Source organism: Ursus arctos, unplaced genomic scaffold (assembly GCF_023065955.2).
Source record: "Ursus arctos isolate Adak ecotype North America unplaced genomic scaffold, UrsArc2.0 scaffold_28, whole genome shotgun sequence".
Taxonomy (NCBI): Eukaryota; Metazoa; Chordata; class Mammalia; order Carnivora; family Ursidae; genus Ursus; species Ursus arctos.
Genome location: NW_026622963.1, coordinates 17,264,718 through 17,336,806, shown reverse-complemented (window position 1 = coordinate 17,336,806; position 72,089 = coordinate 17,264,718). Strand labels below are relative to the sequence as shown.

General features: G+C 40.0%; 1 protein-coding gene and 1 long non-coding RNA gene across 2 annotated transcripts; one reads left to right on the top strand and one right to left on the bottom strand.

Annotated features, from left to right (window-relative positions):
- Positions 1-24,350: 24,350 nt before the first annotated feature.
- On the bottom strand, positions 24,351-46,808 carry LOC123001659 (uncharacterized). The gene is made up of 3 exons (XR_006410766.3): positions 46,691-46,808; positions 27,000-27,134; positions 24,351-25,865 (listed from the first exon to the last, which is right to left on the bottom strand). It is a non-coding gene; the product is annotated as an uncharacterized LOC123001659 (long non-coding RNA).
- A 171-nt stretch (positions 46,809-46,979) lies between these two features.
- MKRN3 (makorin ring finger protein 3) lies at positions 46,980-49,929 on the top strand. Its single transcript, XM_026510258.4, has one exon. It carries the CDS (start codon positions 47,084-47,086, stop codon positions 48,590-48,592), a length of 1,509 nt encoding a protein of 502 aa, XP_026366043.1. The 5' UTR covers positions 46,980-47,083; the 3' UTR covers positions 48,593-49,929.
- The last annotated feature ends 22,160 nt before the right edge of the window (positions 49,930-72,089 follow it).

Here is a 72,089-nt window from a genome sequence, read left to right as displayed (position 1 = left end):
CAGCAACAGTTTCTTTATTCTTCAAATTCAGTAGAAGCCTCCATAACCTCCATAACCGGTCACTCTTTCCACTGATGTCGGGGACACCTCATAAGGCATGTTTCTTGGTTCTTCCTTCTTCAGGGAAAAGCTAAGGGATCTGATTCAGGATCTGTAGCATTTAAGAGGAAAAGAGCATATAGCCCAGAAGGATCTTTGAGAAAGTTATCATTTTAAGGTTTTTAGAGATACTGACCAGTTGACACATTTAAGGAGTCATGAATAACAATTCAGATATCATTTCAAAAACCTGCAGTAAAGAGTTGGCTCCCTTCACTGTTTGTTGCTGCAAAAAATCTTTAAGGAGGGTTGATATTTCAAGGTCTAGTTTCTGATCTCAGTTCCTTCTTCCTAATTTTCTCCTAACATGTTAACCTCTTTGCATGTTATTACTAGAATGAGTTTGTGGGTGTTGTCTCTCTAAGCCCTGTCATAGGTGGCCAGCCCCCTTTGCAGGATGTCCCAATCTACCTTCTGGGAAAAGCATCTAAGCCTGTGGTGCCTAATACCAGAGCCTTTGCGTATCAGTGTGCCATGGCACTAAACAATGTCCAGGATGCTTCCATAGGGTTCTGCATTTATCCAAAAGCTATACCTCTTAGAGTTCTTAGAAGGTGCTGGCACAATATGTTCAGGACATTTACATTTTTCCATTTATTCTTTAAGAACAAAACACAAGGGATTGGGCCTGGAATCCCATTGGGTCTGAGAGTGAAGTGCAACAGCACTGAGTGAAGTAGTGATGCAGACTGCAGGCCTCTGTTGCATTTCCCCTTTTACAGGGCCGTTAGTTTCCTGTTACAAGATTACTTCATTCATCCAGGTTAACGTGCATAGTCCCACCAACTCACTGATTTAGTAGTAACAAGAGGAGGTCTCCCTTATTATCTATAGGAATATATTTTCCTGGTGCCTAGGATTGAGAGAGCCCAAGTCTCTCCATGGATGGTAACAAAAACTTTGCAGTCCAATCCAGCCTTGCTAGCTCTTCTTAGCCCCAGGCATGATGGTCCCTCATGCACATTAATGGTTAATTAAGACCTTTATAATTAGTGGTCTAATCATCCCATTAGACCATATGGTCTTGATCACAATGGTCTGAGGAGATTGTTGAATTATTATGCAGCAGTGACATTTTAGGGTGGATACCAGTGACATGGAGGAGGCAATATGCAAAAGCGCACAGCAGTGAGATGGACCTCCAGCAAGAAGTGCTGCCTTTCCAGATGGTGTTACCCACTTGGGTAAGCCAGTTAGTAAGCCAGTCATAGCTAAAAGGCATTCCCCTTATTTAGTTGCAAGCACAGTCACATCATACTGCTGACTACGCCAATTGTTTTGTGTTGTTCTTAGCCGATTGATAGTAATATTATTGGCTGGAAATGCTTTGGGCACTCACCCAAGCCTGTACTACCTGTGGTAGCCCACAGACCTTTCTCCCACCCATAGTCAGTGTTGTGGCTGGACCAGCCCTTGTGTTATTATTATGATTGTAAGACGCACTTTCGCAACAACTATCAGGGAATTTTGATAAAACAAGGTTTATTACCTGTAAGTCCTGTAGGGTACACAGCATACCCAGGACCATGTGGGTTCTCCTGATCATATGGGAACCACCAAATGTGTGGCAACCTGATTGGGTGGAGCCTGGCAGTGCAGGTGGTGAAAGAATTCACCCAAGGACAAAGGAGATAGAAATTTATTGAATACACTGCAAGGAAATGGTGGGCAGGACAGCAAAGCAGAGACTGCCACAAGGCAGTGAAGGGGTGCTTTCGGGGGAAGGTGAAGAGATACGGGAATGTACAGAATTTTCCTTTTTTGGCACCTGTGTCCAGTACGTAATGACCCATTGGTCAGCTAGGGCTTATGGATATTTTGAGACGAATAACCTAATGGACTTATAGTTGGCCAAGGAGTTGGAGGTCACTGTGGGCCCTTACACCTTACTTAGGTTTCTATTGTTCAAGTTGATTGCATATATTACCTCCTGACTGATCAACAATGACAAATCTTTGGCATTTTGGTGGAGGTCTCATCTTCAGTAGCTTCTTCCTGCTGAATGAGGGAATAGAGATGTCCCTACCTAAACTTTTTGGTCCACCAGGGGTTCTGTGCAGTTATACATCAGAGTAGGGTGTTATATGAACATGCTGATAGGTGACTTGAGTGAAATTCCTTGGTGGCCAGATCCATGAGATTTAGGGGGTGGGGGCACTTTGGCGGTATGGGCTGGAGTCCCTGTTGAACCCATCATTCATATGTGAAATTGTTGGATTCTAGATGAGACAATTTTAACAAAGAGATTAATGAGAGGGGGACTAATAATTAGGAGTATGATTATTGAAGCCAGGGATCCTAAGAAGGGAAGGAGTGAGGATAGCCATGAACAGGTTTCTTTACAGGAAAACTATCCTTGTGTTTCATGGTCCTGAAGAGAGGAAACCAAAAGAAAGTTACGATGAGAAAGACAAAGATTAGCCCAAAAAGGGCTGATGATTGTATTGTGATAGCAGAACATCAAGGGGGGGAGCAGCTCCGGGTAAGTTATGATTTCTCACCAAGTAAATTTGGAGGTCACCTTGAATGAAAAGGTCAAGAATGAAGTCTTGGAATTGGGAAGGAGAAATCATTTGTGAGAAACATATTTAGGGAGTTTTTCTAAGATAATATCATAGAATGATTGAATGGGAGAAAGCAGGGATTGGCAATGGGCCAGATTCATGGGCCTCTATGCCACTGGGTGTGTATCACCCTAGTCTAATTTGAAAAACAGCTATAGATCTCCAACCTGCTCATAGCTGTACCTGGTGGAAGTCTCCTCATCTATAGCTGGAGTAGTCTTGATTCTGGAAAGATGGATCCATGGGGAGAAGCCATGAAGTTTTACCGCTGTTAGAGTGGTCAGGATAAATTGGTAGGGCCCAGTCCAGAGAGGTTCAAATGGCTTTTTGTCCTGCAAGAGTCTTAACATATACCAAATCCCGAGCTGTAGGTTTTGGATATATGTTACCTGAGAAAGAGGGGTCAGGTTTTGAGCTGCACTGGTTCTGGTGGTCATTAATGGCACAGTTTGCCCTAGGGACATAGCATACTGTGTGAGATAGTGGCTTTTGAGGTCTAATAAAATATCTGTCTGGAGGAAAGGTCTTCCATAAAGAACCTTAAATGGACAGGATGGGTTGTAGAGGTTGGAGTGATATGTGACCTTAAAGCAAGGGGAAGGAGGGTTAGCCAAGACTGAGTTTCATGCAAAAATTTTCTGAGAAGCCGTTTTATGGTTTGGTTGGCCCCATACTTTCCCTGAGGACTGTGGATGCCATGCTGCATGCAGATGATATTTTATCTGGAGGATTTTGCTAGTTCCCCATTATTTGAGAGATAAAAACAGAGCCATTGCCTGACTCTAAGGTGTGGGGAAACACAAATTGGGAAAATTGTGATGGAGAAGAGCAGGGGTGATCTCTGAAGCCCTCTCTGTTTTAGTGGGAAAGGCTTCAATCCACCTTATAAAGGAGTCTGCAAAGACCAATATATACCTGAGTCCTTTACAAGGAGGCATGTGCATAAAATCTGTCAATCCTTCCCTGGTACAGTGCCTTGTCTTTGGGTAAGTTGAAGAAGTGGGGAGGTTTATGGGACCCCTCTATGTTGATGTGACAACAGGTAAAACACACCTGGGCGATAGCTCACAAGTTGGGGGAATGTCTTTGCCAATGAAAGAGGTCCCACTAGGTCTTGAAGGGCCTTGGCCCTGAGGTGGATTGCAGATATAAGTTATTAAGAAATTTCCATTGTGACATTTCCAGGAGTGAGAGTTTATTATTGGAGCTTTGCAGCCAACCCACTGGAGTATGGAAAAAGCCCTTCTTCAATGCTCTTTGGGTTTCTTCCTGAGTATATTGTGAGGAAAGGGATTTATATGGGGAACCAGCGTGGCTTGAAGGCTTTGCTTATCTGTCAGTTCTTTTGTTTCCAGCAGAGACCAAGTCATTATCCTTTTGATGGACCTCACAATGAGTAATAGCTATTTGGGCAGGGAGCATGACTAGCTCTAGTAAGGCCAAAGGCTCAGAAGCATGTTTAACTGGCAGATTTTGGCTGTGAGGAGGCCCCTCTTTCTCCAAATAGCAGCATTTGCATGGACTATGTAGAAGGCATAAGCTGAATAAGAATGTATGATTTAGTTTCATTTTTTGTGTCCAGTTGGAAGGCTTGGGTAAGAGCAATTAATTCTGCCTTTTGTGCCAAGGCAGTGGCAGCTGGAAGAGGTCCAGACTCAATAACTTTGGCTAAGCTAATAGCATACCTGGAGACTTGCACTCCTACTATGAAGCTGCTGCCATCTGTGAATTATTTAGCCTCTTCGTTATCTAGAGGCGTATCCTGGATATCTGGCCTAGCACTACAAGTCAAATCTATGGTTTCTAGGCAAGAATGTTCCAATGGGGAATTTGTTGTGAGATCTGGCAGAAGGTGGCAGGATTTGGGGTCTGACACGGCTGAATAATTACTTCAGGTGTTTCTAATAAAAGGGTTTGATATTTTGTAATTCTATTGGAGAACCAATGAAATGCCCTAGAATTTAGGGTGTCCAATACCTGATGGGGTATATAAACAGTTATGTCTTGTCCCAAGGTTAATTTAGAGGCCTCTTCTATCATTAGGGCCATGGGCACTGGTGCTTAGAGTCAGGGAGGCCATCCCTGCACCACAGCATTTAGATCTCTTAGGTAAGTACGTGACCAGAACTTGAAAGGGTCCCAGCATTTGGATCAAGAAGCAAAGGGCCACTACCCTCCTTTTATGCACAAACAAGGAGAAAGACTTCTGGAGGTCTGGCAGGGCTAAAGCTGTTGCCATTGTAAATGCCTGTTTGTGGACCCCAAAAGCTTTTGTCATTTCAGGGTCCCACTCCAAAGGCTCTTCCTCAGGTCCCCTTGGCTTCATAAAGAGGCTTTGTTATTAATCCAAATTAGAGTATCCACATTTTACAAAACCCAGCCATATCCAAAAAGGAACGCAGCTTCTATTTTGCAGAGGAAGTTTTCATATTTCAAATGAGACCCTTATGGTGGTCAGAGAAGCTCTTAGTCCCAGGGATTAATATGGGCTAGCCTGGTGATGGGTATTAAGGAGGGCACGTATTGCATGGAGCACTGGGTGTTATATGCAAACAATCAATCATGGAACACTACAACAAAAACTAATGATATACTGTATGGTGACTAACATAACATAATAAAAAATTATTAGTCCCAGGAATTAATATTAGTCCCTGGGACTAATATACTCAGGAATTGAACTTTCTGAGAGGAAATTTGGGCCTTTGAAGGGGAGACCTTCTAGTCCCAGAAGGCCAAGCTCCAAAGCACCAGATTATATTTGTGTTGGAGGTGTTCTCATTGGGGCTGCAGATAAGTAAATCATCAACATATTGAAGTAAGACACTGACTCTGGGGAGCTGAAGGGTGGACAAATCTTTGGATAGGGCCTGTCCAAATAAATGTGGACTGTCCCTAAAGCCCTGAGGGAGGATAGTCCAATTTAGTTTTTGAGTAACCTGGGTCCAGGGGTCCTGCCACTCAAAGGCAAAGAGGATCTGGGAATATGGGTGCACTGGGATGCAGAAGAAAGCATCTTTTATATCTAGCACAGTGTACCAGAGTGTCTGAGGGGATCTGTCCTAAGAGGATATAAAGGTTAGAAACAATTGGGTGAATAGGAATAACAGCCTCGTTGATAGCTCTTAGGTCCTGTGCCAGTCTATATGAGCCATCAGACTTTTTATTGCCAAGATGGGGGGTTATTACAAGGTAAATTGCAGGGCTGTGAAAGTCCTGCTGCAAAAAATTTTTGTATGAGTGGCTGTAATCCCTGCCTGCCCTCTGGACATGAGGGGTCCTGGGATTTTCTGGAGAAGAAATGAGAATCTTTCAGTTGTATCCTGTGGGGGTGCTGATAGAGAACAGATGTCTCATACCTTGAGGGGGCATTTGTTGAAAAATGGAGACCTTGATGTTTAAAGGGGCCAAGGGCTCAGAGGACAAAAGTGTTAGCAGGGGGTGGTCAGTCTCAGAGAGGCAAAGATTAGTTTGTACCTTTGTCATTATGTCCCCTCTAAGTAATGGAATGGGGCAATTGGGTAAAACAAGAAAGGAGTGGGTAAGGTATTGTCAGCCAAAGAACAAATTAAAGCGTAAGTGAAATGTCCCCTCTTTGGGTGCCTATGTATGCTGGTGATGAGAATAGCGGACTGAAAGATGACACCTGAGTATTTTATAAGGGTGGAATAAGTAGCTCCCATATCTACTAGTGTTACAGGATTTCTTCTCCATCAGTGCCCATGGTTATTGGTCGTGCTGCTTCAAAGAATGAAGAGGTAGACCAGATAAAGAGTGGTGGGCAGCAAAGCAAAGTTTATTGAGCAATAGTAAAATTTATTGAGTGATAGTACAAAGCTCCTGAAGAAGGAGGGGACCCGAAGGAGTTGCCACTGGAGTTTCTAAGTCTAGGGTTTTTTATGGGCTTGCTGGCAGGCTGTTTAAATCTGATTAACCCTTCATGTGCCTGTCATCCAATCAGCTTTTTGTCATCTACATATCACATGGGAAAGGGTGAGGGGCTCCTTCCAAGGTGGTGTAAAATCCTTTTAAGCATGGTCTCCTCTTAGGATGAAGGCTCCTTGTCCCTGCCTGCCTTTCTTCCAACTATCCTTCATCATTAGAAATTCAATTTTGTCTCCTGCCACATCCAGGGTTATCCAAGGCTCTGCCTTTGAGATAGAGGAGATGGGGGCCTGCCCAGCCTCTGGGCCCCATTGGCCAAAGGAGAAGAGATCATCCTCCCCTGCTCCATTGGTTCCTCTAATCAAGGTACAGAGTAAGGGCAGCTGCCAGTTTCCTGAATTCACCTTGGCCTGAGGTTGTCGATTCCCTGGATGGCCTGGGCTTAAGGTTTTTGGGCCTTGGATTACCCTCCCATGCATGGGAAGGAGGGGCAGTCTCATACCTAATGCCCTGGTTGTTTGCAGGCCAGACAAGGCCCTGACAGAGGGGGCATTTGGCACTCCTGGGCCAGATGCTTTAATTGCTAACAACAGAAGCAGCCTTGAGGAGCTCCTGGAGCATGGGAAGCCTTTAGCAGCTTGTACCTTTAATGACTTTTGCCCTTGTGTGGGCCCAGAGAAGGGCAGGGAGCTAGCCATAGCTGCAGCCATATATTGGCTTACTGCTTGTTTCTCTGTTCCCTTTCATCCTTCAAGGCTACCTCTCAATTATTAAAGACCTTGAAGACTGCATCCAGAAGTGTGGGCAAGGGGTTCTGCAGGGTTTTGGCTCAGCTCGTGATCTCAAGGTTGTGAGATGAGCCCCGCCTGGGGCTCCACACTGGTTGTGGAGCCTGCTTAATATTCTTTCTCTTCCTTTGCCACCCCCACGTCACCGCACATGTGCTCTCTCTCTCTCTCTTGAAAAAGAAAAAGAAAGAAAGAAAGAAGAAAGAAAGAAAAGAAAGAGAGAGAGAAAGAAAAGAAAGAGAGAGAGAGAAAGAAAGAATATAGCCTCAGGGTGAGTGTGAAGGAATAGAGGGATTTATCCCAAGAAATAGAGGGGGTTTGTCCATTAGTAGGAAAGGCCAGGTGCTTATTCCCAAAAGGGACATCCTGCCGAGGAGAATGGAACTCCAACTGGTGGTCATGAATTCAGTCAGGACATCCCTCAGATCTAAAAATTAATGGGACATTTTACAGGGTGACTAACTCTTCTGGGGTGACCCACCAAGGAGAGAGTCATGGCAAAGAGTGGTGGCACTTCCTATTGGGGCGTCCCCTGCAACAGGGAGAGGGGGACACTGGGTGGCAGGACTGGATCAGAAAGAGGTGGGGGGACTCACCACTCAGACACATGGGGATTGCAGATTAAGGTGATGAAGGATCATTGGAAGGCAGGTGGGCAGGGACAAGCCCCCCCCCCCATAATAGGAAACCACCTTAAAAGAATATTACACAGCCCTGGAAGGAGCTCTCCACCCTTTCCCATATGATAAATAGATGATTGGATGGCAGGCACAGGGAGGATTAATCAGATTAAAACAGCCTGCCAACAAGCCAATAAAAGCCCATAGACGTAGAAACTCCGGTGGCAACTCCTTCAGGTCCCCTCCCTCCTTGGGAGCTTTGTACTATCACTTTGCTATCACTCAATAAACCTTGCTTTGCTGCTCACCACTCGTCTGGTCTACGGCTTCATTCTTTGAAGTGGTGAGACCAAGAACCACGGGCACTGATAGAGAAAAAATCCTGCAACAAAGGTAGTGGCTGGATCCATTGGATCAAAGGAAAAGTGAAGGGAGCCGAAAGAAATAAGATGACTGAGTCAGCCAGTGTCAGGAAAGGGTCCCAACCAAATCTGAAATGTGTGCGGATTTGCCACTGCCAGCTGTGCCACAAGTTGGGAACAGACCTCAGGGGATGGAGCAAGAAAGTAAAGGAAATGGGTCCTTCACCCTTACAGGCCCAGACAGTCCAACTGATGTGGGAAACAAAGGCAGAAGGAAATGTAGATAAAATTAAATGGCCTTATAACCTGCAGCCTATTGACTGAGATAGGCAGATTATAACATTCCTCCAGGACCCTAAATCTTCTTTAGCATATGAGAGTCCTTTCCTTATCTTTATTTCTCCCAAACCCAAGGTGTATAATCACTTGCTCCTCACAATCCCAGGGCAGCGGCAAGCAGCAAGCGGCAGCGACAAGCAGCAAGAAGCAGCGGTTACAGAACTTTCTGCCCATGGGTCCTGTCCCTGTGCTTTAATAAAACCACCATTTTGCACCAAAGACATCTCAAGAATTCTTTCTTGGCTGTCAGCTCCAGACTTCACCAAACTCACCACCACACTAATATTAAAAACAAAACAAAAACAACAACAACAACAACAAAAAAAAAACCAACCACCTACATCACAACCTGTTTTTGCTCTCAGACCTTCAGACCACATCAGAGAGTTACCCTGACCAGAGTTACCCTGTCCGAGGGTACTAGGGTTAGGCTGCTGAAGGGTCAAAAAGAGAAAGGATAGGGACGGAAGGGTCCCTCTGAAGGGCAAAAGGGGAAATCCCTTACCCTTTCGGGCATTGGAGGTCAAGAGGGTCTCCCCCGGGGCTCCTGATCCTCAGAGAGGGGTAACGTCTGCTGGAGGTTGTCAGTTCCCCCAGGCAATACTAAGAGTTGTTCCATCAAGGAAAAGTCCCAAGAAATTCCAGAGAATCTGGGGATAGCCCCAGGCTGGCAAAGTCTCCTCATACAGGCCACCAAATGTGGGGCAACCCCATCGGGTGGAGGCCAGCAACCTGGTGGGTGAAATATTTCACTCAAGGCAGAACAAAAGAGATAGAAATTTATCTAATAGACTGCAAGGAAGTGACAGGCCAGACAAGAAAGCAGAGAATGTTTGCCAGGAGGCAGTGTGGGGGCCTATAGTTAAGGGGGAAGGTGGAGAGGCATGGGAACAAATGGAATTTTCCTTTTTATCTGTGTCTTGGTGTAAGTAACCCATTGGTCAGCTTGGGTTTATTGGTATTTTGAGGTGGGTCCCTAATGTACTTGTTTGTATCAAGTGGTGGAGGTCACTGTGGGCCCTTCTGCTTTACTCAAGTTTCCATTGTTCGGGTTGATTGCCCAAAATTGTACTCTACAGGCCACACATCAAGGCCATGGGGAGTGGAGAGAATTACAGAGAGAGAACTTGTGCCTGGGGTTCTGCTTTTATTTGGGCACCCAGGGTTTTTTCAAAGGAAGCCTTTATGGTTGGGGTAGCCTGGCTTCTTATGTAGTTGTGTAGCTGATAACTCTGTCACATAGCTGGCAATATGTTTGAGATGGATGTCTTTGAAATGGATGTTTTAGCAATCAAATCTTAATGTTAGGTATTAATATTATAATCAAAAAGCTTATTGTTGGAGCACCTGGGTGGCTCAGGTCATGATTCAGGGTCCTGGGGTCAAAGGGCCACATCTGGCTCCCTGCTCAGCAGGGAATCTGCTTCTTTCTTTCCCTCTGCCCCTCCCACCACCAATCCCTCCCCCTCTCTCTCTTCAAATAAGCAAAATCTTAAAAAAATACTTATTGTCAGGCACTTACAGTATAAGTGCTTATTTCAATAACCTGTCAGCCATGTTTTACCTTCCTTTTCCAAATGGATACAATCCACCTTCACCTGACTACTCATGGGGCACCTCAACAGCTTTACCATTGCACCCAGACTTTACAGACAAGGTCTTAATTGCATCCATCTTTCTTCAGGAGCACAGGTATGACATTACATTCATGGCATACTCTTCTGGGAAGATTCATTTGATACACTCATTACAGATATACAAGTCAAACATATTTTAGTACTTTCTGGGTTCTGGTGGCAATATATTCCTTATTTATAAATTTTGCTTAATCTCACTGATGCTACCACTTACAAATCAGCCCACATTTAATGGGGCCACCTCCAACAAAAGGTTCTAAATTAAAATCAATAAGCATTCCCTTCAGTATCCTCAGAAGCTCCTTCACTACAGAAGCTTTAGAAACCTTACTCATGGCTCCTGGAATCCCTAAGCTACCTATGATGCCATAAATTGCCTAAGGGCTTTAATGCTCCTCTTGGCCTCATGCTATACACCATTAAAACAAAAATTGCTAGCTGCATGTTGGGCTGTCCTGCACCAAGAATATGCTTTGTCATGCATCACATGTCTCATTAGCACATTAAATCTCCACCCCTGGGTGTGATATTTAGTATTATAATGAAGGAGAAAGTCAGTGAAGTGTCAGAACTGGGGTCCACTGTGATGCACACTGGTTCAGTCCAGTACTTGATAGTCTTTGTAGTTGAATACCTCCTTTAGTAAACATCCTGATTCTGCATTCCTGCAAGGTAAGGTGCTCAAGAGGCACAGGGGTTCAGGTATCAAGGAATGCTAGGTTTTGTTTTCAGGGGACTGGAGTCCAGTGCCTGCTCTGTCTCATGTTTGGGTCATGGAAAGAGTACCCCACAGCTCAGCATAGCTATCAAAGCCTCCATCATAGAGCCAATCTGGGCCTTCTGGAGTATTACACCCGCAGGAGTGAGTGATCACTCTTGTCCTCAACTCCTTGCTAGATATCACGGTTCCGGAGGAATTTCTCCCCCATAGGTGCCTTGGCTACAGTGGGAGCCATCTGGGATTAACTGAGTGAACAGCAATAGGAGTTCATAGATGATACACATGGTACTGCAGACCATCATAAAAATGATAGAATTCAGTAAAATGTGCTGCTTTCTGTCCCTTAGCTAGAATGTCCCTGACATCCTAGTTGAGAATCAAGGGTCAACACACTGGGCTAGATTTTAGGCTGTTAGCTCAGCATTGGATTCCCTGGCCAGCAAATGACCCCATCTTCCTATTTATTATAAATTGGTGGGTCATTGCATAAGAGTTGTTCCCTTCAAGGTTAAAAACAAACAACCAACCAAACAAAAAAACAACTCTGGGAATCTTTTGCCTCACAGATATGCAAAATATAAAATCAAGGTAATGCATATTTCTACATGTACTAAGGCCATGATACAAGGTCTCCCTGGGACACATCTTACTACCTTTGGAGTGATAGTAGTTACTTAGTCAGTTCTTAGTCAGTTCAGACTGTTGTATCAAAACACCACAGATTGGGTAAGTTAAACAACAGACATTTATTTCTCACAGTTCTGTAGGCTGGAGAGTCCAAGACCAAGGCACTGCCTGATTTAGTGTCTGGTGAGAATCTGCTTTCTGGCTTGCAGACCGCCTTCTCATTTTGTGCTCACATGGCTTTTCCTCAGTGCTTGCACATGGAAAGGAAAAGTGTTCTCGTGTCTCTTCGTTTATAAAGGCACTAAGCTCATCCTGAGGTTCCCACTCTCATGACTTTAACTAAACCTAATTACCTACCAAATGCCAGTATACCATCCCGATACTATCAGTTCCAAGTGCCATCACACTGGGGAGTTAGTGTTTCAACATATGAATTTGGGGGAAACACAAACATTCAGTCCATAACAGTAACCAAAGGCACACATTTTATTTCTCAGAATACACAATCCTAGGCCCTTGGGAAAATATTCAATAGAAATGTTATGTCTCTGATAAGTTCAAGATAGCCAGTTTAAAGGCACAATGTTCTCATCAAATAACTTTTTGGTTTTTTTCACATTCTAATCCAGCAAATGGACCCATATATGGGGCTCTATCTTACCCCAGATCTTAATTTCTCAAGGCTCCTTGGCTGAACTCACTCCTTACAATAGCTTTTTAAAACTTTCTCCTCTCCAAAGATATATCTCCCCTCCATGTATACAAAGACTTATTATGCATTAGGCATATATATATATATATATATATTTTTTTTTTTTTATCTTGCCCTCATTACAGGATATATAAAGGATATTTGCTGGATGGTGCACGTAGTCAGGCATTTAACAAGTGATAAAAAGAAAACAGAGATTAATGGTTGAAAACTCAGTTTATGAGTCCAGAGGGAGCCCATGGAAATATTTATATGCATTGGGCTTGAAGAATCTTTACATGGTGGATTGAGAACAACAATGTCAGTCTGATGAATTCCCTGGTTTGCAGCTTGAATGTCTGTGGTGATGGCATCAGGTGTTCCAGTGAACTTTCTGAGGGGTCCACACAGCTGTGGGCATGAAGGTTTCCCATATATAATCTGTTGAGGTGATTTATTTGAAGATTATATCAAGTCATGCAGCTCAGGCTTGCAGGTCCTGGAGAGAAGGGAAGCTGTAATCCTCAGTGGTGGCATATCAGGAGGGTGGGAGAAAAACTGGAAATGTTAACTTGGGTAGTTGTAATAGAATATTTGGGGAAACTAAGAATTGAGGACAGAGAAGAGTACACTACAGTTCTCCACTTAAACCGGAATTTCTCTCTACAGTCACTCTTCTTTTGATTCTTGTTTGCAAAATAAGTTCAGTTTCATTAGATGTGGCCTGGTTATTTATATAAATTCAACAAGAATGGAAATTAAACACATAGGCCTTTATGAGTTTGCTATCCTGGAATTTTTCTTTTTTTTTCTTTTTTTTATTATGTTATGTTAGTCACCATACAGTACATCCCTAGCTCTTGATGTAAAGTTCCATGATTCATTACTTGCATATAACACCCAGTGCACCGTGCAATACATGCCCTCCTTAATAACCATCACCAACCTATCCCATTCCCCCACCCCCTCCCCTCTGAGGCCCTCAGTTTGTTTCTCAGAGTCCATAGTCTCTCATGGTTCATTCCCCCTTCTGTTTATTCCCTCTTTCTTCTTCCCTTTCTTCTCCTACCGATCTTCCTACTTCTTATGTTCCATAAATGAGTGAAACCATATGATAAGTGTCCTTCTCTGCTTGACTTATTTCGCTTAGCATTATCTCCTCCAGTCCCGTCCATGTGCAGCAAATGCTGAGAAATCGTTCTTTTTGATGTCTGAGTAATATTCCATTGTATATATGGACCACATCTTCTTAATCCAGTCATCTGTTGAAGGGCATCTTGGCTCCTTCCACGATTTAGCTATTGCGGACAATGCTGCTATGAACATTGGGGTGCATCTGGCCCTTCTCTTCACTACATCTGTATCTTTGGGGTAAATACCCAGTAGTGCAATTGCCCCTTACACCAGTTAGAGTTCCCCAACTTTATTATTGCCAGAAGACAGTGTAGATAGAGGAAGAAGACAGAGAGTGAAAAAAAAATGGCAAAAATTGACAAGGCAGGAAACAATTGTTGGAGAGGATGTGGAGAAAGGGGATACCTCTTACATTGCTGGTGGGAATGCAAATTGGTACAGCCACTCTGGAAAACAGTGTGGAGGTCCCTTAAAAAGTTAAAAATTGAGCTACCTTATGATCCAGCAATTGCACTATCATTGAATTTTTCATGAGGAATCTCAGATTAGACGTTTAAAAGCCTGAGCAGCCAGGGAGCCAAGGAAAGAACTCACCGACAGATTTCACCTTTGGTTCCTATAGATATGGGTGAATTTCTTTCTTCTGGAATTCCCTAATTGTTTCCTGGGCCTGCCTGGAAATGACCTTCCTTACTCCCCCATACAGCTAGGAACTCTGTAAGCCATGTACCAGGCAAGGTTTTCCAAGAGGCTTTGTAAACATTGTCTCCATAAAGTCAGCCTTCATTCCTGAAAGCTGTCTGGTCATATCTGATTTCATGCACACCATTCTCAAATATGACATGCTAGTCAGAGTCTTGGGAATATAACAAATATTTCCAATTGTGCCTACTACAAGGGAGAAAAATTCTTACTGCACTTATACAATAGCTGTATTACAACAGAAATAAGGATATTTAATAAGAGATTCTGAGTTCTGGGTGTTATATGTAACCAATGAACCAGTGAACATTACATCAAAACTAATGATGTACTATATGTTGGCTAGTGGAATTCAAAAAAAAAGAAAAAAATAAATTACCATACACCTCAAAAAAAAGTTTCTGAGTTCTGAAGGAGTCAGGAAGAAAAAGATAAATGATTCAATATTTGCTTATAAAGGTGTAATCTATAACATCGCTGTAAGATATAGATAGCTTAAAATTTTTTAAAAAGTTTTTTTTTAAATCTGAAAAACAAAATATTAAAGAACTAGCAATATTTCAAGAAAAAACTCATAAAAATTATAGTCATTGCTGTGACTTTATTAAAATAGCATTGGTCACGTAGAGCTCTGAAGTATTGGATGGTGAGCCATGGTTTAACAAAAGACCGTGAAAGAAAGAAAAATAGAAAAGTTTATTACTCATGGGTCCTGGAGGAGTTAACACACAGCATACCTCAAGGGCCTCTGTGGGGAGGTCAAAGCAGGTTGCAGGCAGAGAGAGAAAAATCACAAGATTTGGGATTCATGCCTTTATTAGGGTCTATGGAGGGAAGGCTTTGGGTTTTTGGGCTAAGGCTGGATCAGTCAATTCAAACTAAAAAGAGCAGGGTTTTAGTAAGCTTCCCAGAGGTCTTATCAAAAGGCTACAAAAGGGGAAGGCCCTGGGAAGCAAAGGGGACTATTGATTACAAGGGCTGTTGGGAGAATCATATAAGAACCTTCCATTTACTTGTGACTCTGCAGGCTGGTAAGTAGGGCACATGCTTGCATGACAGGGGATAGAGTCAGCTCACAATGCTCCAGGCCACAAAAAATGTATGTCAAGGCAGCAATGACATGGAGTAGCTGAGCTAAACTCTCAACAGTGCACCCTGTAATGCCTTACCATCAGCATAACAACCACTTGTGGCAGATGAGTTAAAGGATATAATACATTGTTTTCTGAAGTCATTGTAAAGCATATTTAACCAAGGTAATAATAATGAAGACTCTGAGGAATAGACTCACTACTGTTTGAAATCTCATTCTTGGCATTGCCCCCAGGTAGATGGCAAGAGCCACAAGAACTGGCGACCCTGGAGAGTGTGGGAATTTGTTGAAATATTTTAAGTATATTATGCATGACCTGTATATCCTGAGATATCTTCTGGAGAGGTTGGCCTGTACCTGTCTTGAATTGTTAATGTAGATGAAACAAGAAAGGTCCTGTATAGAGCAGATTCCATTTCATTCAATAGGAAATCAAACACCAGGTGATTATCCATCATCAGTTGTGCTAGTGAGCCATGCTGTTGCTGTGTCAGACTCAGAATATAGTGCAGTGTCTGCGTGTGGTTGGTTAGAGTGGCTGATAATTTCTGAATAGCTTTTAATATTTGATCTTGTTGGACAAGGTTATTAGCACTTGTTCCTATACCTGCCAGTCCAGTGATGATGGTCAGTGCCAATAGCATTGAGGATATGAAAAAATCTCTTTTTGAATAGGAATGAGATGTCTCCAGGGTGAGGAGGCAGGAACAGTAAAAGTAAAACATTGCTATCTCTGGATAGCTTGTGAATGGGGGAGGGTCAATGTGGCTCCTGCCCCCTTGAGTCAAGTCTCCAATAGAATCCAAATGAGGCATTATTTACCGTTAAGAGTCAGTGAGTGTACAGGGTGAGGTCCAATCTTTGTATTCAAGTATAGGTGGTAGAAAGATACTCCATGGGGGGTTAATTTTGTGCTTACCCACAGGTTGCCCTATTTGAAGTATGGCTTAGGGATTTGGTCTAGTCTAAAGGAGGCTTCGGGTGTTTTGGAGGGAATTAACACAAAGGCTGTTCACTAAGAAGAGCAGTGGGACAGACAGTGACATGAGGCTGTAGGTCAGCCCTGCATGGGGACAGATCCGACATAGTTTTACTTGCAAGGCCTAGGCTGTTATCTCACAGGTTTGTATGAATATATTTTCTATATCCAATCTGGCATACTTAACTGGTTTGGGGTAGGGTCATGGTGTACAGCAGGGAAAGACTTATGGATAAGATATGGAGAGGAGTGGAGGTGGCACTTTTGGATATGATGGTGGGGTACTGACAGTGGTGGAAATAATGAGGGAGAGAGTCTGTCAAGGATGCATGGGGCAAAACGTGAAAACAGTAATCTAGTACTCTGAACAGCAAGCACAGTAGCAAGAGGTCCCTGACCATAAGGTGTAGGAAGGTCCAGCTAAGGACATTACAAGGAAGTATTTTACCATGGCTAGTGTAGGTTAGAATACATTGTTCATCTTGCCATAAGGTGAAGTACCTAGTACTCTCCAGCGGTCAGCAGGGAAATTACTCACCGTTTAGCAATAATTTTGATAGAGGTAGAGTTCATGCAACAAGCAGATAACAATTTTGGGAAAAAAATAGGGCTCTGTAGGGTTGCCAGAGTTGATCAAATGGAGGCATTTTTGTAACTTGGTCTTGAGGTTGACAGTCATTTCCTTCCTGGTGCAGAAGAATATGAAGGGGGGGATTCCAATTTCCAGTGAGGTTAGGATGTATTGCCTTTTGTCACTCATTTGAGTGGGGGCAATATGGTCTGAGTTACTGTGCTTGGGGGTGAGAGAGGCGAGCCTGACAGAAGGTGAACTTCCCAGTGGAGATGTATGAAGGGTAGGAGTGACTGACTGGTGTCAGATTCTGAATATATTTGCTAGAAGCCTGGCTCAGAATGGAACTACAAGTATGGGGTCTATAGCCAGTTGAGCAGATCTCAGTGAGCTCCATCAGATCATTAGGTGTGCACCTTGCAAAAGGAGCAGTTGCTTGTGACCGAGTTTTTTGGGGACTCCATCCATAATGCATATAGACTGTGAGCACATTGATGGCTAACTGTAGAGACATTTTACGGATGGCAGTTTTACAATCAGAGACTACCCCATTAAAGTAAAAGTACAATCATGACAGCACAAGCCTGCCAGCCATATGGGATTGATTTGCTAACATTATTCTCTCAGAATATAATTTCAGGTGTAGAATGAGGAGGGAGTGACTCATTTAAGCATTGCTTCCATTGGAACCATTTAATGTAGAGGGAGGTGAGCTCCTAACAGGGCCTGCCAGCACCTGGTGCTTAGCCAGCCTGTGGTGCAGAAGTGCACCTAACTGATTTTATTCCAGCGCATGTCCCAGGATAGGGTTAGGTCCAAGAGGTCTACTAGCAACCCTATTATCCAAGCTCTCCACTGTAAGAGTAGCTGCCACAACAAAATAGGGCACGTGAATTGACTACCTTGTGGAGTTCTTTTTGGGGCAAACAATCTGGATGCTGAACAAAGGAAGATTCTGGTTGCTTTGGATCAAAAGATCCTTCACCTCCCTCTCTAAGGTGGTTAGAGACCTGGACCTCCCCCTCTGATTGTGGACACTGGATTCCAGCATTCCTTTGTGGATTTCCTTTCCTAATGTGACTGGCACCCACTAAGTGGAAGGTATTATTTCTCTGTGAGATCCACACAGTTCCATTAGCAGGTCCTGAGGCTATAACTTCAATCTCTTGTAAAACTTTTGATGAATTTGGTTTAATTAACCAGGATTTATGACCCAGATAAATAAGATAAGAGGCAGAGTTGGTGGCCTTAGCTTCACTACTGGTACTGAGCCATCATATATAGGTTGAGGAAATCTGTATAATCATGATCTCTAAGCAATTTTGTAGGGATTTGTTTCTTGGGCTCTCTATTATAAGGGGATCATATTGCACAATCTGCCCTTGATCCCCAACATATAGAAGATACTGAGATGATAAAAAAAAATCTGTACTGTTTTCCAGGGTGGCTGCAGTATGGAGGTTCCTCAAAAAGTTAAAAATAGAGCTACCCTACAACCCAGCAATTGCACTACTAGGTATTTACCCAAAGGATACAAACAATGAATCAAAGGGGCATATGCACCCCAATGTTTATAGCAGTAATGTCCACAATTGCCAAAATATGGAAAGAGCCCAGATGTCCATTGACAGATGAATGGATAAAGAAGATGTAACACACACACACACACACACACACACACACACACACACGGGAATATTACTCAACCATCAAAATGAATGAAATCTTACCATTGGCAACAGCATGGATGAAACTAGAGGATATTATGCTAAGTGAAATAAGTCAGTCAGAGAAAGACAAATACCATATAATTTCACTCATATGTGGAATTTAAGAAACAAAACAGACGAACAAAAGGGAAAGGAAGGAAAAATAAAATAAGAGGAAAAAAAGAGGGAGGCAAACCATAGGAGATGCTGAACTCTAGGAAACAAACCGGGTCACTGGAGGAGAGGTGGGTGGGGGGATGAGGTAATTGGGTGATGGGCATTAAGGAGGGCACTTGATGTAATGAGTGCTGGGTGTTACATGCAACTGAAGAATCACTAAATTCTACCTCTGAAACTAATAATACAGTATACATTAATTAAATTAAATTTAAATAAAAGATTTTAAAAATCAAAATGGTAAGGGAAAAATCCACTTCGTGAGCAGATGTGAATTGCATCCTCCTCAAGGTAAAAGAGTGGGGTTTCACTGTAAGTAGCAGCGGAGAAGTATTCAGAGAAAACTGGTAGTTTGCGTGGGGGTTTGGAGACCTGAGGGCCAGGAGTTAAGCAGTATTAGAGCTTAGGATTTCTGTCCATTTGAGGACCACTTATTGTTTAAAAGCTTGAGGAACACATCTTTGAGTAGGCCATTGTGCCTCTCTGTAAGTAAGGCCACTTGGGGCTGATAAGTTAGGTGGAAACTCCACAAGCTTCCATGGTCTAGAGCTCATGCTCAAACAGCTTGGGAAGTGAAATGGGTACCTTGATCTGAAACTATAACACCTGGTGGGCCAATGGAGATCAGCACATGTCTAGTTAAGAAGACTGCATGATGAGAAACAGGGTTACTCTCTTTTTTTTTAATTGATATTTTTTTATTATATTATGTTAGTCACCACACAGTACACCCTTAGTTTTTGATGTAAAGTTCCATGATTCATTACTTGCGTATAACACCCAGTGCACCATGCAATACGTGCCCTCATTTATCCTTTCTTTTTTTTTTTTTAATCATACTGGATAGCTTATTCAGGACAGTCAATGATTCACAGCATCTTGTTTTCCATGAGTTGGAACATATCAAAATATTTTTAAACTCAACACATCAACACATCATTTAAAACAATTATAGCCCGGGCTTTTTTTAATTCTGTTTTTTAAATCCACAGGTTTCTGCCTTTCGACTTTATCTTGAGTTAAAGTAGCTTTAAAATTAAACAGAACATCATTTTTTATGCTTGAAAAAATATTTTTTTTTATTTTAAGGTTTTTTTTTATTATATTATGTTAGTCACCATACAGTACATCCCTGGTTTTTGGTGTAAAGTTCAATGATTCATTAATTGCATATAACACCCAGTGCACCATGCAATATGTGCCCTCCTTACTACCCATCACCAGCCTATCCCATTCCCCCACCCCCTCCCCTCTGAAGCCCTCAGTTTGTTTCTCAGAGTCCATAGTCTCTCATGCTTCATTCCCCCTTCTGATTACCCCCCTTTCTTTATCCCTTTCTTCTCCTACCGATCTTCCTAGCTCTTACGTTCCATAGATGAGAGAAATTATATGATAATTGTCTTTCTCTGCTTGACTTATTTCACTTAGCATTATTTCCTCCAGTGCCATCCATGTTGCAGCAAATGTTGAGAACTCGTTCTTTTTGATAGCTGAGTAATATTCCATTGTATATATGGACCATATCTTCTTAATCCAGTCATCTGTTGAAGGGCAGCTCGGCTCCTTCCACAATTTAGCTATTGCGGGCAATGCTGCTATGAACATTGGGGTGCATATGGCCCTTCTCTTCACTACGTCTGTATCTTTGGGGTAAATACCCAGTAGTGCAATGGCTGGATCATAGGGTAGCTCAATTTTTAACTTTTTAAGGGACCTCCACACTGTTTTCCAGAGTGGCTGTACCAACTTGCATTCCCATCAACAATGTAAGAGGGATCCCCTTTCTCCACATCCTCTCCAGCAATTGTTGTTTCTTGCCTTGTCAATTTTTGCCATTCTAACTGGTGTAAGGTGGTATCTTAGTTTCGTTTTGATTTGAATTTCCCTGATAGCTAATGATTTTGAACCTTTTTCATGTGTCTGTTAGCCATTTGTATGTCTTCATTGGAAAAGTGAATAATGACACTGAAGAAAGAGAAATTAGGGAATCCATCCCGTTTACAATAGCACCAAAAACCATACATTACCTTGGAATTAACTTAACCAGAGATGTAAAGCATCTATATTCTAGAAACTACAAATCTCTCCTGAAAGACATTGAAGAAGACACAAAAAGATGGAAAAATATTCCATGCTCATGGATCAGAAGAATTAACATAGTTAAACTGTCCATGCTACCCAGAGCAATCTACACTTTCAATGCTATCCCGATCAAAATACCGATGACATTTTTCAACAAACTGGAACAAATAGTCCTTAAATTTGTGTGGAACCAGAAAAGGCCCCAAATTGCCAAGGAACAGTTGAAAAGGAAAAACAAAGCCGGGGGCAACCCAATGCCGGATTTCGAGCTGTACTACAAAGCTGTGATCACAAAGACAGCATGGTACTGGCACAAAAACAGACAGGTAGACCAATGGAACAGATTAGAGAACCCAGAAACGGACCTTCGGCTCTTTGGGCAACTAATCTTTGATAAAGCAGGAAAAAACATCCAGTGGGAAACAGACAGTCTCTTCAATAAATGGTGCAGGGAAAATTGGACAGCTACATGCAAAAGAATGAAACTTGACCACTCTCTCACACCATACACAAAGATAAACTCCAAATGGACGAAAGACCTCGATGTGAGACAGGAATCCATCAAAATCCTAGAGGAGAACATAGGCAGCAACCTCTACAACATCGGCCACAGCAACCTTTTTCATGACACATCTCCAAAGGCAAGAGAATCAAAAGATAAAATGAACTTGTGCGACTTCAACAAGATAAAAAACCTTCTGCACGGCCAAGGAAACAGTCCTCAAAACTAAGAGGCAGCCCACGGAATGGGAGAATATATTTGCAAATGATACTACAGATAAAAGACTGGTATCCAAGATCTACAAAGAACTTCTCAAACTCAATACGTGAGAAACAAATAAACAAATCATAAAATGGGCAGAAGATATGAACACTTTTCCTTAATCCTTTCTGCAGAGAGCAGCCAGCTGGAGTCCAGTGAACAGTGATGATAGTGGTTGCATACCCACTAACTCCAGCAGAGGGCAGCAGTGTCCTGATGAAATCAGAAATCTCGGAACTGGGATCTTTCCAGTTTTGTTTGAGAACAAAGGGAGTGATTATCTAAAACAACTTTGGCTAGAGCGGGGCGGGGGGGGGGGTGTTTCACACCTGTACACCTGTATGTCCTATCAGTGTGTCCTGTTCCCTTTTGGCCTGATATGGGCGCATTCTGCTAGTGGGTATGGTGTCTCTGGAGGGGTAGTTTTGTTTAGTACTCAGAGGTGGGGCCTTGGAACAGGCATGTAATTTGAATAAGCAGTTTGCAATGTTACCATGTGCTTCTGGTATTTGTTGGCATATGTATGCAGAGACACGGATGACCACAATTGGCACGTGTGAGTCGGATACTTTTTTTTTCCAAACAAAAGGCACCTCAGACAGGTTTTCTTTTGTCATTGTTCCAACCAGACTGTGAGCCATTGGCTGCTGCCCAGAAGTCAGTGAAAATGTATGTCCTCAGGAGTCTCCTCTTCATGGCCTTTTGTAGAGATAGTCACATTGCCACTAACGCTCCTAGTTGGACAGCACCAGGAGAGCCCTTCTCAGTAGTGACGTTCCCCTAGCAGGATGATATGCTGTGGCCTCTCAGCAGGGCTGCACTGTGCAAGGTGTTGGTACTGCCATCCACCAAGAACAGCTCCCTTTCCATGTCAGACAGCTGGTACCAAGCCCATCCCCCCACCGAAACTGCTGAGGGGTCAGCAGTGGGGGTGCCATGAGCTACACCTCCAGGTCAGTGGACAGGGGCTGAGCATGGGAGAAGCCACATCCTCCTATAATCTGAAAGGCCCTTGACATCAGGTTCAGCACTTTCTTGAAGGTATCATGCCCATTTCAGCAGTGAAGCCTCAGTGGCTGCCCCAGGCCTCTGCTGGGTTGAATCCCTGAACCAAGGCACAATGCAGACTTGTGTGCAAAGCAGCACAGGCTGTGAGCCCATTAGGATCTCTTTTCCTAGAAAAGGCCTAGCGGCTTGCCAAAATTTGGCATTCAAGTGGCTGCTTTTCGGAGAAGACATTTGGTTTAGAACTCCGTGGGCAGCCAAGTGGAGAAGTGCTTAGTTCAGAGAATCTATGAGGCATAATCAGAAGCATCTATTGATTCAACTTAGAAATCTGAGCCCAGAGGACTAAGGGCAGGGGCTGCCTGTGGTTCACGGGGGCCGACCACAAAGCCGTTTGTCAAGGTTCTCCCCAAAGGAAAGAAGCCGACATGTAGAATAAATAAGTTTAGAATGTGTTCCCTCCAAAAGGTAAAGAGACCTACTATGTGCTGTATCTTCTATACTGTAGTAGGAAACTTGTTTGTGGGGACTTGATGTCTTATGGTAAGAGTAATTTCTTAGCCTTAGCTGACCAAACTATGCCAAAAAAACTTGACAGCAGTTGCTGCTCTTTGTATCTTATTTGGGGTATTATTTTGTCACTAGGTGTAACTCTTCATTGAATGGCATCTTCAGAGCCCCCCCCAATGGTAGAATGTCATCTATATAATATCAAATGTAGCAGTGAGTTAATTTGAGTAAATTTAGATCTTGTCTGCACAAGTTATGTGCAATGGCAGGGCTCTTTAGAAAATCCACGGGCAGCCAAATTAAAGATATACTGGGTGCTCTTGAAACTAAAAACAAATTGAGGTTGTAAGTAAAACATGTTGACTAGATAGAGGACAGCAACGTAGAGGCCTTGAGCTTTTTGAATTTCATCTACCATCCTTAGAACACTGGGAATGGGAGCTTTGGTGGCAGAAACCTGTGCATTTAAATTTTGAGAGTCAATTGTTCATCTCCATTAACTGGCAGCCAGTTTTAATACTGGTCAGATGCGGCTATTAAAGGGTGAGGTGGTGGTGCTAATGACCCCAGTCCCATGCATGTCTCTCACCGTGGACTGATGGCTCTCTGTACCCATTTTGGCAGTTTTTGTGGTGTATTTACTGTTTTCACTGAAGAAGTCAGTTGGATAGGCTCCTATTTGCAGCTCTTATAAGAAAGGTCAGGTATTGGGATTTATTCCACTAGGTGTGTCATGGATGAGAGCATCCATGTCTGTGACAGGAAAAGAGATAGTCATGGGGACTAGCATGACAGATACTTATTTTAGATATATGATGCTGACAGACACACTCAGCTTAATTTCTTCTATCTTTATAGTCTTATCTTCTGTCTTGTACATTGCAGGTGGTTTTCTTGGGGGAACTTAGAAGGGTTACCTGGAATTACTGGGTCTAATAGATGCAGAAATGTCAGGCAGTTGTCTGTGTCTCAGTGGACCACCAGAATCGTAACTCAGTGATTGTCCCCAGGAGGTGAGACAAGCTCCAGCAGCCACTGAGTCCCTAGGGTAAATCTCTGGGATACTGCAAAGCCCAAAGTTTGAGGAAGTTGTTTGAAGCAAAAGAAACCTCAGGACACTCTGAAGGCCTCTCAGCCACTGGAACTAGACACTCTAGTGAGGTGATCATTTGTTTTAAGGAGAAGAGCTTGTATCAGGGCTCAGATATAAACTTCCTGGGTAGCCCCCAGTTGGCAGGGCTGCCAGTTCTTTTTTTTATATAATAATATTTTTTATTATGTTAGTCACCATACAGTACATCCCTGGTTTTTGATGTAAAGTTCGATGATTCATTAGCTGCATATAACACCCAGTGCACCATGCAATACAGAGCTGCCAGTTCTAAAGTGCTCTGCTATTTAGAACCATCCTGACCATTGTTTCCTGATGAGGATTCCATGGGGGCTGTGGAATCAGGAGCTCTGCCAGGTGAAATGTGGACTTGCCACCTGAGGACTGGAATTGAGGTTGTGGGCTGTCTTGGTATTGTGAAATCTGAGAGTCTATGTGTATTCCCTCCAGAGACTTCTAAAAAGTACGGAAAGTCTCACCACAGTGGAGAATTGGAGCCCTGTAATTCAGGGGAGTTCCCTGTAAGAATTCTCTGGATGAGGCCAATTTTTGAAGATAAAATCCGGGTCATGTCGGTTGCTATGTTCAAAGAAGTAATAGACTTATTGGAATATACCAATCTTATGAAAAAGGAGTCAGGGTTCATCTAATGTTTTCCACTGGCTTTAAGTCTATGTAGTATTACTTAAGATAGAAGAGTGTGATTGATGCCAAGTCATAAAAATCCAAGTAAGCAGGATGAGACATTCTTCTTCTGTCTTTAGGGCTTGTGCCTTTGAGTTCAGACTCTCTCCATAATGGCACTGGGACCTTCAGGGGCAGCACCCTCTGCTTTAATTCTGGTTGACTTAATCCTTGACAGCCCTGCCTGGGTGATGGTTTGAAGTCACTCATAACCCTCAAGAATTTGGCCCTCAGTTTCTGGGGGGGTCTTTTATTTATTTATTTATTTATTTATTTATTTATTTATTTATTATTTATTTAGGTTCTGGGGGTCTTTTAAAAGGTTGTGCCTCTTGGGGTCCCTGTAAATACCAGCTAGTTGCCTTATTTCTGTGGTGGTAATAGTTCAGAGCTAGTGTTAAACACCCTTATTAGCCAGTCAGCCCATTTTATTCCCCACTGCTGTACAAGCTCTTAAAATATTTTGAATCTTGAGAGGTATAAAATTCTGAGTTTCAGTTTCTTATTCTCTATTACCCTCCCAGTGATCTGACCTTACAAATCATTACTGGAAAGTTCTGCAGTGGACATCCCCTGTGGCCAGACTCATAGGCAGTCTCTTCTTTTTCCAGGGTATCTCCATAGACCTCACTGGGATTGGAGTCAGCCTCCACTAGCACAGTGGTGTCAGGATCTTTAGGGCTGGCATAGACTGTGCAGCGGCACTGGGCAGTGCACTGGGTGCTTCTGTGGGACATTTATATTTAGTGAGGGGCTCACTAACTTTCTCCAGTGTCTTAAGCTGTGAAGACACCAGGTTCTCAGGTTGCTTATGTACAGCTATTAGATCATGTACCACCATATGCCAGGGGTGGGACCCATATACCATAAATTCGGGAATCAAGTGTGAGAGCAGCATGATATTCAGCAACAGGGAGTCCACAGGCCTTGACTGCATTTGCCTTTCCCAGGAACCATGACTCAAGTGAGGGTGCCCAATCATACTGGCCAGGACTCAGAGTCCTGGTGCCTCCTGAAAAAAAAAAGTCAGGGATAAGAAGTCTCCTTCCCCAACTTCCATGTCAACTTTCCTGCACCTTTATGTAGAACCCCCACTTAGGGGTTGACACTCACTTGTCCAGGCTCTTAATTAACACCATGGGACTCTGAAAATCTTACCCAGTTTACCTCATAGTTGACAGCTGGGCCCATCCTTAGAGTTGGGAACACACTGGAAGTGTAACACCCACTCGGAAAATTCACCCTCCCTTGGGTGTCAACAGTTAGAAAACATATCTGCAGAACCTCAAACCAGCCCCAAAGAACAATGCTCGGGTTCAGGAGGACTCCGGTTACTTTTTTCAGAGCTTGCACCTAGGGATGGAAAGCGGTGGCAGCAAAACGCATCAGCAGTGTGCAGTAGCACAAAGCAGTGTAACTGAATGGCAGCAGGCAGTGGACCCCTCCCAGACACAATCACCCACCGGTGAGAGCCAGTCCATAATCCATTTGTAGCTAAAAAGGTATTTTCCATGGTTGACTACAAGCGTGACTCAATCCAGCATGTTCCTGACATCATTTGTGACTTTGTTAAATTAATATTTGTTAAGTAAAGCCCCCACATATTTGATGGTGAGCTGTGGTTCAACAAAGGACCACAGGGGACTGAAACAGAAGTGTATTACTTACAAGTCCTAGAAGAAGTGCACAGCATACCTCCTGGGGCCACACTAGAAGATCGAGGCAGGCTGCAGACCGAGAAAGGCAGAACCTGGGGCTCACGTTTTTATTAGGGTTCGTGGGTAAAGGAATTTGGGGTTCCTAGGCTGTCTATATCGGTCAGTTCAAAAATAGTGGGGTTTTGGCAAACTTCATAGAGGTTTCATCTAAGAGGCGCACAAAGAGAAGACCCTGAGAGGTGGGGAAGAATTCTTATCACAAAGCCTTTGGAAAAGTCATGTCAGAGGCCAGTGTCAGTCTGTGGCACTTGCGGGCATGTGGTCAGACCAAGCCAATGCCAAGGCAGCAATATCACAAGGCAGATTATCTTAACTCTTAATGATCATTCTCATCAGCTCATTTAATCTCATGCAATTAGTTCTTGGTCTGATTGATCTTGAGTTGGCAGTGTTATGAATCTATCCATTAGGATTCTGGAAATTCTTACCCAGTTCAGTGGTATGGTTTCTAAGTTATTAGAAAACTGTAATCCAGAGTATTTGTCAGAGTCTTTTCCATCAATTTCACTGAAGAAGAAGCACTTTTGGACTATAGTTGATTGTGAAAGCTTTCAGGAAAGCATCTGAGTGGGAAAAAAAAGTCTGTGAATGACAAAACAATTAAAATGGCCCTGATTACACATCTGATGACAGTTCATCAAGTGGCACACAACATTTTTTTAAATGAATTATGGGGAAGCTAAAATGGTGGTATAGTAGGATCTTAGGCTTGCTTTGCCCTTTAAGCACAGCTAGATAGCTATCAAATCATTCTGAATACCCAAGTAATTGACCTGAGGGCTGACAGGACAAACTGCATAACTAGAGGGAAAAAAGAGGCCGTATCTAGGAGGTTAGGAAGTACAAAGATGTGTTTGGGGAAGATGGATCACTGGTGACGCAGAAGGGAGGGAGCTCTGGTGAAGCATAAAGGCAAGAGAGCGCGGAATGCACAGGAATATGCACAAGGAGAACACTTCTCCAAAGCTATTGGCTGGGAAAATGAGAGGTGCTGATTTTTGTGAGTTTTTGCAACCAATGCGGCTCAAAGACTGAAATTTTAGAGGTTGGCAGGCTTGGCTGGGATAGAGATCTGAGAGTGACGTCCTATTCCTAGAAAGAAGGCAGGCAAGCAACCTGGCAGATAGTACCATCTGAGGATCCCCTAAGGCACATGGGGAGAGACTATTTGTTTTTCTTGGAGGGAACCTATGAGAGGTGGCATTCTCAGAGTCACCTCTCTGGGGACGAAAGAGCTGGTGAGACCCTCCCAGCATGGTGAGACCCTCCCCCAGAAAACCAGTGCAGGTCCCTGCTACACCAGGTCCCTAAAGTTTAAAGTTTTTAAAGTCAGCATGCTTGGCTGGATAGAGGCCAAATTGCACTATGCTGCCCCAGGTGGGCAAAAAACCTAGAGGCAGGCAGAGTGGAAATAACAATCTGAAAAATGACTGGGAGGCACAAGGGAAAATTATTCACTCTTCCAGGAGTGCTTCCCTGAGAGTAGCAAGCCCTTGGAGTCCCCTGTCCAGGGACAAAGGATCTGGCTGACAACATTTCCCTCCCCCACCCTTCAGCATAAACCAACATCAGTAAACAGCATAGTGACAACACTTCTTACACCAAGTCTCACCCCCTATTTTTTCTCTGGCAAGTGTGACTCACTACTGGCACACTGGACTTCTTCCCTAGAACACCAGCAGAACCCCTGCACGCAGCACATCAACTGACCATAGAGTTCTGCAAGGCTTCACTTCTAGTGGAAATAGCATCATTCTCATTTAATAAGCAGACTATCCATGTTGATGCAAGCGGTGGATATTCATCCTTTCTGATGGCTGAGTAATATTCCATTGTATATATGGACCACATCTTCTTTTTCCATTCATCTGTTGGAGGGCATCTCAGCTCCTTCTGCATCAAAAACAGCGATCCCAGAGGGGACTTTCATCTCCAGTCAACCACAAGCTGAGCCAGTAGGGAGACCACCCTCTACCTGACCACCCTGAAAAGGACTAGAAGGTTCAGGCTGTCTAACATCCTAGGGGAATATAGAACAGCTTATGCCCCCAACAGGGGCAGCTCTCAGGGCAGTGTGGGCCATGAAGGGACACTGGGGTGGCACCCAGTGTGACCTAGGAGCTGTGGAAGAGGGTGCACGTGCAAGCCCATGGCCGCTGGCAGTTGTGGAGTCACAAGGCTCAGAGACACTCACAGGTCCCCTACCTCCCCCAGGAGAAGTGCAGCTGGCGGGAGCCATGGGATTTGGCAGTTTGGTACACAAAGAGCCTGTGCCCATGACTGGGCAACAACTGTCAGGGCATTGTGACCCTCGAAGGGACACTGGGGCAACACCAGTGTGATCTGAGGGCTGTGGAAGAGGGTGCACCCATGAGCTACATCAAAAATTAATGATGTACTATATGTTGGCTAATTGAACATAATAATAAAAAATAAATTTAAAAAATAAGTAATTGCACAAGTATGCAATAATATATATACAAGGATAAGTGAAGTATTGCTTATACTAATGAAATGAAAAATTATCTAAATATTTTCCATAGATAATCGGTTAAATAAAAAATGGTGCCCCCCCAAAAAATAATAATAAAACACAAGCAGACCAGAGCACACCTAGTTAAAACTCATTCACAAAATTATGGCCAAGGTCCAAACTCTGCCCAGTGCAGGCAAGAAGAGCCTCTGCAGATGACTGACCTGAGGCATATGGCAGCCCAAACACAGCAGGAAAGTGCACACAGCACACACCACAGAAACTCTGAAGCAACAGGTCCTGGACAGAGTATAAACTCTTCTTCATAAGGCCACTACTCTCAGGAGCAGGAAACATAAAAGTTTTTCTAACACAGAGAAGAAGACAGAGACCTAGACAAAATGCCAAGGCAGAGGAATTCATCCCCGAAAGAACAAGGAATGGTCATGGCCAGAGATCTAATCAAACCAGATATAAGTAATATGCCTGATAACTAATTCAAAGCAACAATCACAAGACTACTAACTGGGCTTGAGAAAAACATGGAAGACATCAGGGAGACCCTTACCACAGAGATAAAAGAGTTAAATAACAATCAGGCAGAAATGAAAAATACAATAACTGAGATTCAAAACAGACTGGATGTAATGACTGCAAAGATGGAAGAAGTGGAGAAATGAATAAGTGATATAGAAGAGAGAATAATGGAAAAAAATGAAGCTGAACAAAAGAAAGAAAGAAGAATGATGGCTCACTAGAGTAGACTTAGGAAACACAGTGACTCGATCAAACATAATAACATTTGTATCATAGGAGTCCCAGAAAGGAAAATAAGAGAAAAGAGGGCAGAAGATTTATTTGATGAAATTATAGCTGAAAACTTTCCTAATCTGGGGAAGGAAATAGACAGCCAGTCCAGGAGGCACAGAGAATGTCATTCAAAATCAACAAAAGCAGGCCAACACCAAGACATATGGAACACTGGGTGTTATACTCAACTAATGAATCATTGAACACTACAACAAAAACTTATGATATACTACATGCTGGCTAACTGAACATAATTTAAAAAAGACATACAGTAGTTAAATTTGCAAAATATAGTGATAAAGAAAAAATCCTAAAAGCAGCAAGACAAGAGAAGGCCCTAACTTACAAGGGAAGACCCATAAGGCTAGCTGCACATCTCTTCACAAAAACATGGCAAGCCAGAAGAGAATGGCATGATATATTTAAAATGATGAATGGGAAAATCTGCAGCCATGAGTACTTCATCCAGCAAGGCTGTCATTCAGAATAGAAGGAGAGATAAAGAGTTTCCCAGACAAACAAAAACTAAAGAAGTTCATGACCACCAAATCAGACCTGCAAGAAATATTAGAGGGGACTCTTTGAGTGGGAAGGAAAGACCAAAAGTGACAAGATTAGAAAGGAACAGAGAAAATCTCCAGAAACAACAACAACAATAATAACAAACAAACAAAAAACAAGTAATAAAATGGCACTACATGCATATCTATCAATAATTACTCTGAATGTAAATGGACTAAATGCTGCAATAAAAAGTTATAGGAGGTGAGAATGGGAAACAACAACAACAACAAACAAACAAACAAAAAGACAAAGAACAACAACAAAAAACAAGGCATATCTATATTCTTCCTATGAAAGACACATTTAAGACCTAAAGACACCTACAGATTGAAAGTGAGGCAATCAATGGAGAAACAATTATCATGAAAAGGGACATGAAAAGAAAGCTGGAGTAGCAGTACTTATATCAGAAAAAATAGACATTATTTTACTTAAATATTTTATTTTATTTTTTTTGAGAGAGAGAAAGAGCAGGGGGAAGAGCAGAGGGAGAGGGACAAGCAGACTTCACTCTAAGTGCAGAGCCCAATGTGGGGCCTGATGTCATGACCCTGAGATCATGACCTGAGAACAAACCCTGAGTTGGACCCTTGAATGACTGAGGCACACAGGCACCCCAGAAAAACTAGATTGAAACCAAAGACTGTAACAAGAGATTACAAAGGCACTATATCATAATAAAGGGGACACTCCAACAGAAGATCTAACAGTTATAATTATTTATGCCCTCAAATTGGGAGCACCAAAATATATGAAACAATGAATAAAAAACATAAAGGAATTGATTGGTAATACTACAATAATAGTAGGGGACCTTAACACCTCACTTATAGCAATGGACAGATAATCTAAACAGAAAATCAACAAGGAAACAATGGCTTTGAATGCCACACTGGACCAGATGGACTTCACAGATACATTCAGAACATTTCATCCTAAAGCACCAGAATACACATTCTTTTCAAGTGCACATGGAACATTCTCCAGAATAGATCACATACTAAGTCATAAATCCAGCCTCAACAAATACAAAAAATTAAGATCATACCATGTGTGTTTTATGATTGCCATGAAACTTGAAGTCAACCACAACAAAAAAATTTGAAAGACCACAAATACATGAAGATTAAATAACTTCCTAATAAAGAATGAATGGGTCAACCAGGATATTGAAGAATAAATTTAAAAAAATACATGGAAACAAATGAAAATGAAAACCCAACAGTCCAAAACCTTTGGGATGCAGCAAAGGCAGTCCTAAGAGGGAAGTATATTGCAATACAGGCCTATATCAAGAAGCAAGAAAAATCTAAAATACACTACCTAACTTTACACCTAAAGCAGCTAGAGAAGTACCAGCAAATAACGCCTAAAGCCAGCAGAAGAAGGGAAATAATAAAGATTCAAGCAGAAATAAAAGATATAGAAACTAAGAAAATTATAGAACAGATCAATGAAACCAGGAGCTATTTCTTTGGAAAAAATAATAAAATTGGTAAACTCCTATCCAGATTTATCAAAAAGAAAAGAAAAAAAGGACCCAGATAAATAAAATCATAAATAAGAGAGGAGAAATAACAACCAACACCACAGAAATACAATTATAAGAGAATATTATGAATAAACATATGCCAACAAATTGGACAATCTGGAAGAAATGGATGAATTCCTAGAAACATAGAAACTACCAAAACTGGAGCAGGAAGAAATAGAAAGTTTGGACAGAACCATAACCAGCAAAGCAATTGAATCAGGAATCAAAAATCTTCCAACAAAAGTCCATGGCCATATGGCTTCCCAGGGGAATTTCACTAGACATTTAAGAAGAGTTAGTACCTATTCTTCTCAAACAACTCCAAAAAATAGAAAGGGAAGGAAAACTTCCAAACTCCTTCTATGAGGCCATCATTACCTTGGTCCAAAACCAGATAATGACCCCACTAAAAAGAACTACAGGACAATATCCCAGCTGAATATGAATGCAAAAGTTCTCAACAAGATACTCGCAACTTGAATTCAACAGTAAATAAAGGAATTATTCACCATGATCAAGTGGGATTTATTCCTGGGCTGTAAGGGTGATTCAATATTTCCAAATGAGTCAACATGACACAGCACATTAATAAAAGAAAGGATAAGAACCATATGATCCTCTCAATAAATGCAGAAAGCATTTGACAAAATACAGATTCCATTCTTGATAAAAACCCTCAACAAAGCAGGGATAGAGGGAACATACCTTAACATAATAAAGGCCTTTTAGGAAAGACCCACAGCTAATATCATCTTTAATGGGGAAAAAAAACTGAGAACTTTTCTTCTATGGTCAGGAATAAAACAGGGATGTCCACTTTCACCATTGTTATTTAACACAGTACTAGAAGTCCCAGCCTCAGTAATCAGACAACAAAAAGAAATAGAAGGCATCCAAATCGGCAAGGAAGAAGTCACACTTTCACCGTTTGCAGAAAACATGATAGTCTTTGTATAAAACCCAAAAGACTCCACCAAACAGTCACTAGAACTAATACATGAATTCGACAAAGTTACAGGATATAAAATCAATATACATAAATCTGTTCCATTTCTGTACACCAATAATGAAGCAGCAGAAAAGGATATCAAGGGATTGATCCCATTTACAATTATGCCAAAAACTGTATGATACCTAGGAATAAATCTAACCTTAGAGGCAAAAGATCTGTCATCTGAAAACTATAGAACACTTATGAAAGGAACTGAAGAGGACATAAAGAAATGCAAAAAAACAAAACAACAACAACAAAAACAGTCCATGCTCATGGATTGGAAGAACAAACATTGTTAAAATGTCTATGCTACCCAAAACAATCTACACATCTAATTCAATCCTTATCAAAATACCACCAGCACTTTTCACAGTGCTAGAAGAAAGAATCCTAAAATTTGTATGGAATCGTAAAAGACCCTAAATAACCAAAGCAATCCTGAAAAAGAAAAGCAACGTTGGATGCATCACAATTCTGGACTTCAAGCTATATTACAAATCTGTAATCATCAAGACAGTATGGTACTGGCACAAAAACAGACATATAGATCAATGGAACAGAATAGAAAACCCAGAAATGAATCTACAATTCTACAGCACACTAATCTTCAACAAAGAAGGACAGAATATCCAATGGTAAAAACACAGCCTCTTCAGCAAATGGTGTTGGGAAAACTCGATGGCCACATGCAAAAGAATTAAACTGGACTGCTTTCTTACACCATATGCAAAAATAAATTCAAAATGGATGAAAGACTTAAATGAGAGACAGGAACCCATCAAATTCCTAGAGGATAACACAGGTAGCAACCTCTTTGACCTTGGCCACAGCAACTTCTTACTAGACACATCTCCTCAGGCAAGGGAAACAAAGGCAAATATGAGCTATTGGGACTTTATCAAGATTAAAATCTTCTGCATAGCAAAGGAAATAATCAACAAAACTAAAAGGCAATGTATGGAATGGGAAAAGAGATTTGAAAATGACATATCTGATAAAGGGTCAGTATCCAAAATCTATAAAGAGCTTATCAAACTCAACACCCCAAAAATAAATAATCCAGTTAAAATGGGCAGAAGACACAAACAGACATTTTTCCAAAGAATATGTACAGATGGCTAAAAGACACATGAAAAGATGCTCAGCATCACTCAGCATCAGGGAAATACAAATCAAAACCACAATGAGATACCTCCTCACACCTGTCAGAATGGCTAAAATTACAATACAGAAAACAAGAGGTGTTCACAGGATGTGGAGAAAGGGGACTCCCTTTACAATGTTGGTGGGAATGCAAATTGGTGCAGCCGCTCTGGAAAACTATATGGAGTTTCCTCAAAAAGTTAAAAAATAGAACTCCCCTATGACCCAGCAATTGCACTACTAGGCATTTACCCAAAGGATACAAAAATACACATTCAAAGTAGCATATACACCCCAATGTTTATAGCAGCCTTTTCAACAGTTGCCAAACTATGGAAAGAGCCCAAATGCCCATTGACTGATGAATGGATAAAGAAGATGTGAAATATATACCATATATATTAAATATTATATTAATATATTAAATATATATTAAATATTATATATAATTTTTTACAATGGAATATTACTCAGCCATCAAAATATGAAATCTTGCCATTTGCAATGATGGGGATGGAGCTAGAGTGTATTGTGCCAAGCCGAATAAGTGAGTCAGAGAAAGACAAATACCATATGATTTCACTCATATGTGGAATTTAAGGAACAAAACAGATAAAAATAAGGGAAGGAATAAAAAAGAGGTAGGCAAGCAAACCATAAGAGACTCTTGATAGAAAACAAACAGGGTTGACGGAGCGAGGTTGGTGGGGGATGGGCTATGGGTGATGAGTATTAAGGAGGACACTTGTGATGAGCACTGGGTGTTATACGTAAGTGATGAATCACTAAATTCTACACCTGTAACCAATTTTACCACCCATATTAACTGACTAGAATTTAAGCAAAAACTTGAAAAGAGAAAAGAAAACTGTCAATGTTTACTGTATACCTTTGTTATGACCCCTGCATTCCAGACACATTATATAACCAAATTAAGTACATACACATCAAATGAAAATAAGTCATTAGAGGTGTTCATAAAAAAATTTTGTCATCATAAGAAAACTGAAAAAATCCAAACATCCATCAACTGTAGCTTGAATTATTTTAAAATCTGATGTATCTGTGCAATGGAATGCTATACAACAATGAAAAAGAACAGAAGATCTTGCTCTCTTTCTCTGTTGTGTGGGGACCCAGCAAAAATATCACTGTCTATAAAAGTGCCTCACCAGAAACTGAGTCAGATGCACGTTGATCCTGGACTCCTCAGCCTCTAGAACTGGGAGAAAATAAATGTCTGTTGGTTAAGCAACTAATCTCGTGTATCTTATTAGGGCAGCATGAGAAGAATCGTACATATTTTGGTCTTGAGGGGGAGGATGCTGCTGTAACAACTAAAATTGTGGAATTGGCTTTATAAATGGGCTGGAAGCATTTTGAGGTACATGCTAGAAATATAGATACTAAAGGCAATTCTGGTGAGATTTCCAATGCAGAACATGGTATTTGAAACTGAAAGAAAGGAAACCCTTGTAATAAAGCAGTAAATGATTTGACTTAACTGTGTTCTAGTGTCTTATGGAATGTAGGACTTGCAAGCAACGAAATTGGATTCTTTAACTGAGGATATTTGTAAGCACAGTTTTGAAAGTGTGGCTTGGTTCAACCTGAATGTTTACCAAAAAATGCAAAAGGAGAGATGATTTGAAGAGGTAATTATTAAGCAGAAAGAAACCAGAACTTGAAGATTTGGAAAATTTTCAGCTTATTCAAATTGCAAAAATTGAGAACGCTTGCTCTGAGGAGAACATAAAGAGTGTACCAGAACAACCATTTGACAAAGATACCATGAGTGCAACTCATTTACATAATCTGACATCTCAGCCGAAGTCAAGAATAGAAATGGGATTACACAAGTAGAGACACTACCAGCATGAACATAAGGAGACAGAAAAAGCAGGATGGAATGAAGGAAGGCTGTTAGACTTCTTGGATTATACAAGACGGCACCATAGAGCTATTTGCTTGTGAATGTGCTTTATCCAGAAAGCAAGGGGAGGAATGATCATTAAGGCAATTCAGAGATCATTAGGGATACTGCCTCAGTTTCGTCAGGCCAAATGGCTAGCATAGCCCCAGGGGTTGGACCCCCAACCTGCAGAAGCCTGTGGATAGGACCCTTGCAGAGAACTGAAGGGGAGGGACTTCAGCAGAACAGGACAGTGCCACCCGAATGGCACTTGGGCAATTGTGGAGATTGAGTGAGTCCAAAATCTGAAGGGACAGGCTGGCAGGATTGAGACTAGAGGAAGAGTTATAGTTCAAGCCCAAAACCAGTTTGCCAAAAAAATTCCTTTTTGCTTGGTGGAGATCTGCATCAAACCAAAGCGGATTATTTTGGAGCCTCAAGATCTAATGGAATTTAGCCAAAGGACACAAAAGTGCTGATTTGAAGGGGCACATGCACCCTAATGCTTATAGCAACACTATCAATAATAGCCAAATTATGGAAGGAACCTAAATGTCCATTGGTGAGTGCATAAAGATGTGGTGTGTGTGTGTGTGTGTGTGTGTGTGTGTATGCACTAGAATATTACTCAGCCATCAAAAGGAATAAAATCTTGTCATTTGCGATGACGTAGATGGAACTAGAGTGTATTATGCTAAGTGAAATAAGTCACTCAGAGAAAGACAAATATCATATGATTTTACTCAGTTGTGTAATTTAAGAAATGAAACATATGAACATAGGGGAAGGGAAGGAAAAATGTGATAAGATAAAAACAGAGAGGGAGGCAAACATAAGAGACTCTATAGTTAAGAGAAAAAACTAAGGATTGCTAGAGAGGAGGTGGGTGGGGGATGGGCTAAATAGGTGATAGGTATTAAAGAGGGCACTTGCTGGGATGAGCCCTGGGTGAAACCAATGCTACATTATATGTTAACTAACTTGAATTTAATTAAGGAGGGCACGTATTGCATGGTGCACTGGGTGTTATACACAAGTAATGAATCATGGAACTTTACATCAAAAACTAGGGATGTACTGTATGATGATTAACACAATAATAATAAAAAATTATTATAAGGAAAAAATAAATAAAATAAAAACATAAAAACATAAAGATCTAATGGAATTTTCATTACTAGATTCTGGACCTGCTTGGGACCCACAATCTCTTTCTTTCTTCTGACTTCTCTCTTTTCAAATGAGAATATTTATTTTATGCCTGTCCTGACTTTTATTTTGAGGCACATAACGTTTTTGGTTTCATAGGTTCACAGATAGAGTGGATATTTACCTCAATGTATCACCCATACCTGATTTAGATTATATTCATATGAGACTCTGGACTTTGTTGATGCTAGAATGAGACCTTTGGAGCTGTTGTGATGGGATCAAAGTATTCTGTATGCAATAAAAATCTGACTTTGGGGGCCTAGGGGTAGAATGCTACAAAATGAATTGTATCTCCCCAAGATTTATATGCTGAAGCCTTAACTTCCAATGTGACTGCATTTGGTGATAGGACATATCAGGAGGCAATTAAGATTAAATGAGGCCATAAGGTGGGGCCCTGATCCAATAGGAAGAGACACCAGAGAACTCACTTTCTCTCTTTCAGTCATATAAAGACACAGCATGAAAACAATTACCTGTAAACCAGGACAAGAGCCTTACTAGAAACTCAATCTGCCAGTACCTTGATCTTGGACTACTCAGCTTTCAAAACTACGAGAAATAAATCCCTGTTATTTAAGCCATCCAGTATATGGTATTTTATTATGGCAGTTTATGGCTGACACACATAATACACATAATGGCACATCTCCACCTTGTATGTACGGACACACCAACAACACTACAATAATACTACCCCTACATATGAAAATCTCATATAACATACGTGCTTGTGTTTAAAGCCAGAAAGTGAGATTTCTGTTATTATTTCTTGGGTAAATGTTAGTTCTCTTCTAAAAACCTTAGTGTTTTAAATTTCCAGTCTAAATTTATCTTGTGGTAACATTTTGTGTATGTTATGAGACAGATATCATTTTTTACTATACTAATATTTTTATTATATTATGTTAGTCACCATACAGTACATCCCTGGTTTTTGATGTAAAGTTCCATGATTCATTAGTTGCATATAGCACCCAGTGCACCATGCAATACGTGCCCTCCTTACTACCCGTCACCACCCTATCCCATTCCCCCACCCCCCTCCCCTCTGAAGCCCTCAGTTTGTTTCTCAGAGTCCATAGTCTCTCGTAGGAAGATCGGTAGGAGAAGAAAGGGATAAAGAAAGGGGGTTAATCAGAAGGGGGAATGAAGTATGATTTCTATGTGCATGTCTTTAGATATGTTAATAACTCATTTCCAATTAAAATACATTTTATTTATGTACTTCCCTCATTATATTAGCTAGGACTTGAGAAATATATAAATAAATAATATAAATATAAATAAATATAAATGCTGGTTGATGGCATTATGGTCTTGTTCTTGGTTTTAGAGGGAAAGATCTGTACATTTAAACACTAAATATGACATTTATCTATGTTTTTTTTAAGATATTCCCTTTTTCAAAGAAATTACTTTCTATTCTTAGTGTCCTAAGAATTTTATCGTAAAAATATATTGTTTTAACAAAAAAAATATGGACTGGGGGAGCTTATTTTATTTTTCTCCTTTAATGTACTAATGCAGTTATTTGCATTAATTGATTTTTAAAATATTCTCAGAAACATCTTTAGTACAAGTGTTCTTAAATATTTTTGTGCATTACAGAATGGATATAACTTTCATTCACTGATATAATATTGTTCTAAATGCAGCTTGCAGGTTGCAATCTTAGAAACATTTTTACTGCAAGTGTTCTCAATTCTCTACATGCATTTCAGACTGGGTGTCAGTTACATTTACTCATATAACAGGGTTCTAAAGGCAGCATGCTAATTGTGTTGTTAGAAATGGCTTAATTACAATAGCTCTTAACACTAATCTACATGCATTACAGAACAAGCATAAGTCCCATGCGCTAATATAACACTGTTCTCAATGCAGGTGTTCTTGAAAAGTTCTCTCCATGCTTTACAGAATGGCTGTACATTGCTTTCACTGATATAACCCTATTTTAAATGCAACTTGCCGTTAGTGTTCTGAGAAACATCTGTGCGTATGCCAATCAGCTTTTTTTTATTGAGATTCACTTAACATAAACCATTATATTAGTTTCCAGCAAATAACATACTGCTTCCATATTTGTTTATGCTGCAAAATGATCACCACAATAAGCCTATTAACATCCATCAACACACAGTTACACTATGTTTTTTCTTGTTATGAGAACTTTTAAGATCTACTCTCTGATCAACTTTCAAATATGCAATACAGTATTGCAGTATTATTAACTATGGTCACCACATTGTACATTACATCCCCAGAACTTATTTATTTTATAAATGGAAGCTTGTACCTTTCGACCGCTTTTACCCACTTTGCCCACTGCCCACCCCCTGCCTCTAGCAACCACCAACCTCTTCTCTTTATCTATGAACTTCTGAAAATCTACTTTCAAATATAGATATTATCTTGAATCATGAGAATTAACCCTTCTTTGCTGTTATATATTATCCTTTTATGGATCATTGGACTGCATTTTTAATTTTCTATTAATTTGAATCAAAGTTTATGAGCAACAGGAGTCTGTAATGTTTCTTGTTATGTATTTAATGGGATTTATTGTGAATGTAGCTGGGCCTGGAGTTTTGTAAGAGGGCTTTCAATTACATGACCTTGGATGTGAGGGCGATCTGGCTGCGACATCTGTCACCCCACTGATCGCCAGGGTTGATTCGGCTGATCTGGCTGGCTAGGCGGGTGTCCCCTTCCTCCCTCACCGCTCCATGTTTGTCCCTCCCGAAGCTGCGCGCTCGGTCGAAGAGGACGGCCTTCCCCAGAGGAGGGCCGTTCTTTGGTCAAGGGTATACGAGTAGCTGCCCTCCCCTGCTAGAATCTCCAAACAAGCTCTCAATTACATGACTTTACTTTTGTAAGCTGTATTTTCTAGGAAGTTTACCATTTCAACTACATTTTCATATTTAATGGACTAAAGTTCATAATATCTTTTTATAATCTCCTTAAAGTATATATGAACAGTAGGAATATCACTGTTTTTCATTCTTGATATTGGTTAGGTGGGTAATCCCTCCTCTTTTTTTTCTTTTTTTTTTTTTATTTTCAGTGAAGCATACCAGAGGTTAATCCACTTCACTTTTTAAAAAAGATTTTATTTATTTATTTGACAGAGAGAGCACAAGCAGAGGGAGTGGCAGGCAGAGGGAGAGGGAGAAGCAGGCTTCCTGTAGAGGAGGGAGCCTGATGTGGGGCTCGATCCCAAGACTCTGGGATGATGACCTGAGCCAAAGGCAGATGCTTAACAGACTGAGCCACCCAGGCACCCCATATTACTAATCCTATTAAATAATCAACCCCTGGCTATTCTTGTTGTATGTTTGTTTTCTTTTATTAATTTCTGTTCTCATTTTTGTTACTTTCTTCATCTATTTTTTTGTTGTTGTTGTTAAATTTGTTGTCATTTTACTGCAATTACCCAAAGAGAGGGATTGGATCAGAAATAAGCAGACTTTCTCATTTTCTAATATATTCCTTTTAAGGTATAGAATTTCCCCTAAGGATTATTGATTTCCATGAAGCAAAAACAAACTTTTACATAGGCACCTTCATTATTAATCAAATCATAGTATGTTCTGATTTACTTTGTGACTTTCCTCTTTGAATTTTGGGTTATTTGGAAATATAGTTATTAATCTCTCAATATAGAAATGATTTTCTAGTTATATTTTACTATTGATTTTGGGCTCAAATTTATTCTGCAGTCAGGAAATATATTCTGAATTATTTCAATCCTTTGAAATTATTGAGGCATCCTTTAGAGGCAATATGTTGTTAATTGTCATAAGTGCCTGGTGTGTAATTTTCACAGGTTAAATTTAATATAGTGATATAGGATATAGTGATATAGGATATAGTGTTTTTATAAACATCTTTTGGTCAATATATTAACTGTATATGAAAATCTCTAAAACCTTGCTGAGTTTTCCTCCTTCAATTTATTCAATCAATCTCATCCCTGCTCTCTAGTGGCCAGAAATATTAATGTGCTTTCTTATGTGGCATGTGTGAGACAAATGACATTGTCTGGTCAGTTAGGTATGATTGTTCACAATTCTCTTTAAAGATGCTTAAATGTTTTGGAGGATGAAAGGAACAGGGTAAGAAACATGGAAAATAATGAGCATTTTTATTTTTAAATTTAAAAAAATAAGAAGCACTCCTCCAAGTAGCCAAAAGTTAGATGAATTCTCTCCTTTTATTCCTGTTGCCACGGTTTGTAGCTCTGAGGGTATACCATGGCACAGTGACTATGTCCTCTTCCTAAAGTGGATGGAGGCAATAGGGCTCCAACATTACTATGTGATATTCTTCCCCCACCTCTTTTTTTTTGCCTTTTTAAAATTATTTGAAACTTCTGGAACCAAAGCTTCTTCTCTCCTTACCGATATATTTAAGGCTATAAGTTTCGCCTCTAAACATTGCTTTAGGTCCATCCTAAATATTTTAATGTGCCATAATTTCATTGTTGTTTAGGTGAAATTATTTTATTTTCTTTGTGATTTCTTTCATAATTCGTGGGTTATTTAGGTTACATGATGTTCTGTCTTGGGTTTAGTCCGTCAAACACTTACCACATCAGTTGTTTCCTAAGTACTTCAAGAACTTACTTCATATATTTGTCCCGTTTCTATCATTGTTGTGAATGGAAAGGTTAGCCTTTTAGAAGCTGCTTAATCTGGCTAGAAACTGAAATTTAAGTATGTTTTAGATCTGTAAAATAGATCGATATGAAAATAACAAAATTCTGTTACCCATGCTAAAGTATGCACATACCTGAATTCTTGGTACTTGTAAAAAGCATCTAAAAATTTCTTGAAATTTTCAGTGTTTGATTATGATATAGATAATTCAGTGTGATTTTATCAGAGCAATTTTATAATAGCATAATTGAGTAGCTTGAGGAGCATTTATACCTTTTTTAATATCAGTATTGAAATATGAAATTAGAAAGGCATTTTTTATTAACTTTCTTGTTATCTATTTATTCCTTCATGGTGACTAGACATGGATTCCTCAAAACAGTCCACCCAATCCCAGGATGAGCTAACATAGTCCTGTTCCACTCAGAATCCCATGACAATTATAAGTGATGAGGGGACAAAAATACTGCACAAAGGTACCTAAAACTAAACTTTAAAAAATATTTTTTTCTTAAATTTCATCTAGCTTTAAAGCTTGACATTTTCAGTTTATTGAAGTATAATTGATATATAAAATACTGCACATAATTAATGTATACAATTTGGTGAGTTTGAATTCTGAACTAGAGTTGGCAAAAACAGCCTCTGTGAATTTCAAAATAAAAGTCAGTTTGCCTATCAGTATGAGAAACTAAGTATTCATTCACTACTTCTCATGTGCCCAGAACTTCCAAGGACCCTACAGACATAATAATGCTGTCTGCTATCTATAGCAGAAAACATATTGACAGGGTTAGTGACTTTAATTGCAGGATTCTTTGTTTTTTTTTTTAATTTAAAATCCATTAATTAACATATAGTGTGTTATTAGTTTCAGAGGTAGAGTCCAGTGTTTCATCAGTTGCATATAACACCCAGTGGTCATTCCATCAAGTGCCCTCCTTAATGCCCATCACCCAGTTACCCCATCCCGCCACCCTTTTCCCCGCCAGCAACCCTCAGTTTGTTGCCTAGAGTCTCTAATGGTTTGTTTCCCTCTCTGATTTCTTTGATTTTTCAAGTCAAAAGACATTTATAGAGATCTCAAAGACTGTACCTTGTAACAGGTATTGCTCCAATCATTTTCTAAGAATTATCTCACTTAATACAGCAAACCTGTGAACTAATCACTCATATTATTATTGCTGTTATTATTTCTGTTATTTGCCAAATGAGGTAAAAAAGGTTGAATTAATTGCCCAAGATAAATCCCTCAGAAAGTTGTGTATTCCAGATTTGAACCCTTGATGCCTGATTCTAGACTCTTGTTTTAATTCCCATCTCCACAGCAGTACCTAAACGTTGGACCTGAAACAGGTTGTTTGCTGAAGGAAATTACTTTCAGACAATTATGTGCCTTTTAAACATGGACATAACAGGTAAGTGGGGCTGAGCCCAGCAGGACTGAGCTGCTTGGAATAAAAAACTGTGGGGCCACCTGAATTTTCCCTGTCTATCCCTACACAGTCCACTTATGAACAAGTCTCCTGCATCTGGGGCTTTTGTTATGCTGCCCAGACTGTGCCTCAGCCCTGCAGTGCTATAAACCACCTCCCCCCTTGTCATTCTGTGACCCAAGTGCTTAGTGCAGCCTGCTCAAGTGGAGCCATTGTTTTCATTCATTCCAGCTGGACATCCAAATACTGACCTGTGAGGAGCTCCTGCCCTGCCCTGAAGACTGTGCACAAGTTGGTCTCAGGTCCCAGTCCTGAGGCCCTGAGTGGGTTTTTGAGAAAAGAGCACTCAGCTGAGCCAAATAACTAGAGACATGATCAGATGTGTATTCTCAGGGACTGTGTGAAAACAGCAGCGCCTACAATTTTTTTAAACAATTAAAAATTAAAAGAAAAAAAAAACAGGACAAAACAAGACCATGACAGAGAAAATTCCCTGAGAATAGATATGTGACCACAGTGGGAAGTATTTGCTTATTCTTTCTACATGCATGGCCCCATTTCCAGGTATTCAATCTCATCTATTTAAAATCATGCAGTACAATTTTAGTTTCTAATAGCACAAATGAAATGCTTGCACTGTAAAACTAGAAGATATAGTTCACTATGAGACGGTAGGACATGAACAGAATTGGGAGCCACACAGGTGGGGATCTGAAAACAAAGTCTGCCCCATGCCAGCTGCATAGGTTTGGACAGGTTAGAAAATCTCTGTTCCCTCCTATGTGTGGAGATGGCATGGTCAAATGCTACTTAGAACCTCACTGTCCAATATAGAAGCTACTAAGCCCTATGCAGCTATTTAAATTAAATTTAAAATTAAACTCAGTCCCTCAGTCATTCTAGCCACATTTCAAGTGCTCAAGAGCCACATGGGGCTTGGGGTGCCTCGGTGGCTCTGTCAGTTGAGCAGCCGACTCTTGATTTAGCTCAGGTCATGATCTCAGGGTCATGAGATTGAGCCCCGCGGCAAAGCCTGCTTAAGATTCTTTTTCTTCCCCTCTCTGCCCTTCCCCCACCTCTGGTGTGCTCCCTCTCTCTCAAAAAAAAAAAAAAAAAAAGAGCCACATGGGGCTAATAGCTACCAAACAGAAATACTGGACAACACGTACATAAAATCATCACAGAGCATTCTACTGGACAGTGCTGGTCTATAAAATGTGGATCAAATATAAATTAAACACAGTGCTGGGAACATATTACCATTTAACAAATAATAGTTTTATATTCAAGATTCTTATGTTTGTGAATCTGTAAAAAGCCTGATATATAAACCCACTCTCTATGTTTCAAGTTTTTTTTTTTCCCTTTGAAAATCTTTGGGGCTGTCAAATACCCACCAACCAATGCATTTATGAGAGGAAAGAGAATGCAAGTCAGACTTTGGAAGAACTGGCATCCCCAGTACAAAACTCAGTAACTACACAAAAGAAAAAAAAAATTCAAAATCACCAAGATTTCCTACATTCATGGTGGAAAACAGCAATATTCTCACAATTACCAAATTAGAAAAAGTTACCTTTTGAACTTAGCTTCTACTGCATGAGCAGAGTATTCCCTGATTTCTTTAAATCTTCCTAAATAAAACATGATTTTAATTTCTACAACTTTATTTAGTTTGATTTCTGGGGTAGGTAACTTTTTATGTTGTTATAAATGTTATGAATTTTAAATGTTTAAGGGTCATTTAACTGAAATGGAAATACAACTGTTTGGTATATTGTACTTCTACCCAATGTCCCTGCTAAATATGCTTATTAAAGCACTAGGTTTATCAATAATTTTTTTTCCCTCAAATTTCTGCTGTCTCCTATTAATAATTCTTTTACAATTAAAACATCTTTTATTTCTTTGCTTGCCTTATGGTACTGGATAGGACTGACAACAATATAGAATTTTTGCCTATTTATTTCAGAAGGAAAGCTTTAAAATATTTCATTTAGGGAACTATTTTTAATTACATATTTATTTTATATAACAGGCCAGTATTTTTTTTTCTGTTTCTGCTATTTTTAATAATAGAGGTGGCTCTAGAAATAGGACCATTTTGTATAAATTTCACACTTAATGGCTAAACCTTGTTTCTGATATCCTCTCATGATTTTTCATGTCTGTTATTAATGTAGTGATACCACTTTTAAAATTTCTGATATTGAGGCTTCTTCTTTTTTTCTTAATAAATTTAACCAGAAATTTAGGTCTCAAAAATCAATTTAAAAGAATTACCCTTGATTCATTACCCTTACTTCACAGTTGGTCTTTTTCTTTTCTTTTTTTTTTTTTTATTAGTTGCTTCAATCTGATTTCTGTTCTACTATTCAGACTTTCTCCCATTTTAAAATTTAGGCCATAAATTACAAGAAACTCATTTTGGCAAACAAAATTCAGTACCATTTAAATGATAAAACATCATAACACAGATTTATTCCTGGAAAAATGGTAAATTAAATATTTGAAAGTCTATCAGTGCAAGTAATCACATTAAGAGGATAAAGGAAAAAAAAAAACATAAGATCATTTCTCAATTCAGAAAACCACATGACAAAATTCAGTATACATCCCTAAGTAGTCTTAGCAAAGCAGGCATATGATTTTTTTTACTCATCTACTGAAATATATTTGCAAAACGACAAAGAGCTCACAGAGGAAATAAAAAAGCACCACTTGCGAGCAGAACGATAGAGAATACATTATGAAAGCCTGGCCTGTCACAATACCGGACAAACCTCCGTGAAAGACAGGGGAACAAAGGGCCACCATGAGTTAAGCGAGCAAGAGAAAATAAAAGCCAGGGTCACACAGGGGACAGTGGCTTATTATGCCGCATCAGGATTGTATGAAATCAGCAGCTTCTGCACAGTGGGGAGAATTGGAAATCACTATAAACTAAGACATCTGAAAGCGCTAAAGTGGCCTCAGTTCAGAAGCATTCGCTGCTAATGCCTTGCCAGCAAAGAGCATTTCCAAAGTAAGCTTGTAAGAATTTCCATAATAAAAACCAAAAGAAATAATGTCTTGTCAACAAAAAGCTTTCCACAGTGACAGCTATAAGGCTGGGGGAAAAAAAAAAAAAACACATGCACACAAAGACCCGTGGAGACACAAAATGGTGATCAGGAAAAAAAAAAAAAAAAAAAAAAAAAAAAAAAAAAAAAAAAAAAAATTATATATATATATATATATATATATATATATATATATATATATATATTCCAGCATAAACAGTAACGAGGAGAGGTTTATGATTTTTAAAATAGACATACATGAAAAAACAATAAAATACAATGTGTCTGAGTGAACACTGGAAGAGATTAAATTAAAACCTCAGAGTTGCGATTACGTCCTCCGGAGAAGCCTGCGAGCGAGAGAGGCCTTGGGATCGGCCAGCTGGCGTGCAGAGCAGCAAGGCAGAGGCCGGGGAAGAGGCGGGGCAGCCCCGACTGACGAGAACAAAGGAGGATACGGAACCACCGTACACGCTGCACAGACCGTACGGAATGGGTAAAGGAATGACGTTGCCCCCACAGGAAGTGTCCGCCGCGCCTGCCAGAGAGGAAGTAGGAACCGATAGTCACAGGAAGAGCAGGGGAGAAGGAAAAATGATGCACACTTCATAGACAAGAGACCCCGGTGCCAGCTACGGCTCTCTGGGCCTCGAGCCGAAAGGAAGAGACACCGGAGAAGTTCCGGAACCATTTGGGGGGTTAGAAGCTGCCATGGAAGAGCCTGCAGCTCCCACTGAAGCCTCTGGGGCACCTGGGGCACCTGTGGGTGCCGAGGCAGCAGGGGAGGGTGCAACTGGGCCTTCCCTCCGCATGCGCCCGGTCTTCCGGCAATTTGCAGCTGCAGGTCCGGCCCCCCTCCGTGCGTCACGTCTGAGGCCTGCCCAGGCTGCAGGGGGAGGGGCGGGGCCCAGTCGCCTGCAGGGACGGAGTGGCGGCAGCTGGACGAAGCAAGTCACCTGCAGGTATTATCTGCATGGGCTTTGCAAGGAGGGGGAGAACTGTCGTTACTCTCATGATCTCTCAGGCAGGCAGTTGGCCAGAGGGGGCCATGGTTCACCGCCTTGGGCCTCCGCAGTCCAAAGCCCTAGCACGGCTGCGCATACTGAGACCCTGCCTCAGGAAGTGGCGGAAGCCCCCCCTGCTGCGCCCTCTTACTCCTTGCCTGTGATTGGCTTGGCTGCTGAAAGGGGTTTCTTTGAAGCTGGGAGAGACAATGCAGGCCTTGGAGCTGCTGGAGGAGCAGGTGCAGAAGGCTGGGAGAATGCCATTGAGTTTGTTCCTGGGCAACCCTACCGGGGCCGCATGGTCCCTTTTGTTCCCAGGGCTCCTCTGCAGAGCTCAGTGACTGAGAGGGAACAGATTGTAGTGGGCAGGGGGCAGCAGCTTTGCCGGGATGCTGCCATGGGGCAGTGCTTTCGTGGGGAGAGCTGCATGTATCTCCATGGAGAGATATGCGATATGTGTGGGCTTCCCGTCTTGCACCCTGTGGATGCTGTGCAGAGGGCAGACCATATAAAGGCTTGCATTGAAGCACATGAGAAGGATATGGAACTCTCGTTTGCAGTGCAGCGAAGTATGGACAAAGTGTGTGGCATCTGCATGGAGGTTGTCTATGAGAAAGCCAACCCCAGTGACTGCCGCTTTGGCATCCTCTCCAACTGCAACCACACCTACTGTCTTAAGTGCATCCGCAGGTGGAGGACTGACAAACAGTTTGGCAACAGGATCGTCAAGTCCTGTCCACAGTGCAGGGTCACCTCCAACTTTGTCATTCCCAGTGAGTTCTGGGTGGAGGAAGAGGAAGAGAAGCAGAAACTTATTCAGCAGTACAAGGAGGCAATGAGCAACAAGACTTGCAGGTATTTTGCTGAAGGCAGGGGTTTCTGCCCATTTGGAGAGAACTGTTTTTACAAGCATGCAGACCCTGAGGGCCGGGGAGAGGATCCTCAGAGGCAGGGCGCTGGGGAATCCGGTGCTCACTGCAGTCAACTTTTGGAGCCTGATACTCAGGTGGGAGAGGGTGAGATGCCCTTTAAAAGCAGTAAAAAAGAGCTTGTCATGCTTCGGCTGGCCAATCTGTTGTTTAAGTGTTTTCTTTCACTGGCAAATGATGAGCTTTCTTTCTCAGAGGACCAGTGGGACTTGCTTCATTGTGAGCTGGAACATTTTTTCAGTTTGAATCTGTGGCATTATGCTGTGGCATGTGGTCTGGTGTGCTAAGGCTCTGCCGTCCGCTGTTGCTTGTTTTCTGTTTATAGACACATCTGTCATTCACAGAGGCTATTGAAGACATTTTTATAAAGCATCCATCTCTGTTTTCTTGTCCATCCCCATTTCAAGGTTATGGTGCTTTACTGTGGTGAACTGTAACAAAAAGTCCTAAAATTATTGTTTGATGAAATGAATATTACTGTAGTTTATGGTTTATTTTGTCATCTCTGTTTTCAACAGGATTGACTCAGTTCTAGTCTAGTGTTTACAGAATTTCCACACTCATTTTGAAGTCCCTCAAGAATAAATGTGACAGGGTGAAGGGAGAAGTCTTAACTGAACAAGGAGCTTTTTGCTACTACAGCCTTAAGAAATGGACCCTCGCAGGGCCTTTGTGGTACAACTGCTCATCATTGTTGTTTACATGTCTGTTTCTTCCCTCATTCCCCTTCAAGTGCACTCTTGAACATGTGGTTACCTTGTGGTTTTGTGTTTTACTTGACCAGAACCAGGTGTGTGTGTTTACATGTTTTTATCCTGTTAAGCTTGATGTGAAATTATTTATATTTGAAAGTATATATTTAGTAATTATATGTGTATAAAATAAATGTGTATAAAAGTTATATAATTGAAGATATATATAAAAGTACACCATCATATAATATATCTGGAAGAGCTGGAAGCTGAAAGTGAAAGGCTAATAGGATTTGCTGTTGTGTTGAGTGTGAGGTGTGTAAATAATCTTTCTGTCCTTTTTGCAGGCTCAGTGGTTAGCATCTAATGAAAACAGATATTCCAGTGGCTCTAGTCAATTGTAGCAGACACAGATAAAGGATTTACAAAATAGGACATTGGTATTTCTATGATGGCATTAATAGCTCACTGTGCTGTTGTACATAAATGTGTGTTCCCATCCAGTTTAGCACAATCTCATTATTCCTTATAACAGCAGAGTCAATCCTGAACTCAGATAAATGGTTCTTTGTATTCAGTATTTTGTGTTATCTCTAGACATTCAAAAAAAACGTGATTTTTAAAGACAAAAGCTTTCAACATATAACTGACAAGATTATAAAATAAAATAGAATAACAAAAGTATTGAAACCAGTCATAATATAAGAATGGAAAGATAAAAAAGTGAAATATATAAAGGGACAAAAACTAAATACAGTAATGATATGGGAATATTATAACACAGTTACACTATCAGATTAAATGAATATGGCTTAAAAAACTAAAACTCCAAGATGATCAGACCTGATTAAAATTAAAATGAAACTATGCTGTTTAAAATACACAGCTACAACACAAGAACACAGAAACATTAAAAGTAATAGAATGAAAAAATTAAGTAGCAATGCTGTGATTTTTGCAATAGATGAAGTTGATATTAATGATAAATACATTGCTGGAGATAAATAAGGTTAGTATATAAACATTAAATTATAATTTACCTGGAATATAGAACTGTTCCAATTTTGTATTCATTTAATAACACAGCATCAAATTTACAAATAAGTAATAAGAAAAATACAAAATTTAAGTGGACAGTTTTCCTATATCTTTTCAGTAACTGAATAAGCAAATGAAGTGAGTTGAACAGCACAATTCTAATAATTTAATGTAAAATGTGTGAAATGCTGTATGCATCAACTGCAGAATGTTCTCTTGGCTAAGAGGTGAAAATACACCAGATGCATGAGTTCCAGGAGAGCCAGACTTCCTATTCAGAAAATACAGGGTACATTTACAGAGTTCGTGCTATGTACTAAGCACTCTCCAGAGCACTAATTGAATTCTGAGACCAACCTTACGAAGTACTTGCTATAATTTTTCTCGTAATCCTAATGAGGTAAATAAGGTAGAGAAGTTAAATTACTTGCCCATATACCTATGACGCATAGGTATAAATTAGTGGAACCACAAATGGAACTCATTGGTATATTTCCAGAACACAGGCACCATGCTTCCTCTTCCCTCACCTACATGCCAGGATCACCTGGACCAGCTGAATATTGCTAATGGTAAAGTGTGTGCAATCTTTAAGTATGTATGGTTCAGCCAGGTGGGACAGAGATGGATATAAGTAAGCTCCTAAGAGAATGTGGGGGCTATGGGGCTTTGTCTGTTGGCTTATAGACTCAGTATATCTTAGTCCCTTACTCATAATATGCCTCAGCCTCCCAGATTATTTACACTGCCTCTCCCTTCTTACATGATTCCTGATTTTATCGTAAGTATCTCAGCCCATTTCACTGGCATCTTTGCCATATTTCTAACATACTGATTCCTCTTATCCAAAGAATTCACCAATCAAGAGGCCGTGGATGCCTCACTATTACTCTCATGCAGGGTGAGTGATTCCAAACAAAATTCAAATATGCTGGTACCCCTGAGGCCACCCCAGTCATGCAGGGGAAAGAGGGCTCAGATGACCAAACAACCAAAGAAAAGGACCAGATGGGTCACTCTCAAAAGACTGTACGGACACCAAAGTCTCATGAGCTTTGAATAGTGGCTAAGCTGCTATTAAGGAGGGGTTTTTAAGCTGAGCTTGAAAAGCTTTGAAAAGTTTGTCCTAGTATACACTACCTAATGTTCTGAAATAGCATTTTTCTTATCCAAATAGCATCTTGCAACAATCATAATAAAGTTCAGGAGATACAGTGGAACAAGGATTGGCAGAAGATAAAGTGGTTTTGGTGACAATGAATAATTAGAATCCTGACTCTGCTTCTTACCAGCCATGAAGTCTGGAGCAAGTTACTTAAATTTTCTATACCTCAAATTTTTTATATGAGAAGTGGGTACAGCCCCACCTATTTTGCAGGGTTGTTATAATGATCAGATGTAATCTGGACAAAGAACTTGAAACATAGATGGTATTTTTAAAGTGGTATGTGTAAAAGTAGGATTTATGTGTGTTTGTGACCTCAGAAGAGCTTGCACAAGAATTAATACTTCACAAAGTTTTTCTCTTTGGCAATCTTTGGAACCTGTGTTAAAATAACATTATTATTTTATGATTTTTTGTAGCATGGGGTCACATTAGCTTTATAGTCGTAATTTCAAAAAGATCAAGTAATTTTTCAACAAAAGTCATTCAGTTAAAACTAAAAATGTGCTGCTTAATTCTTGAAATACAGTAGGCAACAACAAAAATATGTATTATTTGTGATGGATGTCTACATAAGGAAAATAAATAAAATAATGTTTAAAAAATGGGATTTTCTGTTCCCTCATCAGCTCATTCAGAGGTCAAATAAAGGGATGTCACTGCCACCAGGTCTGGGAAAAGTGTTCCAAGGGCTTGCATATGAAGACAGCTGGGCCACTCCTGTTGCAGTCAGAAACAAAGGAGCCCTTGTCACACAAAAGCTTTGTGAGTGATTCAGAGTGTGTGCTGGCCCCTCCTCCCCTAGGCTTCATGGACTCAGCCCAGGAGTCTGTACAGAAGGTATTTTAACCACACACAGACAAACACACACATGCACACACATGCACATGCCTGCGTGAAACAAGTCTGGTTTGCTTATGCTTCACATGACTAAATTTGGTGGATGTACAGACTTACAAATATTCTAACATTTTATTTAGTATTCCTTCCCCTCTAATACATGGAAATCACTTTGTCTCACATGCCATTAAATGCATTTACTGAATTTCAAGAACTTAAAACATTTCCAGTCCATAGTTGGCACCCATATGCTCTTTTATTTTGCACTTTTGTAAACATCTTGGGGGTGTGTTTTTTGTTTTCACAGTAGATGCTGAGTCTCAACCTCAGTGTGAGGTGGAGTTGGGGTGGGGATGGGTAAAGGGAGTCTTGGGAAATAACCCAGCACTAGAACAAAAAAGTAAATTAATGCATGTCAGGATTTTCGCCATAAAAATATGTAGTATATCACATATTCCAGTGTTGTATGGACACTAACAAAAATAACTATCAGATCATAATGAAACATGAGAAATTGGTAGTCAGGCAATATTCTCTGATGTCAATCCAAGAAAATTACCCACTACCATGTGAAGCTGCTTTTAAATATCTCGTTTAAAATAATTTGATGAAAAAATGAATTCAAAATAATTTAGGACAGATAAGATAGTAAAAATTATACTATAATTTATAAGATGGTGCTGAATCTCTGCTCAGAATTTAAAAAATAATTTTTAAATATGAATATACATTGTCTAGAAAAACAAATCACAAATAGGTATTCAAATCTGTAGATTTTAAAGAAATTGCAACATATAGGTAAGAAGAAAGAATTAAGCAAAAATTAGTGGATCAGAAAATAGAAATATAAAAGCTGTTTCTTGGGGCACCTGGGTGGCTCAGTTAAGCAACCAACTCTATATTTCTGCTCAGGTCATGACCTCAGGGTCATGAGCTTGAGCCCCATGTTGTGCTCTGGGTTGGGTTTGGAGCCTGCTTAAGATTCTCCCCTGCTCCCTCTGCCCCTTTACCCCTACTCATGCATGTGCTCTCTTTCTCTCTAAAAAATAAATATATAAAAGCTGTTTCTTTGGGAAAAAAAACACAGATAAACCATTAACTTAAAAAGGACAAAGTGTTATTAAAATAGGAAACAATAAATAGGAAGAAATCAAAGATAAAAAGACAATAAGGAAATGGGAGATAAATTCTTGTTGATACTGAGGCAAACACATTTGATAATGGGAAAGAAATTTAAAATCTACATGAATATAATTTTTCAGATGTTAATTTAGAAGACAAACCCAATTACTAAGGAGAAGTTAAGGTTGTCAGGAATGTACTTAGCCCTGTCTCCCCAAAGGAGAGAAGACTAGGAAAATACATTTGCCCCAGAAATTTACCAAAACCTTTAAATATATTGTAATGCTATATAAACCATTCCAGAAAACTGAAGAAAGGGGACAGAACATAACTTATGCATGACACATATCATCGGTGTCAAAATGTTACCAACACAATACAATAATTAGAATTCAGTATCATTTGTGAATATTGATGCCAAAATATTTCAAATGAAATATTAACAAACAAAAAACAGCACAGTAGAAGAATAAAAAATCAGAAAGGGGTAGGTTATATTCCAGGAAAAAGAATGGAAGGATATGAGACTATATTTATCCTAATATATCAGAATAATAATCATATGAACATCTTCATGTAACCAAGAAAAGGAAACTAAACTCATGATCATTAGGATTATTTAAAACATAATACAGTTGTATGAAGTATAAATATTATATATGTGTATGTATACATATATAGTATAAAGTTTTTTTTAAAGTTTTTATTCAAATTCCAGTTAGCATACAGTGTTACAGGAGTTTCAGGTGCACAATATAGCGATTCAGCACTTCCATACATCACTTGGTACTCATCACAAGTGCACTCCTTAATCCCCATCACCTATTTCACCCATCCCCCTTCCTCCCTCCCCTCTGGTAACCATCAGTTTGTTCTCTATAGTTAAGAGTCTGTTTCTTGGTTTTCCTCTCTCTCTCTTTTTTCCCTTTGCTCACTTATTTTGTTTCTTAAATTCCACATATGAGTGAAGTCATATAGTATGTCTTTCTCTGACTTATTTCACTTAACACATTACTCTTTAGCTCCATCCAAGTCATTGCAAATGACAAGATTTCTTTCTTTTTTATGGCTGAATAATACTCCATTCTTTACATATGCCACATCTTCATTATCCATTCATCACTCCATGGACACTTGGGCTGTTTATATAATTTGGCTATTGTAGATAATGCTGCTATAAACCTAGGCATGCCCATACCCTTTTGAATGAGTATTTTTATAGTCTTTGGGTAAATACCTAGTAGTGTAATTGCTGGGTCCTAGGGTAGTTCTATTTTTAACTTTTTGAGGAACCTCCATACTGTTTTCCAGAATGGTTGCACTGGTTTGCATTCCCACCAATGGTACAAGAGGGTTCCATTTCTCCACATCCTCATCAATACCTATTGTTTCTTGTGTTGTTGATTTTAGCCATTCTGACAGGAGTGAGGTGATACCTCATTGTAATTTTGTATTTCCCTGATGATGAGTGATGTTGAGTATCTTTTCATATGTCTGTTAACCATCTGTATGTCTTCTTTGGAAAAATGTCTGTTCATATCTTCTGTACATTTTTAATTGAATTATTCATTTTTTAGGTGTTGAGTTTTATAAGTTCTTTAAATATTTTGGATACTCATCCTTTATCAGATATGTAATTTGCAAATATCTCCCATTCTGTAGGTTGCCTTTTAGTTTTCTTAATTGTTTTCTTTGCTGTACAGAAGCTTTTATTTTGATGAAGTCCCAATCATTAATTTTTGCCTTTGTTTCCCTTGCCTCAGGAGGCACATCTAGAGAGAAGTTGCTACAGGTGATGTCAAAGAGGTTACTGCCTGTGTTCTTTTCTAGGTTTTTTATGATTTCAGGTCTCATATTTAGGTCTTTAATCCATTTTGAATTTGTTTTTTGTATGGTGTGAGAAAGTGATCCAGTTTCATTCTTCTGCATTCTTCTGCTATACAGTTTTCCTAACATCAGTTGAAGAAACTGTCTTTTTTTTCCACTGGATATTCTTTCCTAAATTGTCAAAGATTAATTGACCATATAGTTGTGGGTTCATTTCTGGGTTTTCTATTCTGTTCTACTGATCTATGTGTCTGTTTTTGTACCATACAGTTTTGATCTTGAAGTCTTCAAGCCCCAGACCTGAAGTCTGGGACTGTGATGCCTCTAGCTTAGGTTTTCTTTTTTCAAGATTTCTTTGGCTTTTTGGGGTCTTTTGTGGTTCCATACAAATTTTAGGATTGTTTGTTCTAGCTCTGTGAAAAATGCTATTGGTGTTTTGATAGGGATTGCTTACATCTATAGATGGCCTTGGGTAGTATACGTCTACTCTTATGCACACAGTCATAAAAACACATAACTAAGAAAGTAAATAAAGGGGATGAATGAAGAAGTTAAATAATAGAGACAAAATAAAATATTAAATATTAAGGCTGATTTGAGTTTTTGAAAATGATTTATAAAATAAACCATTATCTGAATTAAGAAAACGAGGAAAAATAGGAGCAAAAAACATACACAGTCACACACATACACAATCACACACACACACACACACACACACACACACACACTTATCCAGTAGGAAGAATTTACCACAATTTGAGATTCTTATAAAGATATACAAGAAAAAAAAACATGACTCAATCAGATGCCAATTAATTGCAAAACCTGAGAGAAATTGATAATTTTCTAGGCATATATAAATAAGCATTGGCTTTAAAATACATTAAAATGTAACCTGCCATTTAGCATATAATCCATAAAATATTTCATAGTTTGCAGTTCAACCTAAAAAATAGGAATTTCATGAAACCTTCAAAGAATAACTATTTTACACAATTCAAAAATTACCAAAAGGAAAAGGGCCCCTTACACAGTTTTATTTTCTGTTTTATTCTTCTTTTCCAGCTTTCCTGAGATATAATTGACATATAACATTGTGTAAGTGTAAGGTGTAAAATGTAATTATTTGATGTAAGTATATAATGCAAAATGATTGCAACAAGTTAACATTTCTCCTCTCTCCTGTGGTGAGAACTTTTAAAATCTACCCTTAACAACTTTCAAGTATACAATACACTATCATTAACTATAGTCACCATGCTGGGTTGTTTTTCTTTTCTTTGCTTTCTTTTCTTTTTCCTTTTTTTTTCTTCTTTTTTTAGATTCCATGTATGAATGAGATCATATAGTGCTTGTCTTTCTCTGTCTAATTTATTTCACATATCATAATTATCATAATGCCTCAGGGATCATCCACATTGTTTCAAATGGCAGGATTTACTTCTGTTTTATGCCAGAATAATATTCCATTGTATGATATGTAATTTATACCAAAGTATAACCAAGGTAGTACACCCACACACACACACGCTAGTGATCAAGATTATGAAAAATGAAAAGTGCAAAAAATAAATATTAGTAAAAACCAGAATAAAATATTTCAGCATTTTTTATCCTTTTAATAAGACAAAGGAAAGTAGTCATATAATCATGTCCATTAATCAGGCAAAAACAAATAGATTGCCTCTCTTCACTGCCAGTTAACATTATAGTTGATCCTTGAAGAACACAGGGTTAGGGGTGCCAGACCCCCTCTCTGTGATGTGATAAATCAACATGTAACTTTTGACTCGCAAAAAACTTTATTACTAAAAGCCTACTGTTGACCAGAAGCCTTACTGATAACATAAACAGACTGTAGAGCCAAAGAGGATTATTCTCAAGCCCTAAAATAGAATTTGCCTTGTTAGGTTTTGGACTGCTTGGGATCTGTCACCCTCTCCTTCTTTCCCATTTCTTCATTTTGAAATAGAAATGTTTATCCTATACTGCCCCACCATTGTATTTTGGAAGCCCAGAACTTGCTTCATTTTATAAGTTCACAGTTGGAGAGTAATTTTGCCTCAGAATAAATAGTACCTTGAGTTTCATCCATATCATATTTAGATGGTATTAAGATGCAATTTTGGACTTTAGACCTTAGAGTTGATGATGGATGAGTTAATATTTTGGGGGCTTTGGGTAGAATGAATTTAGTTTGCGTGTGAGAATTTTGGCTGGAGACAGAATGGTCTATACTGAAAGTTTGTATTCCCCCAAAATTCATATATTGAAAACCTAATCCCCATTGTGATGGTGTTTGCACATGGTACCACTGGGAGGTAATTTGGAAGTGAGAATATAAGAACACAGGTAGAAGGTGGCCCTCTGCAAACCAGAAAGAGGGCCCTCACAAAGAACCCTACCATGCTGGCATGGCCAGTCTCAGATGTCCAGCCTCCAAAACAGTTAAAAACAAATGGTTTTTTGTTTGTTTGTTTGTTTGTTTGTTTGTTTTGTTTAACCCACCCAATCTGTGATAATCTGTTACAGTATCCCAGAGTAAAACAAGTAAAAATAGTTCATGTATAGCTGAAGTAAATAAATACATACATAAAAAAGCTTTTATTAAAAGCTTATATGAAAAATGTGAAAGCTTATATGAAAAAAATGCCAATAGAACTTGAACATTTTAGAAGTGAAAAACAACCAGTCTTGAACCCTACTACATCTTTAAACAGTATCCTATGCCAGCAGTATGAAGAGTGAGGTATTAGCACTTAAATTGAGAGATCAAAAATGTATATAAAAAAGGTCCAGGGACACCTGGATGGCTCAGTTGGATAAACACCTGATTCGTTGTTGTTTTTTTTTTTTTTTAAGATTTTCTTTATTTTTTTTTACTTATGTAATTTTAAAAAGTATTTTTTATTTATTTTATTTTATTTTTTATAATAATATTTTTTATTATATTATGTTAGTCACCATACAGTACATCCCTGGTTTTTGATGTAAAGTTCCATGATTCATTAGTTGTGTATAACACCCAGTGCCCCATGCAATATGTGCCCTCCTTACTACCCATCACCAGCCTATCACATTCCCCCACCTCCTTCCCTCTGAAGCCCTCAGTTTGTTTCTCAGAGTCCATAGTCTCTCGTGCTTCATTCCCCTTCTGATAACCCCCCTTTCTTTATCCCTTTCTTCTCCTACCGATCTTCCTACTTCTTATCTTCCATAGATGAGAGAAACCATATGATAATTGTCTTTCTCTGCTTGACTGATTTCACTTAGCATTATCTCCTCCAGTGCTGTCCATGTTGCAGCAAATGAGAACTTGTTCTTTTTGATAGCTGAGTAATATTCCATTGTATATATGGACCACATCTTCTTAATCCAGTCATCTGTTGAAGGGCATCTCGGCTCCTTCCACGATTTAGCTATTGTGGACAATGCTGCTATGAACATTGGGGTGCAGATGGCCCTTCTCTTCACATCTGTATCTTTGCGTTAAATCCCGAGTAGTGCAATGGCTGGATCATAGTGTAGCTCAATTTTTAACTTTTTAAGGGACCTCCACACTGTTTTCCAGAGTGGCTGTACCAACTTGCATTCCCACCAACAATGTAGGAGGGATCCCCTTTCTCCACATCCTCTCCAGCAATTGTTGTTTCTTGCCTTGTCAATTTTTGCCATTCTAACTGGCGTAAGGTGGTATCTCAGTGTGGTTTTGATACGAATTTCCCTGATGGCTAATGATTTTGAACATTTTTTCATGTGTCTGTTAGCCATTTGTATGTCTTCATTGGAAAAGTGTCTATTCATATCTTCTGCCCATTTTATGATTTGTTTATTTGTTTCTTGTGTATTGAGTTTGAGAAGTTCTTTGTAGATCTTGGATACCAGTCTTTTATCTGTAGTGTCATTTGCAAATATATTCTCCCATTCCGTGGACTGCCTCTTAGTTTTTTTGACTCTTTCCTCGGCTGTGCAGAAGCTTTTTATCTTGATGAAGTCCCACAAGTTCATTTTACCTTTTGTTTCTCTTGCCTTTGGAGATGTGTCATGAAAAAAGTTGCTTTGGCTGATGTCATAGAGGGTGCTGCCTATGCTCTCCTCTAGGAATTTGATGGATTCCTGTCTCACATCAAGGTGTTTCAACCACTTGGAGTTTATTTGCCAGAGAGAGAGAGAGAGAGAGCGAGAGAGAGAGAGAGAGCATGAGCAGGGGGAGTGGCAGGCAGAGGGAGAAACAGGCTCCTGTTTCTGGAGGATTTGATCCCAGGACGCTGGGATCATGACCTGAGCTGAAGGCATATGCTTAACCAGCTGAGCCACCCAGACACCCCAAGCACCTGATTCTTGATTTTGGCTCAGGTCATGATCTCATGGGTCATGAGACCAAGCCCTATGTGAGGCTTTGCGGTCAGTGTGGAGTCTGCTTGAGATTCTCTCTCTCTCCCTCTGCCCCTCTCCCACTTGCTCTCTCCCTTTCTAAAATAAATAACTAAATAAAATCTTTTAAAAAGTCTCAGAAATGGACACAGCTACACATGGGAATTGAGTTTATGATAAAGATTATAACAACAATAATTTGGATTATTTAATAAAAACTGTTAAGTAACTTAGGAGTAATCTTGAATACTAATATATGGGATTCATAAATCATACTTTACACCAGTATAAATTCCACCTAGGTCAAAGTATAAATATAATTGTGAAACCAAAAGCTACAGAAACAAGTTTTTTTTTTTCTTTTCAAATCTTGTAGTCAAAAATGTCTGTCTATGACATGATTGACAGAAGTCTTAAAGAAATTTTGACAATAACTGTAGCAATTGCATAGAACTTACTATGCTCCAGGTTCCATTCTAGGATATGTTATCTCATATAATTCCTCCAACCATCCTAAGAGGTAAGTACTGTTTTTACCCCTTGTAACAGCTGAGAGAACTGAAGCTCAGGGAGGTTAAAAGATGTGCCCATGGTTACGAGGTTGGTGAGATATGACTCCAGGGCCCATTCTCTCAGTCACTGCACTGCCTTTGAATGTGACCAACCAAAGTGACCCTAACAGGTTTGACATGAGCAAGAGCAGAACCAAGTATCAAAGTACAAAAAACAAATGGAATTAATAAAACAATACAAGACCTTATTTCCATAATTTATAAAGTGATCCAGTAAAGCAAAAGTAAGAGACCAACAACTTAATAAAAAATTACAAAACATATTGAGTAGACCTTGAACAGGAAACAAAATGTGAATAGATTCAAAGACAAGAAAAGTTGTTAAACATCACTAATCATAATGCATATTTAAACTGCATGGAGTTTAACCTTCTTTCAGTTTGTCAAAGACGCAAATATTGGAAAGCACATTGTAGTGAGAGTTTGGGAAGTAGGTACTCTCATTTACTGCTTGTAGGAGCATAATTGGTACAATTTCCATAAAGGAAAACTTGATGATATGAATCAAATCATAAATTCACATATACATACTTCTTGATCATTTTATTTATTTAAATGTGATTTACAGGGGATGCATGGGTGGCTCAGTCGGTTAAGCAACTGCCTTCAGTTTAGGTCATGATCCCCAGCTTCTGGGATTGAGTTCTGCAACGGGCTCCTTGCTCTGCAAAGAGCCTCCTTCTCCCTCTGCTTGCTCTGCCTGTCCCCCCCGCCACTTGTGCTCTCTCTCTCTGACAAATAAATAAAAATCTTTAAAAAAATAAATAAATGTGATTTACAGGTATATTCTACATGTATGAAATCATTCAAGTACGATGATGTTAATTACAGCTTTTGTTATACAGTAAAAGATTGGAAATGAGTAAAAAAAAATCCGACAGTAACTGGTTAAAAAATGGCGTAGACACACAGAGGCATATTATGAAGTTACATTTAAAAAGTAAACAAGCAAACAAAAAGGCATGAGGAAATCTGCATGGGCTAACCTGGAAACATAGTGGTAAATAGGAATTAAATGTGCAGAAGTTCATAAAATTATGTCACTTGCCTATAAAGTCAGTAATAATACACATACTGTCTTTGCTATATATATATATATATATGTTTTCCAGTTTTGCTTATGTGTGAATAAAAGTCTCCTGATAAAGCATTTGTATGTGAAATAATGTATATTTTAAAGTATGCACATACAAACGTATGTATTTATACAGGTATACAGTTGACAGTTAAACAGTGCTGAGGTTAAGGACACCAACCCACACACAGCAGAAAAATCCATGTATAACTTCTGATACTCTAAAAACTTAACTCCTTATAGCCTACTGTTGCCTAGAAGCCTTACTGTAACATACACAGTCAATTAACTCATATATCATATGTTATGTGCATTATATACTGTATTCTTATAATAATATCTAACTTTTCTTATTTTTTCAATATTTCTAAGCTACCTGATTCATCTGTAAGCTTTTTTAAATTGTCAGAAATTGCCAAAAAAATTTCCAGTATATTTATTAACAAAAATCTGCATATACTTGGGCCCATGCAGTTCAAACCCATGTTGTTCAAGGGTTAACTATACATACACATGCCTATACATATTTGTGTGTAAAGAATATAAGTAATTAAGTAAATATACACACAGGAGACAATGTGCAGGTATAACCTGCTTTGTGAAAGTTTGTGTTACAGCACTTGCTTTCACAAAAAATCTACATTAATTCCTGTTTTCACTAACTGAAAGAATCCAAAGAGAACAAAAAATGGTGAAAATCAAAAACAGTGTTCAGCCTTTGTTTTGCAGGGAGCCATTACAGAGGCAGGGCACTCCCACAGCAGAAAGAGTGGCCCCGCCAAGCTCCTTTTAAGGGAATTACATTCAGCATGTCAGCCTCAAGGCACCATAGCTTTGAACTGTGTCTGTGAGCATCTGCACTTGATCTGTATTTATTTTGTGCATCCATTAGCAAGATGTGTCCTGCAATATCAGAAAACCTAAGAGAGGTTACTTTTTGGATCTGGGGATATTAAAAAATATTTCCATATAAAGGAATGGCAATTGCTTTTTTACGCCATTTTGGTTAAGATATTTTCATAGGAACACTCCACTTTTGGATAGTGGGGGAAACTATGTACTTATATATGTACATATGTGTGTAAAATAAAATAAAGGCAGGCCTGAAAATTAAATATTAAGGGTGAGTATGTTTAGTTCCTTTATGAGTGTGGGTTGTGTGAAGAAAAGATGTGAAGATATGATTAATTAGAATCCAGTGAGAAAAAATTTTCAAATGGTTTCAGCCAAACACAGCACATTCTCATTGTAGGGACCCAGCAATGACTCATTGCTGGTAATCACCAGGGCAACAGAGCTGACTCTCAACACTCCCACAGATGTAGACATAGGTTTACTGATAAGGCTTGGTACTGTCTGCTATTGATATGTAATAATTCAATCTGTAACTCAGATACATAGATCTCTATAGTGAATATTCTATATTCTCCTGATCCTCTCTAAGCAGGATTTTTTTTTGAAAAATTATTGGAATAGTAGAACTAAAAAGTGGTAAAAGGAGAATAAAAAATAATTTGTAAGAATGTAAGAAAGAAGAGAAAAGTGGACATAGCACAAATAAGAAAAATAGAAAGTAACCAGTAATAGTGGAAATTAAATGCAAGTGGTCCAAAAGGAAGATTTTCTAAATGTATTTATATCAGACAAAGTTAATTTTAAGGCAAAGATGTTAGCAGAGAAAATTGCAATGCACCAGGAAGTTAAGCGCATTTTAAATTTCTGGTCATGTGATTATATAGCTTCAGAAAATACAAAGACAAAATGATAGAACTAATAGGGGAAATCCGGGAATCCACAGGTAGTAGACATTTCTTTTTAAAGATTTATTTATTTATTTTAGGGGGCGGCAGAGGGAAAGGGAGAGAGAAACCCAACCAGACTCCATGCTAAGCGCAGAGCAGAAGAGGGCTCAACCTCACACCCCTGAGATTATGATCTGAGCAGAAACCAAGAGTTGGTGCTTAACCGACTATGCCACCCAGGTGCCCTGGCAGTAGATATTTTTAATACCATGTGCAGTAACTTATTAAAATGGAAGAATGGACAATTTGAATAACACTACTTGAGTAACACAGTGAACATTATGGAATTAATTGTCATATTTAGAATCTTCACTCATCAAATGGAAAAAATTCACTGTTCATTTTACAGATAAAAAAGGAATTTGTCTGGGCCAGAAGCCCTAACCCATAGGCCTTTGTTTTTCTGATAAAAATAGATACCTTCAAATAAGATAACCATGTGGTAGACAATGTACAAATAAGTCTATAAGGATGGTCTCATTCTTACAATACTCACAGTAGTGTACTATTCAGATTAGATAATGAGGCAGGGAGAAGTTAAGCACTTTGCCCATAGACAAACCCACATCCAGAAATTTGTGGAGCCAGGATTTGAACCCAGATTGTCTGATTCCAGAACTCTCGAGTTGACTGCCTCCTCCCGTTCTTCCAACCCTTTTGATCTGGAGTAATTGTATGTGTGGGACAGGAATGGGTGTCTTAAAAACAAACAAACAAACAAACAAACAAACAAACAAACAAAAACCTACATGGAAAAAATGTATATCTTCATTGTAGATGGGCCAGCCACAAAGTTAAGGACTGAGCTTCTCTAAACTGTTGGCCCTAAAAGACTGCGGGATACTCTGGATGTTATCTTTTCATCTTCTCTGTCTCTGGACAAGGGGCCAATTGTTCCACTGCCTGGATTCGGCCTAGTTGATTAGATTTGTACAACAGCACTCTTCTCATCATGCTTCTTTGCTTTCTGGGGCAATGGCTCAGCTTCCTTAACTGTGGCTTTTCTTATTTCTTCCAACATTGTGTCTTCCAAAATGGTATTACCCAAATGGTTAACAAAAAGTGGTAGTTTGGGTCATCTGGGAAGCACAAACCAAGGGCAAGTTAAATATGCAAAGATTTTACTTTGGTAAACTTCTATCAGAAAAAAAATGGGGAGAGGTCTAGGAAGACTGGGAGACACTTCAAAGTCTGATTACAAATGAAGGACAGAGAGAAGGAAGGTAGGATGGAAGCATTCTAGACTGCTATGAAGTATATCAGAGGCTCAAAAAGACATCCATAAGTCCTTAAGCCACAGTTCATCATCACTGGAGTCCCATATCTTTCAGAAATAGATGTACCCACATTCAGTCATTAGCTGGGACCAACCCATGTGAAGAATGACTTTGATATAAATGCAACAATGGATTTCAAAGAACAGTAGTTAGGGCCCTTGGTCAATTAAACTCATTATAGTTGGAGGTTCAATTGCATTCTCATGACTGGTCAAATGATCCAGAAGGCTTAAGTGTTCACCTGTGCTGTGATTCATGGTGACAAGCATATAATGAGATCTTAATCATGACCCAGCCTTTAATACACTCAGATTCTTAATAGAGTTTACCTTTTAAGGCTTTGATTAGCTGAGCAACTGTAGAATGAGGCCAATATCATGTTCTCTGAGACTCTGTAATAATAAAACCAGGAATTCCAAAAAATAAGGGCAGTGTGGTAGGCTAAGACAGTTAGGGCAGATCTAAAGAAGAGGCATTTAGGCTGGACCTTGACAGTTTGCAGGTTTTCTCCTATGCTACATTCCTCATAACTGCAGATGCCATATTTTATTTTACATATATGTAACATATATGTATACATACATATATTACATATAATATACATGTATGTGTATATACGTAGTATATATACTGGCACCATATATATTATACATATATTGGTACCATTTACCCAGACTGTCACAGTAAGAGGCAGAAGACACTAAACTGTGCTTAGAGGAAGTAAAGTCATTTGGGGACCAGATACATGAAAGATTGGAAGCTAAAACCATCTATTTGTCTTACTAGCTTGGCCAAGTTACTTAAGTGTCCTACAGCTCAGTTTACTCATCTGAGAGAAAATGGGAATAACACCTCATTTTCAGGGTTGATTATATAAAATCCAGATGATGGGAGTTGAATGAAATCTAGATAGTTTAAATGAAGAATTTTTGAGTGTTTGATGATCTACGATGAACGTGCTGCTCATACTCCAGGATCTACAACACTTGGATAGGGGAAACATATAATTAGTATCCTCATGCTTTGGAGGCAACATATTTCTCATTTCTCACCTCTCATTAATTCGTTGCTCTATATACATAAGCCCATGCAAGTATATCACCTTCCACTGGGGTGAAGCCCAACAGTGTGGTTTAGAAGCTGCCCAGCAGGCAGTCCACTAAGCCTTACCTTTAGTCCCACCTGGCTTCACATTCCGAATCAAGTCCTTCACCATATCTGACTGTGCCTCCTGGAGTCTCTGTACCAAACATGAGTCTATCTGCCTTCCTGTGGGTTTTTAAACTAACCACCTACCCCTGGGAGCAGTGCAATCTCAACATTTGTCATCCTACTGGGCTCTTTTAGAAACTGAGGTCCTAACTGGCTGCACCTGTACTACACTGTACCCAAGTTTCTATAATGCTTTGGGTTAGAGATGCCTCCCAGTGAAGCTCAGCAGAGCTACTCATACCTTCTTAGTAAAACGGAAATGGTGGCTTCAGGACAGGGCAAACTTGATGTCAAAGCCTTTCCAAATTACAGAAGGATGTGGCTTGCCCCATGATTAGCCCTTTGACAAAGAGACCTGAGGAAATGATAGTGGTGCACCTATCTCTTTTTTTGGCTACTTGAAGAACCCCTTAGGACTGTCTGAAATGAAATGGGAATCCATGTTCTTTACCAAGGCAGTGCCATCATTGAATGCAATGCAGCCTGCTGGAGGGCCATGACATTCCACCCAGATTCAGGGACCTCTAGTCAAGGAAGGCATTCCCAGCTTAGCCCAATTGACAGAACTTGTAGCTGTTCATCTAGCCTTTAAGGAAGCTATAAAAAGGAGTCTTTTGCAGATTCACATTTTCACAGACTCCTGAGCTATTGCTAATGGCCTTGTGGTTTGGTCTGGCTAATAGCTAAGGGGCAATCACTCATACAAGGTAGGACCATCTGAGGTTCCCAGATATGGCAGGAATTAGCAGGGTCCCCAGATCCTATCATGGTTTCTCACATTTCCATCCATACTAACAACCCTATGCTGAAAGCCATTTTCAACAGTATTGCAGACTCCCGCACTGAGCCTTCTACATTCTGCCCAGTATGGACCCCTCAGAGTACCAGTCCTTCCCTCCAGCTCATAAAATGGGTTCATGCAATTTCAGATCATCAAGGAATGCATGCCTGAATACTTAGGCTAAGGTGAAGAGACTCCCCAACTCCTTGGCAGCAGCCAAAATTGTTCCCAAACAATGGAAGCTATCCAGATGGGGACATATGCCCCTGGGAGACCAACCACACTCCAGCTGGGAGATTGAATTCACTGGCCTACTACACTCTTCTTCTGGGGCTTCCAGATATGTAGACACAATCATTGATACTTAAAATGGACTCCTTTTAGTGACCTCCACCCAAGATTCCTATTCAAAACAGGTAATCTCTTTCCATACTAAATTTATTCTTGTTCCCTTTGGGTTGCTAGACATTAGCAGCTCTGAGCAGGTACACCCACTCTGCCTCTCAGGAGACCAATAGTGAGCTCTCCAACTTAATATTCTTTTTTTAAAAAAAATGCTTATTATGTTATATTAGTCACCATACGGTACATCATTAGTTTTTGATGTAGTGTTCCATGATTCATTGTTTGCGTATAACACCCATTCTTTAGAATTTTCATCTAGGCTGCTGCCCCCAAGCAGCTGACCTTATTGTCATAATGACATCCTTAAAGAGACTATCTTTAAATTACTTTTGGGTATGTGGTCGCCGAAATGGATCAAATTCTGTCCGGACCTCATCTTGCTAAGCTCTCACCCCCAGGGCCTTCAACCTCACATAAGAACTATTGTGCATCCCCCCAAATTCCATTTTTGGTCATCTCTGGCAAGCCTCAAGCTTTTATCCTCCAAGATGATACTTTTTTATGTTATTCTCTGACTCCACTTTCCTTTTCTGCTCTGATGTTCCAAGCATCTCACCTTCTGCTTCATGCTGGTAACCTAATAAGAGTGGATGGTCCAATATGCTCTTCTCATTATTGGATGGCCCCAGGCCAAAAGCCCACCAAGATTTCTTTGGAAACATTGAAAATGATGAGGACTCTCCAGAAAGAGCCTCCTTCAGACTGTCAACTCTCCTTAAATATAGTGGCTGCAAGTGCTGGGTAATGAAACTAAATTCCCCTACAAGTTTACAGTAAGAGAAAACCACCACCCTGGGAAAAACTAGTGGCAGTTTGGGTGTCTAAAGAGGGAAAGAAACTCTCCACTTGATGGACATGAGCCATATTTGGAGATGAGAGTGCAAGAAAGCTACAGTCCTGGCCTTACCCCACACTGGATGAAGTAACCAATTTCTTTCTCCCTGAGAGCAACCACAGTCACCTTTAATCAAATACAAATAGCTCGGTCAGAATGAACCCAGCCCAAACTCATCTAATGCCAATGCTCTTTGTGACTATGACTATTCTTACTGCTTTGTATGGCCTGGGTGATAGGGTTGCTGGTAAACCCCTCAGGCCTAGTCATCACACAGATATAATGCTGGAACAATATGACTCCAGCTCACAATTGTACCACTGAGTAGTAAAGTAGGGAATATTGGGGAGCCCTGTTGGAAAGGCTCAGGTCAGCGTGCCACTGAGTATGGGGGCAGATGGTTTGAATTCCTTTCCAGGCAATGGCCCTTCTGGCAGGAATGTGTAAATGACACTTGTCCCTGCTTTCCATGCATCAAATATTGCTACAAGCTAACTGGTTCTAGATTTTCCATACAAAAACCCATCCAGTTATAGGGACCATGTTATCATGATTTGTCCATCACCCTCACTGGTTGATTCAGGAATTCCTAAATAGCATCCATAGATTTCTCTTAGTCTGGGATATAAATATGTCCCAGAATCTTTATATGCCCTGGATGAGCTCCTTGGGAAATGAAGGGGAATCCACTGATTCTGTTGCTAAACATGCCCTTGATGACCCCAGGGAGCTCTTAACAATTTTTTCCAATAGCAGCAAGCACTAGAGATGTAGCTCATTCTTCAGGGAAGCCTCCAAGTTATATCATGCCACTCCACCGTGAGGCCATGACCAGTACACCACTGGATAGACACATGGATCACTCACCTCCTGGGTAGCTACCACTACAGAAGACCTTACCCCTGAGTGAGATGGTCTTGTCACTGGGAGGATACCATCTCAAATGATGGGGCTCCTGATAAAGAGTTAACTGTTAGAATTCACATGCCTCCTATAGTAGAGTGACACCTCAGGGACACTTCACCACATTGGAGACCTTATCACTTGCCCAGATGGCCCCACTTAGTTTACAGTGAACTCACAGAAATGGCACGATGGGAACTAAGTCTTTCCTGAAACAATGGACTGAACAAACTGCTCTATTGGAATCAGGGAATGTCCCAGTGGAATATTATTTTTGCCAGATTTTTCTGGCGCTTGTCTGCTGACCCTATCCTATAATGAAAGGATATAGTCAGATCATCAGACCATCAGACTATTAGTAGGTTTTATGCTGACCCAGGGCAGTATTGTATCTAATTTTCCCATGTGGCAGGTCAAAATGTGCATTCAGAACCAAACAGCTTCCCAGCCTACAAATACTACCCATTAAGACGGTTAGCTCTTACTTGCTCCCCTTGACATTTTGCTTCCTTTTGCCTAACTGGAAGTTCTCAACCAGGCTACCGCAAGTCCTCACCAAGATTATCCCCAACACTGTCATGATTATATCTAACATATCATTTCTCATATACCTTCCACAATGTCAGCAAGACTCTTCACAAACAACAATGAAAATTTTATACAATGGGCTAGGAAGGCTACCCACACATTGGAAGTCAAAAATTGCTGGACTTGTCATTTGGCCCCAGTTGCCTGAACCTCCCTTAAATTCTCACTCGGCTATATTCAATTTCAGTCAACTCCAATTAACAACCATATTGTAGCCCTGAGTTTCCCTTCAATTAAATGCCTCGTCCATTTTCTGTCTCAATTGCTCCTCAGGGAGTCCTGTTGGAGTAGCATTCAAGGCCACAATGGTGATTCAGTGCCCAGGCACAAATAGCTCTTGGCCTGCAGGTCCCTTTAACCATACCGCTGGGACTCTTAGAGGAGATAGAGTCAATGAACAGGTATGAATCCCCCGGTTTCTTATCAGATGATCCAATGAATACTTTATACCAGGATTTTCTGCCTTTGGAATTGATTACAGGGTCACAACAGAAGTCTCACACCAAGTGAATTCTCTCCATCAGCCATCTGTCTGGCTTCTTCAGGGCCACATACTACACTGAACCACATACCATACGGCCTCCACTGGAAGTTTATGTTGAGGGTAGCAAACCCCTGAATTTCCTACTCTGGCTAGAAAAGATCCATTTTCATTCACTCAGTCCTGGACATTTCGGTTCTACTCAGACTGACTGGACTGGGTACAATGGCCTACCAAAAATGGAGTAACTGAAGCTAACCAACAACTATTAGCCACTCTAACCCAACATGTATAATGACACCATAAAACCCTATCACTTGTGCAACAGTCCCATGAGTCTCTTGCTTATACAATCACCTCACCATAGATTATCTCCTGGGTAAGGAAGGAGAGGTTTGTGCCTTCTCCGGGACCACTTGCTGTATATACATCAACAACTCAGAGCAGGTTCAAATCTACTTGTATCAAATGGCCTAAGATGTTAAAATATTCCACAGTATTGCCCAAATATTTAAACATATTCCCAGAGCCCCTGAGAACACTGACTTATTTTCATGGCTGGACTCCTCAAGTTTGGACAATGGCTACAGACTGGATTGCAGGCTATTGCCTATATATTACAGGATTTGTTACGGCAACCCTAATTACATATGTACTCTCTTAGGTACACTGTGGTCCTACCCCTGACTTTTAACATATGTACTACCCAGGCTGTTTATGTCCTGGTGATGTTCTGGCGTCCCAGGATGGATTGTAGCGTAAGTGCCTGACAGTTAGGGTTTTTTAAAATTATAATATAAATTCTTGTCATTAAGCTTTTGATTGTCAAATCATCATTTATTTTTGTTACATTTTTTATTTCAATCCCAACATAGTAAACTGCTGCAACACTGCCTGCGGAGCCGCGGCATGATTCAGGAGAAGGATCAGGCGCAGACAGGTTAGCTTGCGAAAGAGAGCATGGGTGCAGGGGACGACTGCAAGGCACGCCACCGCCAAGAGTGCGATCGCTCCAAACAGCTGCAACCTCGCATATTTATTGGCAATATACAATCAAAGACAATCAAGGGGATGATCTTTAATACATCCTAGTGAATAGTAGTACATCACGGGTAAGGTCACAGGATTAGATGATGTAATGTTCAGCAAGTGAGTCCTATTCTTAAACATGTTTCTATGGACCCCGTGAGTTATTGTCAAGAGCAATCAAGTTTTGATTGGGGCAGCGTTCTGCTCTTTAGCAGACCAGGCGTTCCTGGTGGCTCATTAGAATCTGAGGGCAGTGTTCCACCCTGAGCGAGCTGGGCACTCCCAACTGCTGTGTAAGCTGGGCATTCCCGGCCCTGTGCTCTGACGTTTATGCTAAAGCCTGCAAGGTCACAAACATGTTTTCCTATTATATCCTTAGCATAAGCTTTCAGCCAGGGGCTGCTGCATTCCCCCCTTTTTCTTTTTGCAGAAGCAGGAAGGCGGACTTGGCCACTTTGCATTCCATCTCTTGTCGGAAGGCTTTACTTTTGCATCTGGGGACTAAGCATATTACAAACAGAAAGATAGAAAGTAATAGTAGAGCTCCTAGAAGACTAGTACCATTATTGTTAAACCACTGGAAAATATTTAAGGGGGACAATGTCCCATCAATATTTTCCACCAAGCTTAAGCCTGGTACATTTTATAAGTCGGCATGAGTGATGCCTTGAATGGTAGCTTGTAGCTGTTTAATATCAAGAGTTAAATTGTTACCATTATAATTAGATAGATGTCTTCAAACTTTCTCCCAAGGAATCTTGGTTGCATTATAAGGAAAAGGAGTAACACAAAACGTTGTGACATTCCAGTCACAAAGAAGACACGTGTGTAATTTAATATTTTGTATTTCATCTCTCAGATATGTCATAGCATATTCTAGATCTGAGAGCCGTTCACTTATTTTTTGATCAATAATAGTTTGTTGACTCCAAGCTCCGCTGGCATTGTAATGCCAATCTTGCACAAATCTTGTCATTTGTACTGTTTGGTGCAATACTGTTCCTGCCACCGCAGCTGTGGCAGCAATGGCAATAATGCCAAGAATAGTCATAATAAGGAGTCCTATAAACCTTTTTGAGTGTCGGACCCACTTCTGTAGGAGTGTTAGCAAGGCATGCATGTCCAGCATCACACAAGCATAACCTTTTCCCCAAGTAATTAAAGTGCCAGGAAACCATTGATTAGATTGTACTTCCTTCCACCAGACAGGAGGGGACTGAGAACGTGTTTCCAGGTGAGAGTTATGAGAATGTCTGTCAACAGCAGTAGAGTCATTCTCATCTCGATTCAAAAATTTTAAGTAAATAAGGTTTTTGCCAATGTTTCCGTGGGGGTTACATGTACTCCCCCTTTTTGTTTTTGTAATTGTAATTTAAGGAGTTGGTTGGCTCTTTCCACAATACCTTGTCCTTGGGGATTATACGGGATACCCGTGGAGTGTGATATATTCCAGGCATCAAAAAGGTGTTGTAGTTTGGCAGAGGTATAAGCAGGAGCATCATCTGTTTTGATACTTTTAGGAAGTCCCATAACAGCAAAAGCACTGGTTAAATGTTGTATGACATGAAACTGAGGGCCACAGAGGGGAGGGGGGTGGGGGAATGGAATAGGCTGGTGATGGGTAGCAAGGAGGGCACGTATTGCATGGTGCACTGGGTGTTATACACAACTAATGAATCATCGAGCCTTACATCAGAAACCGGGGATGGACTGTATGGTGACTAACATAATATAATAAAAAATCATTATATAAAAAAAAAATA

Bases quoted from the DNA above. Each gene is read 5' to 3' on its own strand.
- MKRN3 (XM_026510258.4), top strand. From the start codon at position 47,084: ATGGAAGAGCCTGCAGCTCCCACTGAAGCCTCTGGGGCACCTGGGGCA.